The sequence below is a fragment of the Arachis hypogaea genome, chromosome 15 (assembly GCF_003086295.3).
Source record: "Arachis hypogaea cultivar Tifrunner chromosome 15, arahy.Tifrunner.gnm2.J5K5, whole genome shotgun sequence".
NCBI lineage: Eukaryota > Viridiplantae > Streptophyta > Magnoliopsida > Fabales > Fabaceae > Arachis > Arachis hypogaea.
In genome coordinates, this window is record NC_092050.1 from 103,771,026 (window position 1) to 103,843,114 (window position 72,089).

The 72,089-nt window shown below is 35.7% G+C and overlaps 4 protein-coding genes across 4 annotated transcripts; all 4 read left to right on the plus strand.

The window, feature by feature from the left end:
* Window positions 1–17,914: 17,914 nt before the first annotated feature.
* On the plus strand, window positions 17,915–19,160 carry LOC140179277 (uncharacterized). Its single transcript, XM_072217985.1, has 2 exons — window positions 17,915–18,258; window positions 18,467–19,160. The coding sequence occupies exons 1-2, from the start codon at window positions 17,915–17,917 to the stop codon at window positions 19,158–19,160; spliced, it is 1,038 nt and encodes a 345-aa protein (XP_072074086.1).
* Window positions 19,161–31,325: 12,165 nt separating this feature from the next.
* Window positions 31,326–32,027, plus strand: LOC140179278 (secreted RxLR effector protein 161-like). The gene has a single exon (XM_072217986.1). The coding sequence runs from the start codon at window positions 31,326–31,328 to the stop codon at window positions 32,025–32,027; it is 702 nt and encodes a 233-aa protein (XP_072074087.1).
* A 5,633-nt stretch (window positions 32,028–37,660) lies between these two features.
* LOC112748662 (uncharacterized) lies at window positions 37,661–38,931 on the plus strand. Its single transcript, XM_025796902.1, has 3 exons — window positions 37,661–38,213; window positions 38,327–38,512; window positions 38,603–38,931. Exons 1-3 carry the CDS (start codon window positions 37,661–37,663, stop codon window positions 38,929–38,931), a joined length of 1,068 nt encoding a protein of 355 aa, XP_025652687.1.
* Window positions 38,932–41,154: 2,223 nt separating this feature from the next.
* Window positions 41,155–44,311, plus strand: LOC112750451 (putative pectinesterase 63). Its single transcript, XM_025799185.3, has 4 exons — window positions 41,155–41,763; window positions 42,187–42,393; window positions 43,434–43,675; window positions 43,817–44,311. Exons 1-4 carry the CDS (start codon window positions 41,254–41,256, stop codon window positions 43,974–43,976), a joined length of 1,119 nt encoding a protein of 372 aa, XP_025654970.1. The 5' UTR covers window positions 41,155–41,253; the 3' UTR covers window positions 43,977–44,311.
* Window positions 44,312–72,089: the final 27,778 nt, after the last annotated feature.

Genomic DNA, 72,089 nt, shown 5'->3' on the forward strand with positions numbered 1-72,089 from the left:
CTCCTCCACAAATATGGAGTAATCCATAAAGTAGCCACACCATACCATCCTTAGACTAATGGCCAGGCTGAACTAGCATATAGGGAGTTGAAGAAGATCCTAGAAAAAACAGTGGGAAGCACAAGAAAAGATTGGGCCAGGAAGAAGATGCACTCTGGGCATACAGGACAGCTTTCAAAACTCCCATTGGAAAGTCCCCCTTTCAGCTACTGTATGAAAAATCATGCCATCTCCCTGTAGAGCTTGAACACAGAGCTTTTTGGGCTACTAAACTCCTCAACCTCGATTCTTAGGCAGCAGGGGAGAAAAGGTTATTACAACTAAATGAGTTAGATGAATTTAGGCTAGAAGCCTATGAAGGAAAGAGCCAAGAGGTGGCATGACAGGAAGATTCTAAAGAAAGAGTTCAAACCAAGACAGCAGGTACTCCTATACAATTCACAGCTCAAGATTTTCCCTGTCAAGCTCAAGTCCAAATGGACTGGCCCATATTTAGTGAAAAAGGTCTTCCCTTATGGAAGTCTTGAGTTGCTAGATGAAGCTACACAGAGTCATTTCACAGCAAACGGGCACAGAGCTAAGCCTTACCTAGGAGGGCAGTGGGACAAGGAAAAAGAGGTTCAGAACTTAAGCTAAGCAAGAATGAAGAATGTCAAGCTAATGACAATAAAGAAGCGCTTGTTGGGAGGCAACCCAACCTGAGGTAGTTTTCTTTTCATAACTGTTTCAATAAAAAGGTTAATTAGCTTTATCTATATTGCAAGAAGCTAAGTTTGGTGTTGTACACCAAAATAATTTAAGGGAGAATGAAGGATTTTAAGTTTGGTGTTCCACCAAAGCCTCATCATGAAACACATTTTCACTTTCTGCCTAATGCTAGCCTTAAACATTTAGATAAACTAGTTAACTATTTGCTGTTTCATAGTTTATAGTTTCATTACCTTTAGCAAGGAAAAAGGGTTCCACATATGGTTAGTTTGCTGCATGAGAAACGTTGGCAAGGAACTAAGTTTGGTGTTCACACACCAAAGTAAGTTCAAGAGCCACAAATAAGCTTTGCATATTAATCAGTTACCTAAAGGGCTTGAGAAACAAGCAACTTTTGAGAATCATGCAGGAAAACAGCAAACATTTGAAGACAATCTACAGTATAACTCAAAAGAGACATAACAGAAGGAAGAATGAAAAGCTGCAACCCAACAGGTTGTATTTATACTTAATCCTTGTAGTTATGAAATGTCTTAATTCAGGGATTCCTTCATGCCTTGCTAAAGTAATCATTTAGTTGCAAATAAAAATACATGTTAAAGAAAGCTATCTGCAATTTTTATTTAGTTTAAAAGTTATCTGCATAATAATTGTCATCCTTCATTAGCTTGAGTATTTTGCTTTGTTTCCCTTGCTGTTTGAATAAAAGAGAGATGTTTGATTTGGAAAAGTAATTGTTCAATATTGCAAAAGTTAGAATGAAAGTTAGTAGTGGTATGTGTTTGATTCAATTGATAGCTCATACAATAATTGCTGCATAATGACATGTTACTTGAAGCTTAAGCTAGTTTGCTGCTATGATCCTTCAACTAGTGAAAATCCTTGAAAGTAAATCAAAACAGAAAGAAAAAGAAATAGAAAAAGCCAAAAAGTGGCAAAGAAACAAATAATAAGGCTAGACACCAATAGCTTGGACCCTAGGACATATGCTTGTGGTGTTTTTGTACTAGGATATGCTTGGACAAGTAAGTTCTAAGGAGTATTTCAAAACTTGGCCACTTAGATCAACTGATTTGGGATCGCCAACTGAAAGTCCACAATAAAGAGCAACCTAGCTACAAAACACTTAGTTATCCAAAGAGATGCTGGGCACCAACGATCCTAGGAGAAAAAAAAAAGTGAGCCATGTGTCTGTGGTGAAGAAATGTTGAGTGAAATTAAGCCAAAGGCCACTACAACATTTGCCACCAAGCCTTCAATGAGTAATAAGCTCTCTAAGCAAAAGAAAGAAGAAAGAAAATTAACAAGGGAAACAAGCAAAAAGTAAGGCATTATAGCAGCAACCTTAGTGAACCCTTAAGGGAACATTGTTTGTTTTGACAGCAAGTAATAAAAGAGCCACTTTTGATCTGCATGAAACCCCATGAACCAAGTTCAACTATCTGCTTAATAAGGACATATATACTTTTCTATTTTATTCTATCTTCTCTTATGTTTTATGCTTGCTTGGGGACAAGCAAGTTTTAGGTTTGATGTTGTGATGACAAGTCATCTTAGCCTAGTTTTACTAGTCTTTTTCTTTGTTTTTATTAAAATTTATGCACTTTCTTGCATTATAAGTAAGTAATTTGGAATGGAAATGCATGGTTTCTTTGAATTAATCAACCACTATTTAATTGAAACTAAATCATGAGGTTTAAGCTAAATTTAATTGATTTTTAATGATTTATAAACCTTGTGAATTTGGTGATACTTTGATTAGTTGTTTTGATTACTTGTAGGTGAAGAAAAGAAGAAAATAAGAAAGCGTGGCCTAAAAAGCGTGACCCAAGGAAAAGAAGAGTGTGGCAAAGGAAACTAGGAAGCTTGGCACATGGAAGAAGGAAGCACAATGCTCTCTTCAGGAGCGGAGCACTCTCTATTGGAAGCACAACAAGGAATCAAGAAAGCAAGCTTGGTGCTACGCTCTCCTTGAGAGCGGAGCACAATTTGGAACCAAGAAAACAAGGGAGGGAAGAACAATGCTCTGCTCTCCTTGAGAGCATTATTGGGCTCCAACCAAAACAATTGCAAGGGAAAATGTTTGCCAATGCTTGCCACAAGTTTCGAACTCATGAGCAAGGGGGAGTGGGGAGCGCTACACACAAAGGAAAATGAGCCACGCTTGGCTAAAAGGCTACCTCCAAGGATCGAATATAGCACCTTAAGGAAGCAAGGAGCAAGGTGCCACTTTGTGCACAAAAGAAATCAGCCAGCGCATGCTTCCCCAAGGTTTCGAACTTGGGACCTCAACCAAGAAAGAGGAATGCTACGCTCTTGCTGAGAGCAGAGCGCTACTCCTTGGTGCAACATGCACAACTTGACACGGCCAGGAGACTTGGAGCGCGCATCATGACACGGCCAGGAGCTTGGAGCGCGCAAGACACCCCACACAAAGGCAATAATGCTCCGCTCCCCACAAGAGCGGAGTGCTATTCTGAATGCCTCCCAAGCCTTGGCACGCAACAAAGGATCCAGCACAAGCCTCAATGCTCCGCTCCCCACAAGAGCAGAGCATCCTCCTGGGAGCAACACATGCGCTAAGAATTTAATCAAAAATCTAATTGAATTCAATTCTTCACTAAACTAAAAAGCCCACCCAAATTCTAAAATCCAAGAATAGAAAGTGTATAAATAGAAGCTAGTTTGATTTAGAGGGCACTTTTACTTTGAACTTTTACCTTTTTGCTTCTTTTGAGAATTTTCATTTTTGTAATTTTGAGCTTTTTACTTTGAATTTGGATCTTAGAGAATTTGGAAGGAGAATTGATCTCTCTTCTTCCTTGTTCTTACCTTTGCATTCTCTACTTCTTGCTTTGGATCTTGGGTGAGAAATTGAAGAAATTCTGTTTCAATCTCACCTTGAGATCTCTTGTTAATCTTTCTGCATAATTTTAGAAACCTTGATTTGCATTTCAAATTCTATTTACTGTTTTCTCTTCTACTATTTCTACAACTTACTTTTCTATTTCTTTTGCAATCGTTCTTGTTGGATCAAGGAAGGATTTTTTATCTAGACTTGTTTTCTAGTCTCTTCCACTCCTGAGATCTTTAATTTCTCTTTTCAATTCTGCAACTGAGCTACATTTACTTTCTGTTTTATTTCCTCAAAGCATTTCTACTTTTCTGTTTAGATCTACTTTACTTCAATTCACCTTTTACTCTTCTGTTTGTTGCAATTCCCTTATTCTTGTTTAAATTCTGCAATCCTAGTTCCCAATACCCTTTACAGTTCAAGCAATTTATATTTCTTGCACTTTAAGATTCAGTCATTTACATTTCTTGCAATCTAAGTTTCTGCAATTTATATTCCTTGCACTTTAAGATTCAGCCTCTTTAATTTCTCTGCACTTTAATTTTCAGTCAATTACCCTCTTCCTTTACATTTCATGCAATTTAGCTTCTGTTAATTACAAACCACTCAAACCAATACTAGATTCGCTTGAATAAATCAACCATTAAACTAAAATTGCTCAATCCTTCAATCCCTGTGGGATCGACCTCACTCATGTGAGTTATTATTACTTGATACGACCCGGTACACTTGCCGGTTAGTATTTAAGATTTGAGATCTAGACTTATTTTCTAGTCTCCTCCACTCCTGAGATCTTCAATTTCTCTTTTAATTTCTGCAATTAAGCTACATTTACTTTCTGTTTTAAATTCTCCAAGCATTTTTACTTCTCTGTTTGAGATCTACTCTAATTCAATTCATCTTTTGCTCTTCTGTTTGTTGCAATTTACTTCTGCTTGTTTAAATTCTGTAATCCCAACTCCCAATCCCTTTTATAATTCAAGCAATTTACATTTCTTACACTTTAAGATTCAGTTATTTACATTTCTTGCAATCTAAGTTTCTGCAATTTACATTACTTGCACTTTAAGATTCAGCACTTTTACTTTCTATTCTCTTTAATTTACTGCAATTCTTCCCTCTCCCTTTACAATTCATGCAATTTAGTTTCTGCCGAATACAAACCACTCAACCAATACTTGATTCGCTTGACTAAATCAACCACTAAACTAAAATTGCTCAATCCTTCAATCCCTGTGGGATCGACCTCACTCATGTGAGTTATTATTACTTGATGCGACCCGGTACACTTGCCGGTGAGTTTCGTGTTGGATCGTTTTCCACACATCACAGCCCTCAGCGTACACTGACACCAGCATGAGAGACCTCTCAGTTGTACAAACACAAGCAATACAGGCAAGTAATACACAATTAAAGTACAAGTAGAACAAGTAGCACCTAATCAGGTAACATAGCATTTATGATATAGCAATCCAAAAAAAATAGGCAAACCTAAACAATTCAAACATATGCAAATGATGAATGCATGCCCTATGGCTGATGATATCATCTGTCGGTTATATAGCCAACCCGACAAGTCCTGGTAGCTAACCATTGGACTGTCCCTCTGTCGTGCATCTCCAACTCGAGTTATTCTCAATCATAATCATAATCATAATCATACAACACCCACACTGGTGTTTATCCACGAGGGTAAGCTCATCCGAAACTTTCACAGTGTCCGGCCACACTTACGACATAGGTTAGCAGAGTATTGAGTCTCAACCTGGAGCACGTGGTGGCTAGTCACTGCTTTCATCCAGGAAAACTCGTATCTCATATAATCATTCCACATTCATTCATAACATTCCATAATCATTCATCATGACCACATCGTCATTTATACATCACATGATTGCACATTTATACATCACTCATCATAACCCGGGGCAAGTTGGCGAAACCACAACCCTTGTGTCCACCCGGAGAGCCTCTATACTAACCAACCTAGAGCAAGGGGTGCGCAACCACAACCCTTGCATCTACCCAGGAGGTACGTTCTCATATGCATAGGAGGAACCAAGGAGGGGATCCTAACCTCCCACTATCTCGCTGGGGACTATTTTACAATACTAGGAGGAACAAGGAAGGGGATCCTCACATTCCTTCATCTCTCTGGGGTCGCACTTCCGAGAAAGAGAGCTCAAGATAGAACAATCATTCAAAGCCATATTTTCATTTCCAGCCATAAATCAATATTTATCATAGCCATCCGGCTCATGGCATAACCCATAACCAGCCAATAATCATTATTAAATATAGCCCTTCGGCTCACGAAATACGCCGCACTTCCATCATCACCATGAGCAACTCATACAGTCATCATTAATCATAACTCATCATTAATTTTTCCCTTACCTCATCCACAAGTTACCACATCTCCTAGTCTCTTTCCATCGCTAGGCATACTATAAGTATTTAGGACATAAAGGATGAGAATAAAGACTTAGAAGGCTGAAATTCGACTTTGAACACTCAAAATCAGCTTTGGGGTGAAAACGAGGTCACGCGTGTGCGTTGCCCACGCGCACGCGTGGAAAGCAGGAGAGTTACAGTGACGCGTATACATCACCCAAGCACATGCGTGGATGGGAGAAAGTAAAGGGACGCCTGCGCATCAGCCACGCGTACGCGTGGGTGCGGTTTATGCCCCACGCACAAAACCAGCACAATACCCGCACAACTCTCAGGAACTTTGGCTGGGCACTTGAATCAGTACATTGACGCATACGCGTCGGCCAGGCGCACGTGTGGGGGAGTGAAAATTTGAGAGTGACGCGTGCGCATCGGCCACACATACGCGTGGGAGTACGATCTGCCAAAAATTTTACTAAGTTAAAAAGCTGCAGAATTATATTTTCAAACTCCAAACTTCCAACACACATAACTTCTTCTACAAAATTTTTTAAACTATTTTCGAACCGTTGGAAAGATTGTTGAATAAACTTTCATAAAAATCTAATTTTGAAGAACTCCAAACTCCGTGGACCGAGTTATAGACCGCCAAAGTTGGTTAAAAATCAGTTTTTATCCAAAAATAGAAATTACTAATTTTTCCAATGTTCACAAGCCATATTCATTTACACTCATCCAAATGACCACAACCCAACCACATTCACATAATTACACTCAACCAAACAAAACCTACCTCCTCTACACAATTTCACCCAAATACTATCAAATTCCACACCTCAATTCCTCAAACATTATTATTCAATAACCAAACCAATTATTCACACATTCAATATCTAAATCCATCCAATCACTTATATCATCACACAATACTCATATCAACTTACCTTCCTTACCTCTTTTTGGCCTCCGGCCCAAAATTCACGGCCTCCGGCCCAAATTTACAATTTAAATGCATAGTCCACAAACCAATATTCATTATTCAATTCATCAAATTCTTAACACACCATACATACAAATTCACACAATTTTCAATCCAATCATTAATTTACATTACATATCAACTATGCATATTAGTACCAACTATTCACACAATCCAAACTTAATCCTAGGGGCATCTAGCCTAGGAATTCTCATCACACTACACGGTACTTAAATGAAACTTAAACCATACCTCTTGTAGCTAAAATAATTGAGCTTCTTCTTTGAAGTCTCCACCAACTCTTAGCTCCAAGTCTCACCAAAGCTCCTCAAGTAACACCAACCTCCCAATTGTGCACAAAAATCACCAAATACACTAACATAACCAATTTCACATATATACATTAACCTAAGGTTCATGAAAATGATAAATCACAAGGGTTAGAGGGTTCTTTACCTTAATCCACGAAATTTTGTGATGAATATCACCAATGGCTCATATTATAGCACCCCTAAACAACCAAAATCATAAGATTTCCTCAAAACCCAAACCAAATTCGAATTTAAAGAGGAAAATGAAAAATGGGCAGAGGTCAGTAGATTACTCACCACAAAACTCAGATAGAATTGTAGAGGATGAGAAGAGCGATGCGTGGCCACAAACGACTCGTCAATCGGAGTTCTGTAACTCAAGTTATGGTGATTTAAAGTTGGAACAAGGAGTAGGTTTTCTCCTCTCTTCTCTCTTCACCAAAGTTGCGCCCCAAACCCTTTTCTTTAGGGTAAATGAGCTGAAATGCTTATAACTAATGTTTATATATGTTGGGTCTTGGGCCTGGTTTACTTATTTTTATCCGTTGGCCCAATTTTGGGCCAAAACCTTTAAGATTAGAGTTTTAAATTGCATTTTAAATATTTCTATCTTCTCTAATTATAAACCCTAATTTATTATCCTTATTTACTTATAATTAACTTTCTTAGTTGCAGTACCAGACAGATCTCAGTCGATACTGCCGGTCAAAATTCTACTGCGCATTTTTACGCAGAAAACTACGTTTTCTGACTCGGAAAAATTCACTGAATCCAAATATCATATTTAGATTACCAAATTTCGATTGCTAAATTTTCTAACCATATTCGCTCATATTTAATTTATTATTTAATTAATTACGGTTTGACCAGGTTTTACATATTTCATTGAGGGTGGTGGCATGTCCTTGATGCTCCATCCTCAATTGCTCCATGTTAGTGCTCAATTCTCCAAGAGAAGTTTGCCATTGATCCCAATAGCTTTGGGGAGGAAAATACATCCCTTGAGGCATCTCAGGGATCTCATGATGAGGCAGATGCACAGGCTCTTGTGCATACTCTCTGGTTTGCTCCATCCGTTTCTTAGTGATGGGCTTATCCTCCCTATTGGAGATATCTCCATTTATGACAATTCCAGCTGAATTGCATAGATGACAGATGAGGTAGGAGAATGCCAACCTGGCATTGGTGTGAGGCTTCTCAACTACCATGTACAGTTCTTGAGGAATCATCTCATGTACTTCTACCTCAGTTCCAATCATAATGCAACGAATCATGATAGCTCTGTCAATAGTCACTGGTGCGCGTGTACACAAAACCCACACTATTTCATACAACAGTAGTACCAGCAAGTGCACTGGGTTGTCCAAGTAATACCTGAGCGAGTCAGGGTCGATCCCACGAGGATTGTGGCATGAAGTAAGCTATGGTTGTCTTGCAGGTCTTAGTCAGGCAGATCAGAAGTTTGTTGGATTAGAGCAAACTATTCATAATTTGTATTTGTAAAACAAGTGTTTTCAGTAATAGGAATAGAGTTGAGAGTTGGAGTTGCTTTGTCTTTCTGAATGAACTCTGGTACTACTGTCTTCTTTGCTTGTGAATGATCTTCTTCTATGGCAAGCTGTAAGTGATCAAAGCCATTGTCCGTGGTCATTGATCTCCTCTGCTACAGAATGAACATGGCCGTGGCCATTGGCCGTGGTTACTCAATCTGTCGAAGGGTGAAGCGCATAGCAGTCCATTCTCTTGGCGATCCTACTCAAAACTCCATAGACAAAGTCGAATCTTCCGGATCAGAGAACGCTGCTTCTTTGGATTCTAATCTATACCACGGACACTTAATCTCCCCAGAGATCGGTTAAACTGGTGTCACGAGAAGTTTCCAACGAAGTCGTTGATTAACCGTCTGAGAGATGTATAAACATAGTTGTTGGCTCGTGCTTTTCTTCCAGGTACTCACATGAACCCAAGTAGACGCGGGTGTTTGTCAGGTACGTTCGTCTTAATGTGATGAATAGAGCTAATTGGTTAGATCATCCTATTCACCACGATGAAGATCAGAATATACATCTTAGAGATAGATCAAACACGGATCAAAGAAGAAATAATAATACTTTTATGAATTCATAGGACTCAGCAGGGCTCCTCCCCTCAACCTAGGAGGTTTAGAAACTCATACTGAAAGTAAAAACACAAAGTAAATGAAAATATGGCAGACCTCCCTCGGTGAGAGGTGTAAAAGGTTCTTTAAATACTAGGTCAATGACTAAAGATTACACAGAAAGGGTAAAACAGTCTATTTAGTGATAAAATCCACTTCTGGGGCCCACTTGGTGAGTGTTTGGGCTGAGCTTTGATGTGATACACGTGCTATGAGGCTCCTTGGGCGTGGAACGCTAGCTAGGGGGTCCTCTCTAGGCCTTTGGACGCTGGGCTCTGCTCTTTGGGCTTTGGACGCCTGGAAGGGGCAGGAAACTAGCGTTGGATGCCAGTTCTGGGCCTTCTAATCCGAAGCAAAGTATGGACTATTATATATTGTTGTAAAGCTCTGGAAGTCAGCTTTCCATAGCCATTGAGAGCGCTCCATTGGGGCTTCTGTAGCTCCAGAAAAGCTCTTCCGAATGCAGGTAGGTCAGATTTGGACAGCATCTGCAGTGCTTTCAATGTCTCTGAATCAGACTTCTGCTCCAACTCCTCAATTTCAGTTAGAAAATACCTGAAATTGTATAAAAACACAAAAACCCATAGTAGAATCCAAAAATATGAATTTAACACTAAAACCTATAAAAACTCAATAAAAACTAAATAAAACACAATAAAAATTATATGAAAATGATGTCAAAAAGCGTATAAAATATCCGCTCATCACAACACCAAACTTAAACCGTTGCTTGTCCCCAAGCAACTAAAAACACAATAGGATAAAAGGAAAATTAAGATACAATAAATTTCTAAGTTTCAAATGAAGCTTAGTTAAAATCAGATGAGCGGGACTTAGTAGCTTTTTTCTTCTGAATAGTTTTGTCATCTCACTATCCATTGAAACTCAGAGATGTTGGCATCCTAAGGAACTTAGAATCCAGATGATATCATTGCCTTTCCTAGTTAAGCTTATTTTGATTCTTGAACACAGCTTTCTGAGTCTTGGCCATGACCCTAAGCACTCTGTTTTCCAGTATTACCATCGGATACATTCATGCCAAGACCTCCACTTGCTCTCTTTATGTCTGTCCGTGCAAGATAGATAAATTCTAATTAAAATATATTTAAAATATTAGTAATAAAATTAGTAAAAATTAAACTTATGACTATTTTAAAGACTTTTATAAAACTTGACAATAAAAAGTCAAAAACAATATTTTTATAAAAAATGGATTATTTTTTTTTCAATTATTTGATATAATGTAATATTTCACCTTACATTTTTTTAAGTGAAATAAAAAAATATATAAAAAAAAGATATTAATTAATAAAAAATTATACTAAATAATTGAAAAAAAAATTGAGAAGATCTTCTCCTACTTTTATACATGACACCAAAAAACGTCTCTGACTATGTATATTTCTTTCTATAGGTACATAACCAAAACACCAAAAGCTTGTACCAAAATGAACCTGGAATGGCCAATGAAAATAATTAATGGAAATAATTAATGGTCGGGGGCGAAGAATTACCCCAGAGAACTAGCTAGCTCTATGTGCTACTATCAAATGCAAAGTTTTCAACGAAGCAATCAATGCTTCATAAGTTTACATCCCTAATAACACTGAAGATTGCCGAAATTGTCAGGAAATTAATAATGGTTGCACCCAAAATATGAGCTCATTGCATCACCCTTTATGGACCTTTTAGTCCCATTTTAATCTTCAGCTGCATTGCAAGGAGCAGCGGTTTAAATTGTCAGGTTGCTTCCTTCAACGTCAATTACTGAAATTTTGATTAAAAAATATAATTTTTAAAAACAATTTATGTATATAAAACATTTTAGTGCAGATATTATGCAATTGTCCTGATTAAAAATTGTATATATATCTTTTTTAAATTTATGAAATTTATTTCCCTCTAAACCAAACTGAAGGGTATTTACAAATTTGATTAATTAATATTATTAATATTATTGATATTATTATTAATATTAATAAATGGTTACTAATCGTTTAGTACCATCACTACTATAAAACTAGTTATTACAGATGGATATTTTCGACGGATTTTATTCCACGAAAATACAGACGGAATTTTAGAAAAAAAAATTTCGGAAAACAAAAAAATGAATTAGTATAAATTACAGACGGAAAAGAGAATCCGTCGATAATTCTGTTGAAAAAATTAATTTTTTCATAGAAAATGGTTACATGCGGAAAAATCTGTCTGTAATTAAATAGACAAAATGTGCGTTTTATTAAATTATTACAGACAGAAAATCCGTCTATAATTTAAAATTTTTCGTCGAAAAATATTAAAATAAGGGTGGTGACCGAAAAGCTCACCGTTTCAATCACGATACTTCTACAAATCTCCACACTCATCCCTTCCAAATCCTCCATCAGCGGAGAATCTCAGCTTTGGTTCAGTTGCACAGAAGCTCCGTCACACCCCTTCCCGGATCTTCTCAGTGTGTTGCTCGCGTCTCTCCTTTCAAATCCAATCCTGCAATCCGCTAATTTAGCCAAAGTTTGGAGGTTAGATTTTTAATTTCATGCAATTAATTCTTCTTTTTCCAATGAATCTTCTCCGTCACGCTCTCTTCCGTTCCTCCTCCTCCTCCGCCGCCGCCTCTGCTGCCATTGTTCGGTTGTTCCTCTGAGTTATCGGCGTCTTCCACATGATCTCTCTCTATCATCCCTTGCGTCGCACGAACCCCCTCCTAGTGATTCTGTTGCTTAAGGTTCAATTTTTCTGGGCCAATTTTAGATTTATCAATTTTTCTTCGCAGTTTCTTTCTTCTTGTTGTTGTTGATGCTGATTGAGCTTCTTGTTCCTGTTGTAGTTTCTATCACATGCTGGTATCTCGAAACAGATGGTAATTTTGCCCTTTCCATTCTCTTTCTTCTATTTAAATGTTTTTAATTTCTAGCTTAGGGATTCTATCACCTGTTCTGAGCTTGTTCCATGATTCTACTCTATTTGTGATTTTTTTTGTGTGTGGATAAATGCATTGCTTTCAATCATTCATCTTGGTTAATTGTTTTTGGACCCTAGAATTGCACATTCTTAATTAATCAGTGTTCTAGCAATACAGTAAAATTCGTTGAACTCTTATAGATATAGAATGGAATTGAACTTCTAGATTATGGCTTCTCTTAATCACTTATTGCAGCAGATAAATTTATCTATGGAGAAATTATAGTATTAGGATTATTTATTGCAATATTATTCTCTCTTCTGTGATTTGGAAGTTGTAGAAGTAGTTAGGTGATATGATAAGATAGAATATTGAAAGGTTCACTTTTTTCTCTTTTTGTTTTATGACCTTCTTTTCAGCTTAAATATTAATGGAAAATGAAATTAACTTTGTCTATGACCTACTTGGCTGAGGAGTGAGGAGCAGATACTCCGAGATGATATCAAGTTTGGTGGAAAAGCCCAAATAGCTTTTCATGAAAGATATCAGGTTAGTGCACTGATTGATTCTATGGATTTGTCAAATAGGAATTGGTTACTGACCTGGTTATTTTGGTGGCAGGATGCTGCCCAAGTATAATGTCACTGCCACATTAAGGTTGGTTTCAAATTAATAAGGAACATGATTTATTTCCTTTTTTCTTTTTGAAGGTGTTTTTGTTTTTGGTATACATACTGCAAATGAATTTGATTTTCACTTTTTGGGTCTGTTTGGTTTATGCTTTTATTTTCTGTTTGGTATAATAGGTATGCATTTCATGCAAAGATTGCAAATGCTGATTAGTTTTATTGGCTTATATGATTTGGCAGGTCTCAAGACAAACCTCTGGCTGCAATGCAATTTTGTTTACTTCAAGTATTAAAACAATGAAAAGGTTTTCTCCTTGGAAAGTTGAAATTTTGGACAGAGTTCTTCTGTATGAAGGCACTGAAGAGGCACATCGATTGTGGTCAGAAAATGGTGAGTGTTACAAAAACCAAAAAGAAAAGGAAAATTCATTTTAACCTCCCATGATGCTTTGCATGTAAAAGAGAGAGAGAGAGAGAGAGAGAGAGAGTAAAGGGGGATGTATCTATGTGTTCTTTTACTGTTGAAACCATATGGTTTTCTGTTAAATTAGAATAACCCTGATTAGAGTAAAATAAACTTTGGATGGGATATTTATTTGTTTTATTTTTTGAAGTTTGGATAAGGTTTGTATAATAGGGTGGTGGTTAGAGTTTCTTAAACATAGTTTTAGCTTCATTATTATTTATTTCCTTCTTTTTCAGGATGGGATGTCAAAGTTTCTTGCATTCGTCAGTTACAAATAGCACTAGACTACTTTAAATTTGATGAAATAGAAAGGTAAGTAGGCCAAAGTTTAGACATTGATCTAATAGGCATAGTATATTTTAAATTTGTAGTTTTGAGTTATGATATGTTGCATGTGTTCATGGATGCTTTGTGCAGCACTATTTCAAGGTGGGATAGTGCTTTGCAGAAATGTAGGAAATATTCTAGGGTGGACATTTATGCTATTTCAGTTTCTGCATTATAATTTAGTATTTTATCTGTGGTGGCAATTCACATGGACAGATGATGGGTCAAAAGGTTGGTGAGGTGCGGGGCAACACAGTGGATTAGATGTCATTTTATTTTTAGGTTGTTTGACGTTGACCAAAGGCATGAAGGTTGTGTTACTTGGAAATGTAGTGTGCATAAACTTGGTCTAGGAAGCTAAATGGCTATGGAGCTTTCCTCTAGAGAGGACTTAATTATAGCACTAGGTTTTTTCAGACTTTAGCATTAGTATGGATAACCAAATGGGTAGGGTGTAATGGTGTGATCACTGCTGTTTGAAAATATGATTTGTTTTTTTGTTTTGGGGTACAATATAATATGTATTTTTAACTCGTACATAAACACATAATATAAAGTCCTCTCTCGGTAAGGAGCTAGCTTACTTATAATAAATATCTACATGTTCTTGAAGCATTTTTCGAATCTTTCAACATCTTGAATCTCACTTTTTGTTACACTAAGAGGGTTTGGACTATAGACAAGGCTATCTGAAAATTTAGAAGTCCAAGGATAGTCAGGTCTGCTGCCTGGACAGAAGTACTAAGTAGGATGAATTATAAGTAATATGCTGGATATTTGTAGGCTTCTTAGTGCAGCTATTTCCTGTAATTGTGCTATATGCAGTTTGGGTTAAAAAATATAATGCTTTTTAGTGCAAAATATAATTTTCATTGACAAGCAAGGTTCGTAGGATAAGATTAGGTGTTTGACTTCTTTTGGTGTAAAGCACATGATCTTTACAAAGGAATTTTCTCCTCCAATATGTTGAGAGATTTAAAAGCTTTGCTTCATTGGTATACTCTTGTTTGATCTCGTTTAGTCTTGTTTCTTATCGTTATATATACTTCTTTTCATGTTGATAAAATTCCACTTTATCATAAAAGAAAACTTTGTTGGAGTACATTAGTTTACATTGAATTATATTGTCGTTCATTAAATTGTTTCAATAATAGTGAAGTTCAAGTTGAGATGGATTACATCGCTGTGCTTATGTAATATTTAGCATTTTTAACAGCAAAAATTATCTAATGAAATTCACTTTCTAGTTTTATTGATGAATAGATCTTTGAAAATACTTATGGATGTGAATCTAGTAGAAGAGGGGATTTTGAGGTTGCTCTTTGCTGCAGTATTTCTCATTGTTAACAAAAATGGAAATGATAGCGAAACTTCTGCTGCTTCAGGGTAAATTTATTTGCATGTTGCATCTCTTAGCTTGGTTATGAATCATTCATAATTTATTATATAAACCTATTTGCTAATTGTAAGACATGATGTCATCTATGTTAAATATATAGAGTAGAGGTCTATTCTGGCATTCTAATTATATATGTGAAATCACATTGGTCTTTTATCTTTTGTTTAGTTTCCTTCAGATGGCTATCTTTACGGATTTTTTGTATAAAAAAGTTGTTAGTAAGAGTGTTTCAGAATTTTGGAACTACTTGAATTTCCTTATGGCTAGTTTGTTTAGGATAGCTACATTGGATGAAAAAACTGAAATTAGGTGAGTTTTGAATGTCCCTTTAGGAATTAACCAAGTTCTTTTTCTTATTCATATTCTTTCAGATTTGTTATGCCTTCTCCTTTAGTATAGTACATTTGAAAGGAGAAAATAAATTGTTAGAAAAATTAGTGGATATAACTCAACCTTTTTGAGTTATAGGTTTTTTCATCTGATTTATGATATCTTGTTTCTTGTGGTGAATATTTAGGCTTCTTGCACTGGCTACTTCCGTTGCTAAGGGTATTAATAGTCCATATAGTGTGTCTATAAAGATTAATATAAAAAAGGCTTCTTGCTAAGGGTATTAATAGTCCCTCAAACAGATTAATTATTGATTACCGATGTTTGCCGTCAAAGAAAATATATATAGTTGGGCTAATAAGCTGAAGTGTTTAAGAAAAGAGCTAAGTGTAGTATGTCATGTTAGAACTTCACAGAACGTATCATGACTCCATCCAGTTAAAGCTTAATAATATGAGATGCAACCTATATATAATTTGTTAAAGAAAAAAGACTTGCATCAACATGGCATCCGTCTCAGAGAATTCCAATATAGTAATTTGCATCTTATACTCTTAATTGTTTGCTTCAAGAGAAGGAGAAAGATCAGTGGGTTGTTGCTTTTTATTTTGGAGCATATATACGACTATATATTGCTTCTACTACAACTTTCTTTTCGTCTCGTATCTTTCTTTCTTACTTGATTTCTACATGCATCCATCATCCGTGTATTTGCTTTTCTGCTAATCTCTCATTTCTCTCTGAGCTTTTTTAAAAGAAAAGAATACACCTTTATTTTTATTTTGTTTTCTACAGGGGCTTATGCTTTAAATTAACTTCTTTATTCACAGTCATCGAGTATAGGAGTACACTTTCTAGTTATTAAGAAGCATCACTAGTTATTAAGGAGACTCCTGTTCTAGTTCAAGACTCAGCAAAGATTAAAGAAGCACCACCAGGTTCTTTCTCTTTTTCTCCTATTAAACTTGCAGCCCCAAATCGAAAGTCACTGGAACTAGACCAGATGTTGAGGTGAGCTTCACTTGTGAATTTTTTACTCGAGATGAAGAATACACTGTATATAGATTATGTTGTCACTATTTTTTTATTTTTGTCAGAATTTGATACTTGAGAAACAGATGAAAAATGGAAAAATATAAGGAGGCAAAGAAGCCTGAGGCAGAGGATCAATTCATGACCCCACTGTTTGAATCAATGGACACAATAATGATGAATGGTTTCTGTACAGATGAAGTTCTAATTTTAGAACCTAATTAAGCAACCTTATTGTATATTTTGACTTAATTAGAGGACAATAGTTGATGTATCAATACACTTTGTTGATGTACGGTTGTTACTTGTTATTATAATAGATGTATCAGCACTTTGTTTATATTTTGAAATATATTGACTTGTTTATTTATAGTACGTTTCTTTTAGTTTGATAATACGATGAATTTATTTATATTTTAAAATATTATAAATATTCGAATACAAATTAGATAAAAATTTGTATTAAATTTATATTCATTTTGTTGTAATTGTAAAAATAAAAAAAATTATTTTACCTTACTGACGGATTTACAAATGGATTTTCTGTCTGTAATCAGAGTGTGAGATGATTTTCCAAGGTTCAAATTACAGACGAAAAATCTGTCAGAAAATCTGTCTGTAATTACAGACGGAAAATCCGTCTATAATTACAGACAGAAAATCTGTCAGAAAAATCTGTCAGTAATTACCGACAAAAAAAATGTCGGAAAGTTCGTCAGCTTTGGGAAATGGATGGAGAATTTACAGAGGGAAAATCCGTCGGTAACTGGTAAAAATTCGTCGGTAATTTTTCGACGGAAAAAAAATCCTCGGTAAATAATTTCCGACGGGGCTTTTACAAAGGGACAAAATCCGTTGGTAACCAAAAATCCATCTGTAATAAAGACTAAATCTGTCTGTAAATCTGTCTATATTAATCCATTTTCTAGTTGTGCATTTGGTTGAAGGGACACAACCTTTTAAGGATTGTGTATGTTCAAAACATTGTGTCTATTGGCTAAAGGGACACAACTCTTTAAGAATTGTGTATGTTCAAAACATTGTATCTATTGGCAATAAAAAAGACACAACCATTTGTATACGTAACTAATCATAATTGCTACGTGCAATATGTATAAATAAGTCCTTGTCCACTATTTCAGAGACAGGAGTACTAAGTGTATATTTTAATCAACTATTAAGAGATTTTCTTTGTTCAAGAGAGTTAAGAATTTCTTACTATTACTAATTAAAAAATTCTTAGGTTTCATTATTTTATCCTAGGAGAGTATTGTCATCAACCCTATAGCAACTAAGTGTGGGGACAAATATCTCTCTAAAGAAAGTGATCTAATCGTGCCCTGAAACCACTACACAAATATAAGATTTTGTCATCTTCTCATAATAATATACCCAACAATTTTTTAGAGATATTTCTTGAAGATGGCACAAGATCAAAACACTACGTTCAAGGTCATGAATCAAGAGTTCGTCAAATTAGATCGCTTTGATGGAACGAACTTCAACCGTTGGAAAGACAAGATGATGTTTCTTCTTTCAGTTCTCAATCTTGAATACGTGATTGACCCAAAGACTATACTAATTGCCAATGCCGCTGAAAATTCCACACCGAAAGAGAAAGAAAAGATTGTTCAATTGAAGAAGAAACATGATGAAGATACTTTTTCATGTCGAGGTCATATTCTCAATACTTTATTCGACCGACTCTATGATCTCTACATGTCAATTCAATCACCATTAGAGATTTGGAAATCTTTGGAAGAAAAGTACAATACCGAATGACAAGGAACAAATAAGTTTTTTTATGATGAAATATTTTGAATTTATTATGAATGATACTATGCCTGTCATGGATCAAATTCATGAATTACAAATCCTTATAAGTAGACTTCGTGATCTACAAGTGGTGATCCCTGAATCATTACAAGTTGGAGCAATTATTTCAAAATTGCCTTCATCTTGGAATGCTTATAGGAAGAAACTTTTACATCTCGGTGAGGACTTCACAATTGAGAAATTACTAAAGCATATATGTATAGAGGAGGAAACTCAAAAACATGATGTTGTGTATCTTTCTCAAATTTCTAAAGTGAATCATATTGGTGAAAACAACACCAATAAGAAGAAAAGAAAGTTCTCTAAAGATTCAAAGCAAGATAAGAAGAGACAAAGAGAGTGTTATCATTGTCACAAGAAAGGACACTATATCAAAGAATGTAGACTTCTGAAAAAGGAAGCACCAAAGACCAACTTAGTGGAAGAGAAGGATCTAATTGCTATGGTTGCAGAAAAAGTACAAAACATGCATATTGGCATGGTTACAGAAGTTAACATAGCAACACAAGGAAAATTACTTGAATGGCGGTTAGATTCAGGGGCTACTATTCACGTTTGCAACGATCGCAACCAATTCAAAACATATGAAGAAGTTAATAATAGAGAGGTCTTAATGGGCAATGACAACTCAGCCAAAGTTTATGGTCAAGGAATCGTGGAATTGAATTTTACATCTGGAAAGAAATTAAGTTTAATAAATGTACTTCATGTTCTAGATTTGAGAAAAAATTTTGTTTCTGTTAGTCTCTTGTGTAAGAAAGGATTCAAAGTTGTAATGAAATCTGATAAAGTGATCTTGCTTAAGAATGATATATTCGTAGGAAAAGGATAACGTACTGAAGGCATGTTTAAACTTAGTATTAATAAAGTGAATGTTTTATTGTATGTTGTTGATTCTTGTGATTTATGGCATAGTAGATTAGCACACTTAAATTACAAATCAATTGAATATATGCAAAAGAATAACTATATTGATCTTAGTAACAAGGATTTTAATAAGAAATGTGATATTTGCTTACAATCCAAAATTACTAAGAAACCTTTTCCTAAAGTTGAAAGAAATACACATTTATTGGAGTTGATTCATAGTGATATTTGTGAACTAAATGGCAATATTACTAAAGGAGAAAAAAGATATTTTATAACTTTTATTGATGATTGTTCTAGATTTTACTTAGGTGTATTTGCTTAGAAATAAAGATGAAGCTTTTGAAATGTTTAAGAAATATAAAATGGAAGTAGAAAATATGCATAATAAGAAAATAAAAGTTCTTCGTAGTGATCGAGGTGAAGAATATTTTTCTAATGAATTCGATCACTTTTGTGAATTACATGGTATTGTGCATTGATGAGCGGATAATTTATACCCTTTTGGCATTGTTTTTACATAGTTTTTAGTATGTTTTAATTATTTTTTATTATATTTTTATTAGTTTTTATTCAAAAATCATATTTCTGGATTTTACTATGAGTTTGTGTATTTTTCTGTGATTTCAGGTATTTTCTAACTGAAATTGAGGGACCTAAGCAAAAAAATCTGATTCAGAGGCTGAAAAAGGACTGCAAATGCTGTTGGATTCTGACCCTGCTGCACTCGAAATGAATTTTCTACAGCTACGGAATCCCAATTAGCGTGCTCTCAATTGCGTTGGAAAGTAGACATCCTGGGCTTTTCAGCAATATATAATAGTTCATACTTTGCCCGAGATTTGATGGTCCAAACTGGCGTTCAAACTCAGCCTAAAACATCTTGGCGTAAAACGCCCAAACTGGCACCAGAATTGGAGTTAAACGCCCAAATTGTCACCAAAGCTGGCGTTTAACTCCAGGAACAGCCTAAGCATGAAAAAACTTCAATGCTTAGCACAAGCACACACCAAGTGGGCCCCGGAAGTGGATTTCTGCATTATCTGCACTTAGTTACTTATTTTCTGTAATCCCTAGTAACTAGTTTAGTATAAATAGCACTTTTTACTATTGTATTCGGGGGCTATCATAGTATTGTACACATTTGGGGGCTGGCCTCACGGCCATGCCTAGATCTTTCTCTTATGTATTTTTAACGGTGGAGTTTCTACACCACATAGATTAAGGTGTGGAGCTCTGCTGTTCTTCATGAATTAATGCAATTACTACTGTTTTTCTATTCAATTCATGCCTACTTCTTCTCCAAGATATATACTCTTGTACTTAATTCAGTTAAGTCAGAATGAAGGGTTGACCCGTGACAATCACCCAATCTTTGTTACTCGCTTAGCCAAGATCCGCGTGCCTGACAACCACAAAGCGGTCTACATGATGTTCAACGTAGTCATTGGACGGCAGCCAGAGTATATTCTCTTGGATATCTAATACACGGACCGAGTCCGTGAGATTAGTATCTTCGTGGTGTAGGCTAGAATCATTAGCAGCATTCCTGGGATCCGGAAAGTCTAAACCTTGTCTGTGGTATTCCGAGTAGGATCCGGGAAGGGATGATTGTAAAGAGCTTCAAACCTGCGAATGTTGGGCGCAAGTGACAGTGTGCAAAAGGATCAATGGATCCTATTCCGACGCTAGCAGGAACCGACAGATGATTAGCCATGCAATAGCTGTACCTGGTATTTTTCATCCAAGACGAGAAATCTGACAGTTGATTAGCCGTGCAGAAACCGTAGAGGACCATTTTCACTGAGAGGATCTTACAGCTTGCCATGGAAGGAAGTAACGCATGGTTGAAAGAAGGCAATAGGAAAGCAGAGGTTCAGAAGCAACAAAGCATCTCCATACGCTTATCTGAAATTCCCACCAGTGAATTACATAAGTAACTTTATTTTATCTTATGTCTTTATTTATCTTTTAATTATTTAAACCTCATAACCATTTGAATCCGCCTGACTGAGATTTACAAGGATGACCATAGCTTGCTTCAAGCCGACAATCTCCGTGGGATCGACCCTTACTCACGTAAGGTATTACTTGGATGACCCAGTGCACTTGCTGGTTAGTTGCACCGGAGTTGTGAAAAGTGTGAATCACAATTTTATGCACCAAGTTTGTGGCGCCATTGCCGGGGATTGTTCGAGTTTGGACAACTGACGATTCATCTTGTTGCTTAGATTGGGTAATTTTATTTTATGTTTAAGCTTTATATTTTTAATTTCGAAAAAAATACAAAAAAATTTAATAAAATCATAAAAATAAAAAAAAATTTGTGTTTCTTGTTTGAGTCTAGTGTCAAATTTTAAGTTTAGTGTCAATTGCATGTTTTAATTTTTCTTTAATTTTCGAAAATATATGCATTGTGTTCTTCATTGATCTTCAAGTTGTTCTTGATGATTTTCCTTGTTTGATCTTTAAATTTTCTTGTTTTGTGTCTTTTCTTGTTTTTCTTGTGCATTTTCGAATTCATTGTGTTTAAAAGTCAAAAAGTTCTAAGTTTGGTGTCTTGCATGCCTTTCTTTTCTTAAAAAATTTCAAAAATATGTTCTTGATGTTCATCATGATCTTCAAAGTGTTCTTGGTGTTCATCTTGACATTCAAAGTGTTCTTGCATGCATTTTTGTTTTGATCTTAAATTTTTATGTTTTTGGTCTTTTTATTATTTTTCTCTCTCCTCATTAAAAATTCAAAAATAAAAAATAATATCTCTCCCTTATTTTGCTCTTAAATTTTGAAATTTTGAATTGATTGAGGCAAAAAGTTTTAAAATTTAGTTGTTTCTTGTTAGTTAAGTCAAATTTTCAATTTAAAAATTCTATCTTTTTCAAATCTTTTTCAAAATCAAATCTTTTCTCATTTTTTCTTTCATATTTTTCGAAAATTTTAAAATTTATTTTCAAAATCTTTTTCTTATTTTTATTTCATATTTTCGAAATTAATGCTAACATTAAATGTTTTGATTCAAAAAAAATTTTCAAGTTGTTACTTGCCTATCAAGAAAGGATCAATCTTTAAATTCTAGAATAATATCTTTTAGTTTCTTGTTAGTCAAGTAATCAACTTCAATTCCAAAAATCAAATCTTTTTAATTTCTTTTTCAAATCTTTTTCAAAATAAATTTCAATCATATCTTTTTCAAAACTTAATTTCAAATCCTTTTCTAACTTCTTATCTTTTCAAAATTGATTTTCAAATCTTTTTCAATTAACCACTTGATTTGTTTGTTTAATTTTAAAAAAAAAGTTTACTATTTCTTATTCTTTTCAAAATCACCTAGCACTACTTTTCTCTCTCTCTAATTTTCGAAAACTACTAACCCCTTTTTCAAAATTCTTTTTAATTAACTAATTGTTTTAAATTTTAATTTAATTTTATTTCTCTTCTTAAAATTTCAAATTCTAACTAATAATTAAAATAAAAACAAAAATATTTTTCTTTTCTTATAAATTAAAATTCGAACCCTCTCCCCCTCTCTGTGTTCGAATTTCTCCCTTCTTCATTCTACTCTTCTATTCTTCTACTCACATAAAGGAATCTCTATACTGTGACATAGAGGATTCCTCTTCTTTTCTGTTCTCTTCTTTTTCATATGAGTAGGAACAAGGATAAGAACATTCTTGTTGAAGCTGATCCTGAACCTGAAAGGACTCTAAAGAGGAAGCTAAGAGAAGCTAAAGCACAAAACTCTGGGGAGGACCTAACAGAAATTTTCGAAAAAGAAGTAGTTATGGTAGCCGAAAATAACAACAATGGTAGATATGCAAGGAAGATGCTTGGTGACTTTATTGCACCCTCTTCTGACTTCTATGGCAGAAGTATCTCAATTCCTACAATTGGAGCAAACAATTTTGAGCTTAAGCCTCAATTAGTTTCTCTAATGCAGCAGAATTGCAAGTTTCATGGACTTTCATTGGAAGATCCTCATCAGTTTTTAGCTGAATTCTTGCAAATCTGTGACACTGTTAAGACCAATGGGGTTAATCCTGAGGTCTACAGGCTTGTGCTTTTCCCCTTTGCTGTAAGAGACAGAGCTAGGACATGGTTGGTCTCACAACCTAAAGATAGCCTGAACTCTTGGGAAAAGTTGGTCAATGCCTTATTGGCCAAATTTTTTCACCTCAAAAGTTGAGCAAGCTTAGAGTGGAAGTCCAAACCTTTAGACAGAAGGAAGGTGAATCCCTCTATGAAGGTTGGGAAAGATACAAGCAATTGATCAGAAGGTGTTCTTCTGACATGTTTTCAGAATAGAGCATCTTATGTATATTCTATGATGGTCTGTCTGAATTGTCCAAGATGTCATTGGACCACTCTGCTGGTGGATCTCTTCATCTGAAGAAGACGCCTGCAGAAGCCCAGGAACTCATTGAGATGGTTGCAAATAACTAGTTCATGTACACTTCTAAAAGAAATCCTATGAATAATGGGACAACTCAGAAGAAAGGAGTTCTTGAGATTGATACTCTGAATGCCATATTGGCTCAGAACAAAATATTGACTCAGTAAGTCAATATGATTTCTCAGAGCTTAACTGGAATGCAAGCTGCATCCGGCAGTGCTAAAGAAGCCTCCTCTGAAGAAGAAGCTTATGACCCCGAGAATCCTGCAATGGAAGAGGTGAATTACATGGGAGAATCCTATGGAAACACCTATAATCCTTCATGGAGGAATCATCCAAATTTCTCATGGAAGGATCAACAGAAGACTAATCAAGGCTTCAATAATAATAATGGTGAAAGAAATAGGTTTGGCAATAGCAAGCCTTTTCCATCATCTACTGAGCAACAGACAGAGACTTCTAAGCAGAGCCTCTCTGACTTAGCAACCATAATCTCTGATTTAACTAAGACCACTCAAGGTTTCACGACTAAAACAAGGTCCTCTATTAAAAATTTAGAGGCACAAGTGGGTCAACTCAGTAAAAGAGTGACTGAAACCCTTCCTAGTACTCTCCCAAGCAATACAGAAGAGAATCCAAAAAGAGAGTGCAAGGCCATAAACACGTCCAACATGGCCGAACCTGTAGAGGAGGGAAATGCAGTGAATTCCAGTGAGGAAGACCTCAATGGGCGTTCACTGGCCACTAAGGAGTTCCCTAATGAGGAACCAAAGGAATCTGAGGCTCATATAGAGGCCATAGAGATTCCACTGAACTTATTGTTGCCATTCATGAGCTCTGATGAGTATTTTTCCTCTGAAGAGGATGAAGACATTGTTGAAGAGCAAGTTGCTCAATATCTAGGAGCAATCATGAAGCTGAATGCCAAGTTATTTGGTAATGAGACTTGGGAGGATGAACCTCCATTGCTCATTAATGAACTGAATACCTTGGTTCAACAGGAATTACCTCAGAAGAAACTGGATCCCGGAAAGTTCTTAATACCTTGCATCATAGGCACCATGACCTTTAAAAAGGCTCTGTGTGACCTTGGTTCAAGTATAAACCTCATGTCACTCTTTGTAATGGAGAAACTGGGGATCTTTGAGGTACAAGCTGCAAGAATCTCACTAAAGATGACAGACAATTCAAGAAAACAGGCTTATGGACTTGTAGAGGATGTCTTAGTGAAGGTTGAAGGCTTTTACATCCCTGCTGATTTCATAATCCTAGACACTGGAAAGGATGAAGATGAATCCATCATCCTTGGAAGACCCTTCCTAGCCACAGTAAGAGCTGTGATTGATGTGGACAGAGGAGAGTTAGTCCTTCAATTGAATGAGGACTACCTTGTGTTTAAGGTTCAAGGATCTTCTTCTGTAACCATGGAGAGAAAGCATGAAAAGCTTCTCTCAATACAGAGTTAAACAGAGTCCCCACACTCAACTTCTAAGTTTGGTGTTGGGAGGCCAACATCAAGCTCTGAGTCTCTGTGAAGCTCTCCAAGAGCTCATTGTCAAGCTATTGACATTAAAGAAGCACTTGTTGGGAGTCAACCCAATGTTATTATATTTATTTATATTCCATTGTTATTTTATGTTTTCTTTAGGTTGATGATCATGTGAAGTCATAAAAATAATTGCAAAATTAAAGCAAAATGAAAAACAGCATAAAAAATAGCACACCCTGGAGAACGAGCTTACTGGCGTTTAAACGCCAGTAAGGATAGCAGAATGGGCGTTTAACGCCCAGCCTGGTAGCATTCTGGGTGTTAAATGCCAGAATGGGCAGCACTATAGGCGTTTAACGCCAGAAAAGGCTGTCTGGCATCTGGATGGCGTTAAACGCCAGAAATGGGCAGCAGACTGGCGTTTAACGCCAGGAAGGGTAGCAAAGCTGGCGTTTAACGCCAGGAAGTGTAACAAAGCTGGCATTTAATGCCAGGAAATGTAGCAGAGCTGGAGTTAAATGCCAGGATTGGCACACAATGGGCATTTGAACGCCAGAAGGGTGCAGGGAACAGACTTCCTTGACACCTCAAGATCTGTGGACCCCACAGGATCCTCACCTACCCCACCTCTTCTTCTCTCCTCTTCACACCTTTTCATAACACTCTTCCCCAAATACCCTTCACCTATCAAATCTTACCCTCTTCTCCATAATCTCTTCACCATTCACATCCATCCATCATAAACCCCACCTACTTCACCATTCAAATTCAAACCATTCCCCTCCCAAACCCACCCCTTCTAACATTCATTCCCTCTCTCTCTTACTCTATAAATACCCCCTCCTTACCACCTTCCATTTCACACATCATACACAATACACCCCCTTGGCCGAACCCTCTCCTCACCTCCATCTCCTCCATTTCTTCTTCTTCTACTCATTTCTTTCTTCTTTTGCTCGAGGACGAGCAACCCTTCTAAGTTTGGTGTGGAAAAAGAACTGCTTTTTTATTTTTCCATAACCATTAATGGCACCTAAGGCCAGAGAAACCTCTAGAAAGAGGAAGGGGAAAGCAATTGCTTCCACCTCCAAGTCATGGGAGATGGAGAGATTCATCTCAAAGGTCCATCACGATCACTTTTATGAATTTGTGGCCAAGAAAAAGGTGATCCCCGTGGTCCCCTTCATGCTCAAAAAGAGTGAATACCCAGAGATCCTCATTCTTTCACTAGAAGAGTCAACTTTGATCAAAGGTTGGACCAAGTCCTTAGGGACATTTGTATGGAAGGAGCTCAATGGAAGAGAGACTCAAGAGGCAAGCCGGTTCAACTAAGAAGGCTTGACCTCAAACCCGTGGCTAGGGGATGGTTGGAGTTCATCCAACGCTCTATCATTCCTACTAGCAACCAGTCTGAAGTTACAATAAATCGGGCTATCATGATTCATAGTATCATGAATGGAGAGGAAGTAGAAGTTCATGAGATCATATCCCTAGAACTCTACAAGGTGGCGGACAAGCCCTCTACTTTGGCAAGATTAGCCTTCCCTCATCTCATCTGTACCCTATGCAATTCAGCTGGAATTGCCATAGAGGGAGACATCCTCATTGAAGGAGACAAGCCCATCACTAAGAAAAGGATGGAGCAAATAAGAGAGCCCACTCATGGACCTCAACAAGAGCATGAGAAAGTTCCTCATCATGAAATCCCTGAGATGCCTCAAGGGATGCACTTTCCTCCACACAATTATTGGGAGCAAATCAACACCTCCTTAGGAGAATTGAGTTCCAACATGGGACAACTAAGGATGGAGCACCAAGAGCATTCCATCATCCTCCATGAAATTAGAGAGGACCAAAGAGCCATGAGGGAGGAGCAACAAAGGCAAGGAAGAGATATAGAAGAGCTCAAGCACTCCATAAGATCTCCAAGAGGAAGAACTAGCCGCCATCACTAAGGTGGACCCGTTCTTTAATTTCTTTGTTCTTATTTTTTCTGTTTTTCGATTTACATGCTTTATGTTTTATCTATGTTTGTGTTTTTATTACATGATCATTAGTGTCTAGTGTCTATGTCTGAAAGCTATGAATGTCCTATGAATCCTTCACCTTTCTCTAATGAAAAATGTTTTTTGAAAAAGAAAAAGAAGTACATGAATTTTGAATTACATCTTGAAAAAACTCTAATTATTTTGATGTGGTGGAAATACTTTTGTTTTTTGAATGAATGCTTGAACAGTGCATATTTTTGATATTGTTGTTTATGAATGTTAAAATTGTTGGCTCTTGAAAGAATGATGAAAAAGGAGAAATGTTATTGATAATCTGAAAAATCATAAAATTGATTCTTGAAGCAATAAAAAGCAGTGAAAAGCATGCAGAAAAAAAAAAGTGGCAAAAAAAATAAAGAAAGAAAAAGAAAAAGCAAGCAGAAAAAGCCAAAAGCCCTTTAAACCAAAAGGCAAGGGTAAAATAAAAAGGATCCAAGGATTTGAGCATTAATGGATAGGAGGGCCCAAAAGAATAAAATCCTGGCCTAAGCGGCTAAACCAAGCTGTCCCTAACCATGTGCTTGTAGCGTGAAGGTGTCAAGTGAAAGCTTGAGACTGAGCGGTTAAAGTCGTGGTCCAAAGCAAAAAGAGTGTGCTTAAGAGCTCTGGGCACCTCTAACTGGGGACTCTAGCAAAGCTGAGTCACAATCTGAAAAGGTTCACCCAGTCATATGTCTGTGGCATTTATGTATCCGGTGGTAATACTGGAAAACAAAATGCTTAGGGTCACGGCCAAGACTCATAAAGTAGCTGTGTTCAAGAATCAACATATTGAAATAGGAGAATCAATAACACTATCTGAATTCTGAGTTCCTATTGATGCCAATCATTATGAACTTCAAAGGATAAAGTGAGATGCCAAAACTGTTCAGAAGCAGAAAGCCACTAGCCCCGCTCATCTAAATTGGAAATCAGCTTCATTGATATTTGGAATTCATTGTATATTCTCTTCTTTTTATCCTATTTTATTTTTAGTTGCTTGGGGACAAGCAATAATTTAAGTTTGGTGTTGTGATGAGCGGATAATTTATACCCTTTTTGGCATTGTTTTTACATAGTTTTTAGTATGTTTTAATTACTTTTTATTATATTTTTACTAGTTTTATTCAAAAATCACATTTCTAGATTTTACTATGAGTTTGTGTGTTTTTCTGTGATTTTAGGTATTTTCTGACTGAAATTGAGGGACTTGAGCAAAAAAATCTGATTCAGAGGCTGAAAAAGGAATGCAGATGCTGTTAGATTCTGACCCTGTTGCACTCGAAATAGATTTTCTGGAGCTACAGAAGCCCAATTGGCGCACTCTTAATTGCGTTGGAAAGTAGACATCCTGGGCTTTTTAGTAATATATAATTGTCCATACTTTGCCTGAGATTTAATAGCCCAAACTGGCGTTCAAAGTCAGCCTAAAACATCTTGGTGTAAAACGCCCAAACTGGCACCAGAATTGGAGTTAAACGCCCAAACTGTCACCAAAGCTGGCGTTTAACTCCAGGAATAGCCTAAGCACGAAAAAGCTTCAATGCTCAGCCCCAGCACACACCAAGTGGGCTCCGGAAGTGGATTTCTGCATTATCTGCACTTAGTTACTTATTTTCTGTAATCCCTAGTAACTAGTTTAGTATAAATAGCACTTTTTACTATTGTATTCGGGGGCTATCATAGTATTGTACACGTTTGGGGGCTGGCCTCACGGTCGTGCCTAGACCTTTCTCTTATGTATTTTCAACGGTGGAGTTTCTACATCCCATAGATTAAGGTGTGGAGCTCTGCTGTTCTTCATGAATTAATGCAATTACTACTATTTTTCTATTCAATTCACGCCTACTTCTTCTCCAAGATATACTCTTGTACTTAATTCAGTTAAGTCAGAATGAAGGGGTGACCCGTGACAATCACCCAATCTTCGTTACTCGCTTAGCCAAGATCCGCATGCCTGACAACCACAAAGTGGTCTATATGATGTTCAACGTAGTCATTGGACTACAGCCAGAGTATATTCTCTTGGATATCTAATACACGGACCGAGTCCGTGAGATTAGTATCTTCGTGGTATAGGCTAGAATCATTGGCAGCATTCTTGGGATCCGGAAAGTCTAAACATTGTCTGTGGTATTCTGAGTAGGATTCGGGAAGGGATGACTGTAAAGAGCTTCAAACCTGCGAATGCTGGGCGCAAGTGATAGTGTGAAAAAGGATCAATGGATCTTATTCCGACACTAGCGGGAACCGACAGATGATTAGCCATGCGGTAGCTGTACCTGGTATTTTTCATCCGAAACGAGAAATCTGACAGTTGATTAGCCGTGCAGAAACCGTAGATGACCATTTTCACTGAGAGGATCTTACAGCTTGCCATGGAAGGAAGTAATGCATGGTTGGAAGAAGGCAATAGGAAAGCAGAGGTTTAGAAGCAACAAAGCATCTCCATACGCTTATCTGAAATTCCCACCAGTGAATTACATAAGTAACTTTATTTTATTTTATGTTTTTATTTATCTTTTAATTATTCAAACCTCATAACCATTTGAATCCGCCTGACTGAGATTTACAAGGATGACCATAGCTTGCTTCAAGCCGACAATCTCCGTGGGATCGACCCTTACTCACGTAAGGTATTACTTGGACGACCCAGTGCACTTGCTGGTTAGTTGCACCGGAGTTGTGAAAAGTGTGAATCACAATTTCGTGCACCATGCATGAATCTTCCACTCCATATACTCCGCAACAAAATTATTTGGCGGAAAGAAAAAATCGTACCTTAGTGGATATGGTTAATTCAATGTTACTAAATGCTAAATTGCCTTACAATTTGTGGGGTGAAGCATTATTGACATCATGTCATATCCATAATAGGATATCATCAAGACATAGAAAGGTTTCTCCTTATGAAATTTGGAAAGGAAGGAAACTTAATTTAAATTATCTTAAAGTGTGGGGGTGTTTAGCCTTTTATCGAGTTCATGATCAAAAGAGAACCAAATTTGGGCCAAGAGCCATAAAAGGGACTTTTATAGGATATGCTCAAAATTGTAAAGCATATAGAATATTAGACTTAGTGTCTAATGTAGTTGTTGAATCAAGAGAAGTAGAATTTATTGAAAATAAATTTATCAATGATTCAACTTCTAATTCGGAGTATCCCCAAAATGATACTAATATTTCACAAAAAATAAATAATCAAAATAATAAATGTCTAAGCGACAAAGAGTTGATTGAACCAAGGAAGAGCTTGAGAGTAAGAAAAAAAAAGGACTTGGGTCCAGATTTTATTTCTTCTCAGGCTATCACCTTTTTAGTAGAAGGAACTAGGAATTCTGTAACAAACAAGATTCCTATTATTATGAACATAGAGGGTGATCCTCAAACATTCAAAGAAGCTATGGCTTCAAGGGATTCTATTTTTTGGAAAGAAGCAATAATTAATGAAATGGACTCAATATTATCTAACAATACTTGGGTCTTGGTTGATTTGCCTCCAAGATCAAAGCCTATAAGATGTAAGTGGGTATTTAGAAGAAAGTATAACACTGATGGTTCATTACAAACCTTTAAAGCAAGGTTAGTGACTAAGGGATTTAGACAACAAGAAGGTCTAGACTATTTTGATACCTACACACCTGTGGCAAGAATGACTTCTATTAGGGCTCTTATAGCATTAGCATCCATACATAAGCTTCATATACATCAAATGGATGTTAAAACGACTTTTCTAAATGGAGATCTTAATGAAGAAATCTATATGGAGCAACCGGAAGGCTATGTGCTACCCAGAAATGAAAAGAAAGTTTGCAAATTAATTAAGTCTTTGTTTGGGCTAAAACAAGAGCCTAACAATGGCATGAGAAGTTTGATTTAGTGGTGTTATCAAATGGCTTCTCACATAATAGTGCGGATAAATGTATTTACTCAAAATTTACTAAAGATTATGGAGTAATCATTTGTTTATATGTTGATGATATGTTAATCATCGGAACAAATTTAGAAGGAATTCGAATAACGAAGGAGTGTCTAACTTCTAAATTCAAGATGAAGGATTTGAATGAAGTTGATACAATATTAGGCATAAACGTGCATAAGAATGAAGTTGGCTTTACTTTAAGTCAATCTCATTATATCAAAAAGGTATTGAAAAAGTTTGATCATCTCACAATTAAAGAATCCAATACGTCGTATGATCCTAAACTTAAATTAGAAGGAAACATGGGAAGACCTATAGCACAATTAGAATATGCTAGTGCTATAGGAAGTTTAATGTATGCAATGCATTGTACTAGACCTGATATAGCATTTGTTGTGTGCAAATTATCAAGGTTTACAGGAAAGCCTAGCAATCAACATTGGAAAGCTATAACAAGAGTTCTTGGTTATCTCAAGAAAATTATAAACTTGGGATTACATTATAGTAATTATCCCGTAGTTTTAGAAGGTTATTCTGACACAAGTTGGATTACAAATCTTAGTGACAACAAATCCACTTCAGGATGGATTTTCACCATAGATGGTGGAGCAATAAGTTGGGGCTCAAAGAAACAAACATGTATTACACATTCTACTATGGAGGCTGAGTTTGTAGCTTTATCAGCCGCAGGTAAAGAAGCAGAATGGTTAAAAAATTTGTTATATGATATAAAGCTGTGGCCAGAGCAGATGACAGCCATTTCAATTTTCTGTAATAGTGAATCAACCATGTCTCGAGCATATAATAAGGTTTATAGTGGAAAGTCTAGACATATAAGTTTGAGACATGAGTTTGTGAGGCAACTAATAGATGATGGTGTAATTACCATCACTTATGTAAGATCTCAAGGAAATTTAGCAGACCCTTTGACTAAAGGTTTGTCAAGGGATAAAATCAAAGAGACTACTGCTAAAATGGGATTAAAACCTATTATTGCTAAATGATGGGAACCCAACCTTATTCTAGTAGACCACTAGTTTCAAGGTTTAATGGGTAATAATAAGTTATTTAGCAATTGGAGCACTAAAGTATAGGATTTAGTGCTATTTACAAAAAATTAGGAGGGTGAGTTTAAACTCTTAATGAAATGATAATATTATCTATCAAAAGATTCCACCTATATGAATATAAGAGTGGTGCCGCTCTAATCGAGAATTTTAGAGGTTTTATTCTCGTAAATATTCATGAAACTAGGATAAGCACAAGGCCATATAAGTGCTTAAAATTGTAAACTCTTGAACTTGGAGGGTATAGGTAATGTATGTGATTTTTGGTACTAGCATATAGAGTATAGGTTTAATCGATTAGACACCTATTACTTCGTTAAAACTTTAAAATTTACACTAAAAGAATGTTTAATCTTAGTGACACATTCTTTATGCATATACTTGTATGACATTTAAATTTGTAAATAGTGGGGGATTAAAGGGTATTTACAAATTTGATTAATTAATATTATTAATATTATTGATATTATTATTAATATTAATAAACGGTTACTAACCGTTTAGCACCATTTGGTTGAAGGGACACAACCTTTTAAGGATTGTGTATGTTCAAAACATTGTATTTATTGGCTAAAAGAACACAACTCTTTAAGAATTATGTATGTTCAAAATATTGTATCTATTGGCAATAGAAAATACACAACCATTTGTATACGTAACTAATCATAATTGCTAATACGTGCAATATGTATAAATAAGTCCTTGTCCACTATTTCAGAGACAGAAGTACTAAATGTACATTTTAATCAACTATTAAGAGATTTTTTTTTGTTCAAAAGAGTTGAGAATTTCTTATTATTGCTAATTAATAAATTTTTAGGTTTCATTATATCCTATGAGAGTATTGTCATCAACCTTATAGCAACTAAATGGAGGGACAAATATCTCTCTAAAAAAAGCGATCTAATCGTACCTTAAAATCACCACACAAATATAAGATTTTATCATCTTCTCGTAATAATATAACCAACACAAACATATAATTTTCACCTGCATCGTTTTAGGGTACAATAATTTAATAATAAGAATTGAGGAACAAGGTAATTCGTTGTAACTAAAACGAATTAATATGAAAGATTTAGCTTGGTGGAGAATCGCTTGAGTAATTCATTGTAGAAAACAATGAATCAGTACGACTAAAATTGTTACCTTTTGAAATGAGTATAACTAAAATAACGACTACAGTTTTTTTTTTTTTTTTTTTTTACCAAAGATAGAAAATTCGAACCCGCAACCTCTTAATTGAGTATGGGGAGACTATGTCATTTGAGTTATAACTCATTGACAAATGACGACTACAGTTAAAATAATGAATACTATAAAAATATATTTATTTTTTAAAAAAATATTTAGAATAAAAAAATTTTAATTTTATAAAAATTCTTACAATAATTATAAAAAATTAGTTATACTTGTTACAAGATGTAATTTTGTGATGATTACAATAAAAAAATTTTAAACTTTATAAAAATACTTATAATAGTTATAAATAATGTTTATAATTAAAATTCTTAATGTTTATAAAAATAATTTCATGTTGTATTGGCAACCAAATAAGCATACACCAGATAAGTAACATAATAGATTAAAACTACAAAATTTATAATATGAAAATATAGTTATTAATAAGTTAACCATAGATAAAACTAATAAAACTACTTATATATTTTTTATTACCGGAAACTTTACAATCTTAAAATGAACTTGTTTGTTTGCATTTTTATTTAAAGTGTTTTCTGTTCTTTAGTAATATTTTTCTAAAACAATAAACAGAAAATATAATTTTTAATTCTATTTTACGTTTTTATTCCTCATCATAAAATTCTAAAACGATAAAATCAAAATACAAATCAAGTAGACTTTTACATTTTTTTTACAAAAATTTTTATTTTTGAATCCTATACGAGTGTTAATTTTTAATCTATACCATCAATATTGTTAAAAAAATTTAAAATCTTATCTTTTCTATGTATATAAGATTTTACTTTTGTTGTGTTAACAAGAAATAAAATAAAAATAAGATTAATTAGGTAATGTCACTAGAATATAAAAATATAAAAAAATGGTAGTGTTAAAGCTTATATATTTTGGAAGGATATATAAGATTAATAATATAAAGTAAACCTCACTTTAATAATATAATAATTTTGAAAAATGAAAATAGCATATATAATTTTAACATAATTTATGAAAATATGAAACGACGCCAAAAAAAAATCTTCCTTTCTGCGTTTACAATAAAGATATTCTAAACTATTAGGTTATGTAATTATTATTAATCAAATTAAACTTTGAATTGGTCAAATATATTCATTTTTACTTTCAGAAGCAGTTTTGCAAACTAGAAGTAACAACACAGAATCATACTGGAAGATATGCTTGAAAAAGAAGGGTTTATCTTTTATTTCTTTTTCCAATCAAATAACCATTTTAAAAGTAAGGGGTTTACTAACCTATGTCCTAAAAATATATGTTAAGGACATCATAAAAAAATATTTAACCAAAAGTTATTGAAAAATATATTTTTTCATATTTTTAATACATTAAAAATTTAAAAATTTTCTTTTATTGCACTCTTTAACATGTTATTTAGAGAAAAACACTATTATTTAGAGAAACTATGTTGTCTTTGGGGTATGTTTAAAATGAGTACAATAATTATGTGTTTATTGGATATGTCACATTTATATAGACCATTAGATTTTATTAAATAAAAATTAAAGACTAAAATAAAAGAAGAATATTGATAGATTCTAATAAATACAAAATATCCTAATACGTAAATAAATATTTTAAATAATTGAATAAAAAATAATTAAATATACAATACTTTAAATGACAACAAAATCTTTTATTCTTAAATAATTAAATAAAAAATATATAAATACAAAAGTATGAGTATTTTTTATTTAATAAGATTATTTATTATGAAAAAAAATTTTATGATAATAAAAAATTATATTAAAATAAAATTTTAACCTGTAACATAAAAATATAAAATAATTAAAATTTTATTTTATATTAATTGACAAATAATTATATTATTATATTCAAAATTTATTAACTAACTAATTTTGTTAAAGATATTATTATATAATATAATTTTTTATCAAAATATTTCAAAAATATAATTTATTTAAAATATTATATATAATATATCAAAATATTAACCTTTTCACTTTTTTATTTTTTAAAAAAAAAACAGAATAAATAATATAATTCTAAATACATGCTTATCACATTATATATTTACTTATATTAGTAAGACCTAAACTAATCAAACTCATGTAATTAAAAATATAAAACATATAAATACAAAAATAAATATTTTTATTTATTAAAATTAATTATTTTACAAAAAAAATTTATAATATTAAAAAATTATATTAAAATAATATTTTAAACTACAACATAAAAATATAAAATAATTATATTTTATTTTATATTACTTGATAAATAATTAGATTATTATATTCAATACTTATTAACTAAATACTTTTGTTAAAAATATTATTATATAATATAATTTTTTATCAAATATTTGTCAAAAGATAATTCATTTAAAATATTATATATAATATATGAAAATATTTTTTTTTAATTTTTTTAAAAAAATTAAATATATATATATATATATATATATATATATATATGTATGTATGTATGTATATAATAGTAACTGATATAGAATTGGTATATATTCTTTTATTCTTTAGCCTTTCTAATATATATGTAAATAATAATTTAAAATTATATATTTATAATAAGATCATTTTTTTATTTTTATTATTTTTAAGTACTTTTTTATTATTTTAGTTAAATTTTTTATACTCTAACTTGACCAAGATACATGGGGGTAAGTAGAGGCCTGACCCAGCTTTTTTTAAAAAAAAAATAGTAGTCACTAGTCAGAAGTCCAACCCAACCCAAATAAAATATTAAATTTTTTTAAATCCCTAAAACTAGAGTTAAATCTCAATTTGGCCCTTAAAATTTGGCCTGATACTCAAAATAATCTCCACAATTTTATTGGTCCCGATTAGAACCCCAAATTTACAATTGTGGCTCCAGCTTGTCCCTGCGATCATCTCCGTCACCTGAATGCTGATCTAGCGCAATTGCATAACATGGTGGACATTACTTAAACGACGGCGCATTGGTTTCGCGCGCAAACCCTTTGGAAACCACTTAGTGTAACGGTGTTCTTGATGTTTGGCAACTTATGATCATCGTAGTGGAAAGAAAAAAAGTTTTAACCCACAAAAGACTGAAACGACGTAATTTCCAAAAGGTTTGGGCGCGAAACTAATGTGCCGTCATTTAAGTAGTGTCCACTGTGTCATGCAATTGCATCAAATCAGCATTCTGGTGATGGAGATGATTGCAGGGACAAATTGGAGCCACAATTACAAATTTAGGGGTTCTAATTGGGGCCAACGAAATTATAGGGGTCATTTTGAGTATTGGGCTAAATTTCAGGGGCCAAATTGAGATTTAACTCCGTAAAACTAATTTTCTCTCTTCACGTTTCCTATTCTTTCTTAATCCTTTTGTTTTCTAACAAGTCACGCAGCGTCCTCACTGGGTCATGTCACTTCCATTGCTTAGTCTCTAGTGAAGTTTTCAAATTTCAATCATATTCATATTAATTAAAGCAATGTATTTATTTTATTTTTCACTTCTTTTATATAATTACATAAAATTATTAATTAACAAAGTACATTGTTTTATTATGAAACAATATAATTTTTTTTTTGTATTTACATAGACAAATTTTTTACTTATTTTTAAGATTTATTCTCTCTTATTTTTTATTTTATTTTTTAATGAAATTGATAGTGATTTAGTGAAAAAATTATTATTATTATTATTGATGTTTAATTAATAAAATATACTTAGACTTTGTTTATTCATGTAAGTATATAATTATTTGAGTTTTTTTTTCAGGTAAAAAGAAACTAGAACATTTTATGATGAAAAAGCAAAGTAAAATTGATGCAATTTTTAAGAGAAAAGTTACTGATAATGTTGGAGATCAAACAAGTCAACCCTCTAATCCTATTTCATAAGAAAGTCAAGTAAGTGAGCTCTCTAATCTTACTCAAAATACACATCAACATGAAACCAAAGTACCAAGATTAGAAAGAGATGTTGATATCTCTTTACTAGAAAGGGATCCAGGAAAGCGACGTCCAATTTGGTAGTATAATGTCAATGAACGTGATAAGATTCGTAGAGCATACATAATAGCTGGGCCATACCAACCAACAAATATTAGCTATCCAGCTTCTGGTAATAACAATCACCGTCGATATTTTCAATCTTCTTGGTTTAAGAAATTTTCAAGTTGGTTATAATATTCACTAGAAAAAGATGCTGCTTATTGTTTGCCTTATTACTTGTTTGGTAAACATTATATTGCTCGCAATGATGGAAAAAATACATTTTCAGAGTTAGAATTTAGTAACTGGAAGAAAGTAAACAATGGGATAAATTGTGCATTTGTATGTCACGAGGGTTCTATTCCTAATTCTCCCCATAATTTATGTGTGAAATATTGTGATGATTTAATGGCTCAATCTAAGCATATAGACAAAATTTTTGATAGGCATAGTGATGAAACTATTGCAAATAACCGTTTAAGGTTGAAGACATCTATTAATACTATTCGATGGCTTGCATTTCAAGCATGTGCATTTAAAGGCGATGATGAAAGTTCTGGATCTTTGAATAGGGAAAATTTGATTGAATTAATTAAACTTTTAACTTCCTGTAATCAGAATGTTAATAATGTTGTCCTTGAAAATGCTCCTGGAAATGCTCAATATATATCTCCTGGTGTTCAAAAAGATATATTGCATATCTTTGCTAGAAAAGTGCGTGCAACAATTCGAGAAGAAATTGGTGATTCTAAATTTTGTATAATTATTGATGAAGCAAGAGATGAATCAAAACGAGAACAAATGTCTGTGGTTTTGAGATTTGTAGACAAGCACGGTTGGGTTCAAGAAAGATTTTTTGATCTTATACATGTTTCTGATATATGTTCTTTGACATTGAAAACAGAAATTTCATCAGTTCTTTCTCGTCATAATCTTGATGTCCAAAATCTTAGGGGACAAGGTACGATGGAGCTAGTAATATGCGCGGTGAATGGAATGGATTGCAAGCTCTATTTTTGAAAGATTGCCCTTTTGCTTATTACATTCATTGTCTTGCTCATCGATTACAATCAGCACTTGTTTCTGCAGCCAAAGAAGTTTGTTATGTTCATCAATTCTTTTCAAAACTTACACTAATTGTGAATGTTGTGACTGTTTCTCCTAAACGTCATGATCAGTTAAGGGTTGCTCAAGCAAATAATGTTACAAACTTAATTGCCAATGATAAAATTGTGATAGGTAGTGGACTTAACCAAATTGGTACTTTGCAAAGAGCTGGAGATACTAGATGAGGGTCTCATTTGAATTCTGTACGTAGCTTGTTATGTATGTTTGATGCTACTTGTGAAGTTCTTGAAAAAAGCATCGAAGAAGGTAATTTCTCCACTCGTGGTGATGCTAGTGCTGCTTATGATGCTATCACATCCTTTGAATTTGTCTTTATTTTGTATTTGATGAGAAATATTTTGGAAGTTAATCATGATCTTTGTCAAGCTTTGCAACGAAAAAATCAAGACATATTGAATGCTTTAACTCTGGTTTCTACTACGAAGACTTTAATCCAAAGAATGAGAGAATCAAGCTGGGAGGCTTTCATAAAAGAAGTTATATTATTTTGTGAGAAACATGAAGTTGAAGTTCCTGATATGAAAGCAATGCATATTCCTACAAGAGGCTGAACTCGCAAAATTGTTGATCAAATTTCAGTAGAGCATCATTACGGTGTTAATTTATTTCTGGCTGTAATTGATACACAATTACAAGAGATTAATGGAAGATTCAATGATAATATGGTGGAATTGCTTACTTTAAGTTCAACTTTAGATCTCAGAGATAATTATAAGTTCTTCAGCGTCAACAAAGTATGTGAATTAGTAGAACGATTTTATCCAGGTGACTTCAGTGACCAAGAGAAATTTCACATTAGAATGCAAGCTCAACATTATGAACTTGATGTTCCTAATCATGTTGAATTAACTAACTTGTGCACAATTTCAGAGTTATGTCAAGGATTAACGAAGACAGGAAAGTCTTTAAGATATCCTTTGATTGATCATTTGATTCGCTTGATATTAACTCTCCCTGTTTCAACTGCTACAATTGAGAGATCTTTTTTAACTATGAATATTGTGAAGAATAGACTCAGAAACAAAATGGAAGATGAATTGCTTGCTAATTGTCTTTTGATTTACATTGAGAAGAAGATTGCTGAAAGATTTGACACAGATTCTATTATCGATGAATTTTATGATATGAAGAATCAACGTGTACCACTTCGTTAGTAAAAAGTACACTTTTTTTGTATGTTAAATATATATTCTCTATCAGTATATTTTTGTAATGCATCTTACATTATAATTTATTTGTATATAATTTTTATTATATAGAAAAACTTATATCAAATAATTCATCAAATTAATTTTTATGTGAATAAGGAAATTCAAATTTTTGGACTAATAAAATTCGAGAGTATGTTCCTCATATAACTTTCTTGAGTATTATTGGCTACAAGCCTACAACAATATTCTTTTTTTTCTATATCTTTTCCAAATATACATATATATATAGGGACGAATCCAAGAATATTATTATGGGGGGCAATAATATATATAATATTTTTTATTATATATATATATATATATATATATATATATATATATATATATATAATTTTATCAACGCTTAAAAAGTGGTGCTAAAATTGAAATAATATTTTTTCAATTTAAAATTAAAAATAAAAAATTATCAAAATATATATAAATAGAAAATAATTTTTTAATATTATAAAATAATTTGCATAATAATTAATTTTAATAAATAAAAAATATTTATGTTTTTTGTATTTATATGTGTTATATTTTTAATTACGTAAGCTTGATTAATTTAGGTCTTACTAATATAAGTAAATATATAATGTGATAGACATGTATTTAAAATTATATTATTTATTCTGTTTTTTTAAATTGAAAAAAATAAAAAGGTTAATATTTTCATGTATTATATATAATATATATTTTAAATAAATTATATTTTTGAAATATTTTGATGAAAAATTATATTATATAATAATTTTTTTACCAAAGATAGAGAAACTCGAACTCGCGACCTCTTAGATGACTATAGGGAGACTATGCCATTTGAGCTATAACTCATTAACATATTATATAATAATATCTTTAACAAAATTAGTTAATTAATAAATTTTAAATATAATAATTTAATTATTTGTCAAGTAATATAAAATAAAATTTTATTTATCTTATCTTTTTATGTTATGTTTAAAATTTTATTTTAATATAATTTTTTAAAATTATAAAATTTCTTGTATAATAAATAATCATATTGAATAAAAAATATTCATATTTTTGTATTTATATGTTTTTTATTTAATTATTTAAGAATAAAAGATTCTGTTGCCATTTAAAGTATTGTCATTTAAAGTATTTATTTATGTACTAGGATATTTTGTATTTATCAGAGTCTATCAATATTCTTCTTTCATATTAGCCTTTGATTTTCATTTAATAAAATCTAATGGTCTATATAAATATGGCGCATCCAATAAACACATAATTGTTGTGCTCATTTTAGAGATATGATAACAACATCACATACTCTAAAATCTAAATTAGGCACTAATACACTTAGCTTCCTAATTCATTGATGGTGCAGAATCACTAAACCAGTCTAATTTCAATGTAAGGCTTGCAAATTGGTGCGACTAGAATGAAGAATGCTCATCCAACTAAACTGCAATGCAATTTCCTCATCGTCCAATTAAAAGTTCGAATCCTTGAATTATTAATCACCCAAAAATGGGTGAATCAGATGCATTGCACTCCAAAAAGAGTGTCACAAATTAGGCATCTCTCTTGCTCAACGTTTCCTATAAATTGCATCGCCAATCAATCAACTATCAAACCAAAAAAAAAAATAAAAAATAAAAATCATATCCAAAATAAAAAAAAATTCCCAAAAAAAAAATTAAAATAAGGAGGAAAATGGCCACAAAACCAAGAAACTCCAACACTAAGGTGTCTCTCATGGTCATGGTTACAATAATCCTAACAACATCCAATGTTGTTCTGTGTGATGATAAGACTCCAGTTCCAACTGACAGGGGACAACTGGAATCATGGTTCAACCAAAATGTGGGTCCATTGGAACAAAGAAAGAGCACTTTGGACCCTGCTCTTGTGGCGGCCGAGCAAGGTCCTAAAGTCATTAAGGTAATGCAAGACGGTAGCGGCGATTTCAAGACCATCACCGACGCCGTCAATAGCGTCCCTTCCGGGAATGCCAAGCGGGTGATAATCTCCATAGGTGCTGGGAATTACAATGAGAAGATCAAGATTGAAAGGACCAAGAATTTCATCACGTTTTATGGCGCACCTGGAGGGAACTTACCAACCTTGTCCTATGGTGGCACTGCACAACAATATGGCACTGTTGACAGTGCTACGCTGATTGTTGAATCTGATTATTTCGTCGCTGCTAACATCCAAATCTCGGTTAGAATATTTAATCTGCATTTAGGGTATCATTGGTTTAGATTGGGTAAAAACATTTTGTACACGAGTTCAATGTGTGAATCTACATCATACACACATTTCATTTAGAGTAAAATATTTTTTTTTAACCATAAAACTTAAAAACACTGAAAAATTTTAATATAAACGAACTGAACTCGTTTTTACCTATGAAAGATGATTTATATTGACAATATTCTAAACTTTCATAGGTAAAAATAACAAATTTTCATCTTTTATATGCATAAAGTTAGTTTTATTTATAAAAGCTTTTGTCCTAATTTTGCCCTCCAACCAAACATATCCAACACTTATAATCATTTCAATTTTACCCTTTTTATAGGTGATTTACTTATTATGTTTTGATGATCATTTTATTGTTTGTGAAATTGGTTGTATACACAGAATACTGCACCAAGACCTGATGGAAAGAGGCCTGGAGCACAAGCAGTAGCATTGAGAATTTCAGGAGACAAAGCAACGTTTTATAATTGCAAGGTGTTGGGATTCCAAGACACAATCTGTGACGATAGACATAGGCATTTTTTCAAAAATTGCTTAGTTCAAGGCACCGTCGATTTTATTTTCGGAAGCGGGAGGTCATTGTACCTGGTAAATATAATAATGACTATAATAACTCTGTTTTTCTATATGAAAATGGGAATTCACCTTCATGAAATTACTTTAGAAAATGTTTTACTTTTTTAACAACAAAATGTTAAAATATGTTTAAAGAAATACTAGTAGGTCATCAGAATTTATTGTTTTTATCTATTAGATAGCTATCAATGTTTAAAAAGTATGGAATGAAATATGTTGTTAAATTACTAAACTAAAAAAATTGAGTTGATGGCTAAATGATTATTGAAAATAATAAATTCTAATTATCTCCTAATATTTTTGATATATTAATACTTTTATATGCAAAAAAAAAAAAAACAATAATTTAAAATTGAAGTAATAGTAAACATGTAAAAATAAGGCTAAATTTTTTTTAATATTGGTCAAAGATGTACTAGATTATTAGATTTTATGTGAGTTTTATTCTATTCTAAGAAAAAATTTTTACTTTTTAAAAGACACAAAATGACGCTAACATTTTTGTTTAAAGTTTTTTTAGTTAGTTAAAAAAACGCATTGACGTTTTTATTAAAAAATATATTTTTTTAAAATTTTACAGTGGCTACGGCATTGCCGTTGTTTTTATTTTTTTTTTAATTATTAAAATAGAGAATGGTGTCGCTCTTTTATTATTTTAACAAATTTAAAAAATTAAAATTCTCGATATAACACACAATAGAAGGGTAACATATTTGGGAATAATATGATTCCAATATTTAAAAAAATTTCTAAAAATAACGGTAACAATAATAAAGAAGTTTGAAACTTTGGAATTATGGTACATGTTTTTTAACGATATTTGACAAAATCTTAATCTCTTTTTTGAATAATTATGTTTTAATGCATTCCGTTATAAGCAAGAAGTTATTTATTAGTTAAAGCATTCTAATCATCAAATAATATCTAACTACTAAGCATGCACAAGCACAACATGTCTCAAGAATATAGCCTCGAAAGTAATTAATTATATGTGTAGACAATTTTTTTAGACACAGAAATATAAGAGCACCCTTTCTAATCTTGGAATGCAGAACACGGAGTTGAGGGTTCTTGGGGACAGTGGAATGACAGTGATAGTGGCACAAGCAAGAACAATGGACTCACAGGACACAGCCTACGCATTTGTGCATTGCGACGTTACCGGAACAGGGACTGGCTCTTACTTGGGTAGAGCATGGATGTCTAATCCCAAAGTCATTTTTGCTTACACCACCATGACCAGTGTTATCAATCCTGTTGGTTGGAGTGACAACATGCACACTGAATATGATAGGTAAATCTTTCATTCATAAATACTAGTATTATATGAATTTTCAAATTAAACTTTTATTATAAACATAAATATTTGACTTAATCACCAACTATGTTGATCTTGAAAATGAGTTATTGACTATTCGTGCATTCTTATGAACAGAACTTTATATTTTGGAGAGTATAAAAACTCTGGAGCTGGAGCTGCTCCCGCTGGGCGCGCCAAATTCTCAAAGCAGCTAAGTGATGCAGAGGCACAACCTTTCCTCAATCTTGGTTTCATTGACGGCTCCACTTGGCTACTTCCTCCACCAAGAGTCTAATTCCATTCATTAATAAATTCAATTTCCCACATTAAATTAATTAACTATATGGCCTGCATATATTGGCCTTGTGTCCAATAGTTTAGTTGTAGGCACGAATAACTTTTTATTAGGATGACCAAATCGTATTCTCAGCAATAATGGTCTTAACTAGGAAATGTGTTAGCAGGACACGACAGGGTGAATGTGTATACACTATACCGTGTAGGTTGTCAATACCAAATGTATCTCGATTTGTTGTGTAGAATAAAATTGTTAATATAAATATTATTTTTTATTATAAGTAAAATATTGTTATGAGGTGTTTGCCTCATATATTTTGTTAGAAAGAATAAGTTGGAGATATAAAATTTTTACGATTCTCCTATTCTAAATTTACATTGTTTTTAGTTTGTTATTTTCAATAGTAAATGGTGTACTTGTAAAAATTTCACTTAAATTAGCATAAGTTGCGAAAAATACTAAACTATAAGTTATGATATTATAGTGGACTCTTTTAAAATTATGAATGATCTCTTATATATAATTGATTTTAGAATGGTAAATAGTATCTTTTTAAGTTGAACTCCTAAAACTATGATAACTATAATTATTGATGACTGATATTTGACCTACATATAGAGTAGCGACACTTATTACAATTCAAAGCATATTTATGACTCTAGTCAAACAGTAATTCTTGATTATTGTTCTGGACCAGACGTCCAGACCCTCTGAGGCCTAACATAGCCAGCCCAAAAAGATTCCCACCACCATAACGGTTCGGGATCGTCTTCTCCTCCCAACCACCTTTTGAATTGTAAGGAATGGACCCCTCCCACTAAGATAAGATAACCTGGCAAAACGTATAAAAGGAGAGTCCCTTCAATCCCAAGGTATGATTTAATTCTACCTAAACACACAAATCCTATCTCATTAACTCTCTGACTTGGACATCGGAATGTATGTATAGTTTTAAAGAAAATCTTTTTTTTTATCAACCTTTTTCCATATTTATTCAATGAAATAGCATGGTTTTGCAATTCTCTCTTGAATTGTGCTTAGTTGTAAAATAACATGCTTTTTAGGCCCTTAAATTGGTGATTTTAACTCACTTTAATTCCATTCGATGCCTTGATATATTTGTTGAGGGATTTCAGGTTCATGAGGCAAGTATTGGATAGAAGAAATGAGGAGAAAAGCATACAAAGTGGAGAATGCATGAGGAAACAAGAATTGGGAATGCATCGATGGGCGTGCACCCGTAATAGGCGCGCACGCGCAGAAGTGGCTTCGGATAGAGACGCGCACGCGTACATGACGCGTACGCGCGGATGAAGAAACAGCCAATTGACGCGCACGCGCACATGGCGCGTACGCGCCGATACTCACACGTGACCCACTTAAAGGCAAAATGCTGGGGGCAATTTCTGAGCTGCCCAGGCCCAAATCCAACTTGTTTCTGAGTGTATTTCATGCAGAATTGAAGTCCAAGCAAGGGGGGAGCAATTAGTTAGTCAACATGAGCCTTTAGTTAGTTTTCTAGAGAGAGAAGCTCCCTCTTCTCTCTAGAATTAGGTTAGGATTAGGTTAAATTATCTTGGATCTTGAATTAATTACTTGATTTCATCTTGTTTCTTTTACAATTTCTCATTTCTACATCTTGATTTTCTTAGTTGTAATGTTAATTTCTCATTTTGGTCTCTTGCTTGTTGATTAACATTGTCGGATCTAATCTCCTTTTGATGCAATTTCGTGTTTCTATGTTTCTTTTATGTTGATCTTACTTACTATTATTGATTTCTCACTTATGATAGTCGTGGGTTTTCTTAATTTTATCATTTTGTGATGTTTACTTTTCTTGCACATTAGATGTTTGATATAATGCTTCCTATAGTTTTTGAGTAGTTCTCTTGACCCTTGGCCTAGGCTAAAGGGGATTGAGTGATCTTGAGTCCTTGGGCTTCATTGAATCGGTAATTCCAGAACCTTGGGGATCAAATTGATAACCATTGACTCTACCCTACTACTAGTTGATTAGTAGCTAGATTGGAACTTATGGATTGATGTTGATCAAGCCATTTGATGTGCTCCAAGCCTAGGAGTAGTCATTACATACTTAAGGCTTTAGTGAGTAGACTTAATGAGCTCGGTTCCTCTTAATTATCAATATTTGAATTGTTGACAAGGATAGTGATCTCAATTACCTAAGTCTTAGCCAAGAGTTCTTTATCTTGCTTTCTTTAATTACTTGCTTAATCTACTTTTTCTTGTTCATCTTATAACCCAAAACCCCCTTGCCCATTTATAGCCAATAATTGACCACTTCATTGCGATCCCTTGTGAGACGACCCGGAGTCTAAATACTTCGGTTAATTTTCATTGGGGTTTGTACTTGTGACAAAATCATATTTTAATTTGATGTGAGAGTTGTTTGTTGGTCTGGAGCTATGCTTACAACGAAGTAATTCCTTTCTTTAGGAAGAAAATCTAGACCGACAACAATTTTTGCAATCAAATTAATGGCGCCGTTGCCGGGGATCGCAATGGTGCTATGTTATTGGCTACTGTATATATTGTGAATAGCTTGATTTTTGGTTTGCTTGTTGGTTTTGCTAGTTGTAGAACTTAGTTTCCTTTATTTCTTGTTAGCTTTTGTTTTTTTTTTATTATTTTCTCTTGACACTATGAATTCTCATCCTTTTGGCTATGATTGTGGTTTTAACTATGTTGTAGGAAATGGAAGCTTCAATGAGGATATGCATCAAGGATTTGGGAATCAAGGATGGGAGGAGCCCCAAGCTTGTGGACAACGTTCTTGGCAACAACCTCCTCCGAACTCTTGGGGGTATAATCCTAATCCTAATGCATACCAATCCAATATGTGTGATGACCCTCATTGTGGTTGTCAACCACAATCATCATATGCAAATGAACCCCCTCCTCAATATAGCCCTCCACCATACTCACATGCCTCACACCACCATTCACCTCCATATGACCCTAACCCATACCCACTATACCAACCACCATATGAACCATATCTAGAGCCACCACCATTCCAACACCAATACTCCCATAAACCACAAAGTCCACACACACCACCTCAAGAATTTTACCAATATGAACCACCTTCCAATTACAACAACCTTTCCTCAAATAATGAAATCTCTCTTCCACCACCACCTCCCGATGAAACCCTTATGTTAGAACTGAGAGACCTTGAATCTCGTATCTTAAGGCGTCAAGGGGAGGATGAAAATAAGTTTAAGGAGTTAAGAGCAAGGAAGGCTAGCATGGTAGAAGCCGTAAGTCACCTAACATACCACCTAAGCTCATGCATCCTAAGTACTCCCATTGTCGAATGTGGAGAAACAATCAAGGAGCCTAGTGAGGGAGTGAACTTGAAGCTCTATGGAGAGAAAGAGGAGTTAAAGCAAGAAGTGCAACAAGAGGAGGAGGAAGAGATTAGTGAGCGAAAGGAAGTAGTGGGTGGATGTTTAGGATATGTGGAGCACATAAAGGAATCTCAAGTTGAAGAGCCCTCTTCCACGGAGTCTGGAAGGGATGTTAAAGAGGAAAGTGATGTTGCAGAAGTAGACAGAGAGTTGAAGGAAATTGATCAAGAAGTGGATTCCATCATTAGTGATTTTTTGCCCACATTGATCAATCCCCTTGACGATCTTGTTGAGCCTTCTCCCAGTGGGCTAGAAAGTAATGTTGAGGAGGATGTGCAACCTCCAAGGCCTATTGTGAGAGAAGAATTGGAAAAAGTGTTCCAAGCAACAAGCTCCCTTGTATATGATGATTCCGCATTAACATATGACACTTTCGAGTTTGAAGAGTCCTTCCCCAATATGCTTGGACTTGATGATAAAGTAGACTTCACTAGACCTCCTATCTATGATGAGAGTGATGGGGAAGAAATAGAAGAAATTGGTGAAGAAGAATGTGAACTTGACGAAGCTTGGCAAGAGGTAGAACTTGAAAAACCTTACCAAGTGATGGTAGCCTCTAGAAGAGGATTGACGGGAGTGGAGCGTGCTTTATCAAGATCATTGGGAACCCCTCCACCTAGGTTGTCATCCAATCCTTCATTTGAGTGGGTAAAACTTTTAACTCTTAGCTTTATTATCCCACTTGAATTTGGTTTGCTTGAAACGAATGGCCAACTTAGGGCGCTTTGTGGAATTAAGCGAAAGAGGAGGATGTCTAGTGGTTGGCGTTGTAAATCTAGACTCATTATGGTTGGAAGCTCAAAATTGAAGAGCATGAATTGGTGTAGTGCTCAATTAAATGAGTCTAGGAGGGTAGTTTGGTGGTTTCATGAGAATTCGGCTTTCTTGTCACCCGGACAGAATCAAGGCGATCAACTAGAAGATGGGTGCGAAGATAAGATATGGGACCCTGGATCACAACATGAAAACCAATTTTGGGAGCTCATATCTTGGAAAGAACCTCACCCATGCTTGGTAAAGATGGTTGGACTTATGACGACCGATTGAATGACAAGCACTCTTAGAGATTCAAGGATGGATACAAACATAAACCACCTTGACAAGGAGCCTTCCAAATGTCCAACTTAAGGACTTAAACTAAAAGTACTTGGTGGGAGACACCCCACCATGGTAAACTCTTTCCATTCTCTTGTAGATATAATGAATGAATGAATTGGGTTCCATTGTATATAGCTTTCTTACCCCCTTAGTATATTTTGCCTTGCTTGCTAAGTTGTTTATACACTCTATGCCTTAATTAGGGATGATTCTTTGAATTTGAGTTTTTGCTTGGATTGCAAGTTTCCTCAAATTGCTTGAAAAATTCCCAAAATTCAAAAATATGTTTGATTTTACATTTTATCTGGTTTTAGAGAGGTTGGGAGGATTATGAGCTCTTCTTGGTGCTTAAAAAAAAGCCAAGCACACGCAAGCGCACAGTGCGCGCGTGCCGGCTGTGCATTTCGCACTTTCAGGGCCAAGGACCAGAGAGTTGTGCCACTTTTGGGCCAACTCTGGGCCTTAAGCCATGCGGATGCGTACGTGACGCGTCCGCGCCCCTTGCGTTTCCCTACCTGTGCGTAGGCGCACTTGGCGCCTCCGCGCCCCATCATTGATCAACTCATCCACACGGACGCGTAGAGTGCGCGCGCGTCGATGCATTTTTGCATCACCCAGGCCAAAGACCCGAGAGTTATTCCAACTCTGGGCCACTTTTGTGCCTCTGGTCCAACTCACCCGCACGGACGCGCACTGTACGCGTCCGCGCCCATTCCCACATCTCCCATCCACGCGCAGGCGCATGTGACGCTCTCGCGCTACTTCCTTAATCTCCCATCCACGCGGACGCGCACGGTTCGCGCATGCGTGGATTCAAAATTTACTAACCCGCAGGGACGCGAAAGCCCTAGCGCAGTCGCGCACTCCTTCTCTCTTCTCCTCATCGTTCCCTCTACTCCTCTCTTTCGTAAACCCCTGAACCAGCCAGCGACCTCAACCACCACCAGCCCGTTGACTACATTCCGCCGCCGGCTACCACAACCCTCTCTTCCCTTTGTTTTTCTTTCGCCCTCACCGGTTCTCACTCTCACTGCTCCACTTCTCTCTACTGCAACCACTAGTAACCGCCGCGACAACCATTGTCGCCGGCGAGCCTTCGCCCTCAACCCATTCTCCTTCCCTCGGCCATTTCTTCTTTCCTCGCCCTTTCGCCCCCCTCTCTTCTCACTTGTCTCTCTCACCGTCCCCCTCTCGCTACTCTCTGCCATTGAGCGCCACCGCGAGCTCCACTGCGCCGCCACCATTCCTGGGCAGCGCCACAGTTTTGCTACTCCCTCTTTTCCATTTTCAATCTCTTCACTTTCTGCTTCTGCACTCCAGGTCACGCCCTGCTTCTGCTCTGTTTCTCTACTATTTTCATTAATTCTGATATGATTAGAGTAGATTAATTAGTTGAATAATCTGTTTGTTAGGTTAGCTTAGAGATGCATGCTGTTAGGTAGTTAGGATGTGGTTAGATGATTCTAGGCCTGATAACTGCGCTGTTTGTGTTTACTTGTTCAAATGTTACATGCTGAATAATGAGTGACATGCTCTGTTTGTATGATTCTGTTTCGCTGCTGTGTTGATCTTGACTGCTGCTTGCTGAAATTCATTATCTGACTGTGTTTGGTACTGCCCTACTATGCGTGATCCATGCTCATGTCATGCTTGTGCATTTTTGGATTCATATACCTGTTTTTGCTGCTTTATGCTATCCGGGAACATCCAATTTACTGCTGGAATGCTGCCCAATTTTCTATAAAATTGTTTTGTTCTTAACTTACAACCTAAGGCTTGAACTTGGCACTTTTTGAAGTAAGTTTTGCCTGACTTCAACAAGTTCAATTCCTAGGTTGCTATGGTTGGCATTTCCGTGCTTACTTGTATTTCCCGCGATATGCAATGGATTGGTTAGTTCAAGGAGTTTCTTGTCGGATTTCTGTGACAAACAATCCCTTACCTAACTCATCAACTTGAACCTTTTGTGTCTTCACCCTCCAAGTTGAGTCAATTGCCTTTTCAATCGTACTGAACTTCCAACTTGACTTTAACTTGTCATTTTCCTCCATAAGGTTCATTTAATTGCAATAATTGGTGGATCTCACTAGTATAACCCTTCTTGGTTCAAAACTGTTTTTAAGTGCTTTTGGTTACATTAGTGCATACTTCACTTTTTCAATACCAACTATTGCAAAACCCTTTTGACCATGACATTAACTGATGATTTGCTTTCCATATACATGCTTTTGTGCAAAATTTTCATATTTCATCATCAATGACTAAATGTCCCTCATGATTTTGAGTATGCTTACCTTCCATACTTGTGCACTTCTTTTAATTGAGCCAGTAACCGTCATACCACTAACTTTTGAACCATTTTTCTAACTTCTAACTTGTTTAACAAACTAACTTTGCTTTTGTTTTTCAACTTAACTCTTTTGATCATTATTTTGGGTATGATGTTTCATGAGCTTAATACACAAAGCATTGTGCAATTATGGTTTGAATTCTCGGTTTGCGACTTAGTTTGGACTATGAATTTTGTTACTTGCATTCCAAGAATTCTCTTTTCTTCACTCACTTCATGAGTATGTCTTACCTTGAGTGCTATACATCTACTTGGCTAGTTGCTTATATCATATCACAGCTGTTTTCAAGATATCAGATAAAGGAAAAGCCATAGCTACTACCTCAAAGAAGAGGAAGCGTTCCAAAGCCTCTACCCCTTCCTCTTATGCCAACTATGCTAAGAATTCGCTGAATGACGTGGAAAAAGAGAATCAATTGTTACCATCCAACAACCCAACCAAGTTTTCCAATCTCTACTGTTAGCTTCGCTTCCCCAAATATCGGAAGACGAATCTGAACATTGAAAAGAAACTGGTCCTTCCCAACGACGTGAGACGCGCCATCAATACCCGTATTCTGGAATTGGGCTTGGACTTTGTTTATAGGGATTTGGGGAGGATAAACACTTCGTAGGTGAAAGAGTTCTACTGTAACTTCTTTCGTGACACTCTTGATTTAGTCCACCTGCGGGGTAGGAGATCTTGATTACTGAGGCAGCTATTGGGGAGGCATTGCTTTGCCGACCTCGTACTGATAACGCATGCGCCTATCAGTAGGCAGAAATAGCTATCCACTACATGACCTTTGATTATGAGGTGTTGAAGCACGTGATTGCCACATCGGACGCCCCTTGGGTGATGGATTCTGGTAACAAGAAGTCCAAGGGGATGCTATTCACCTATCTATCGAGAGAGGCTAAGACTTGGCAGCATATATTCGCCCATTATGTCCTGTCCACCACTCACTTTTCAGAGATTCTGATAGATATGCTAGTTTTGATTGGCTGTGTCATGGAGGGGAAAGAGGTAGACTTTCCCCGGTTGATCAAGCAGAGCATGTGGCGCACGCACATCCGTGGCCTACTACCATTTCCTACATTGGTCACCAGCATGATTGAGCTAGCCGATGTCCCATGGGAGGATGATGACGTGACACTACCACCCCTAGATGACGACGACAAGGAGGTTACTATTCCGTGGGGTGGGTGGGTGCACGAGAAGCCTCCACCCAGACGCTGTTCTCGAGCTAGAGTAGTGGTGGAGGTAGCTCAGCCTTCATCCTCCGCAGCAGCAGTAGGACCCTCCTCGGCTTCCGCAGCTGCAGCACCCTTGCCACCACCGCCAGCACCTGAGCCGACATACATGTTAGTGCAGTGCCTGTTTCGCTTCATGGAGATCAGCGAGCATCGTATCATGCGATGTCTCGATCGCATAGACCAGGTGTTTGTATCACAGGGCATTGAGCTACCTCCGCTCCCAGACTCTTCCGCCTCTGATGAGCAGGATTAGGAGGAGGAGCATGTTGAGGAGCCAACTCAGCAGGAGGCACCCCCAGAGACACAGGCCACCACAGTGGTTCCGCAGCCCCTTGAGGACTCACAGCCACAGCCACAGCCTGAACCTGAGCCACAGCCCAGCGCGCCTGTTGATCCCCAGCCCGTGCTTCAGCAGTAGCATCGAGGACGATGCTTCATCCTAAAGTGTGGGGAGGTCACCGTTCGTGACTGGTGGATAGGATTTGTGTGGTGAACTTTCGGATATTTATTTTCTAGTTTCTGCTACTTTATTTCATTTTGCACTTTATCTTTGAGATCACTTTGAGACTATTGTATATATTTGTTATTCTGGGATTACTTCATCTTAGTCATCACATTTTGCACCTTAGATTGTATACATTCCATATTTTGGTTGGATTTTTATTATATAGTTGTTTTAGCCCTTTTGGTTGTGAATTGGAAAAATATTGTGAATTGTTGAAACCTAGTTGATCCCCTTTGCATATGAAATATGCTTTGATTGGAAAAGGGGTAAAACTAGGAAAATTTTTTTTAGTTTTCTAAATCACAACCTTGCATTAGAATAAGCTTAGTCAATATGATGAAAATTTCCAAGAATTCCATTTCTAGGGCACCACTCCAATTGGTTGAAATTTTTTTTAGGACTTGCCTGATTATACACTTTGTGGATCATGTTTCGAGCAAGGAACTCAAGCAAGTGAGTTTTGAGCCTAATTGTGTGGTTACATCATATGACCACTTATTTTCATTCTTATGTGCATTATTCTCTTCATATGAGTGTAATCTTTGATTTGTTTGATTCTTTATGTCCATTACTTTGTGTACACATGCATTTATATGATTGAGGCCATTGTTCAAATAGTTCACTCACCCAAATAGCCTACCTTTTATCTTCCATTGTTAACCAATCTTGAGCCTATGCTTAACCCATTCGTTCTTAATTGTAGCACATTACAAGCCTAAGTGAAAAATAATAAATATCTCTTAATTTGGATCTTTGATTAGCTTAGGCTAGTGAGAGTGTTTATCATTTGATTGTGGGAGAGTTGGGAACATTGAGTAGTGATAAAAGTGTGTTTTTGTATTTGTGTTGAGAATCTTGGAAATTGGGAACATACTCATGTATTAATCATGTGTAAACCATATACATTGATGTTCTTGTATACATTTTAGTTTGAAAGAAAAAAATGAGAAAAACAAAAAGAAAAAATATATATATATATATATATATAAAGAAAAAGAAAAGCAATAAAAAGGGGACAAAGTGCCCCAAAGTGAAGTTCAATAATAATCAATGCATATGTGTGGTGATCGAAAGAGAATGTGATGACAAGTCATCTTAGCCTAGTTTCACTAGTCTTTTTCTTTGTTTTTATTAGGTTTTATGCACTTTCTTGCATTGTAAGTAAGTAATTTGGAATGAAATTGCATGGTTTCTTTGAATCAATCAACCACCATTTAATTGATACTAAATCATGAGGTTTAAGCTAAATTTAATTGATATTTAAATGATTTATAAACCTTGTGAATTTGGTGATACTTTGATTGGTTGTTTTGATTACTTGTAGGTGAAGAAAAGAAGAAAACAAGAAAGCGTGGCCTAAGAAGCGTGGCTCAAGGAAGAGAAAAATGTGGCAAAGGAAACAAAGAAGCATGGCACATGGAAGAAGGAAGCCACAGCGCTCTCTAAGGGAGCACAACAATGAACCAAGGAAGCAAAGCTTGGATGCTACGCTCTCCTTGAGAGCGGAGCACAATTTTGAACCAAGGAAGAGAAGGGAGAAGCATAATGCTCCGCTCTTGTCAAGAGCATTATCAGGCTTCACTCAAAAAATAAATTCAAAGACAAAGTTTGCTAGTGAAAGCTACAAGGTTCGAACTCATGAGCAAGGGGGAGTGGGGGAGTGCTACTCACAAAGGAAATAAGCCAAAAATGGCTAAAATGCTACCCCCAAGGATCGAACAAAGTACCTTAAGGAAGCAAGGAGCAAGGCACCACTTTGTGCACAAAAGAAATTGGCCAGCGCATGCCTCCCCAAGGTTTCAAACTTGGGACCTCACCCAAACAAAAGGAGTGCTACGCTCTTGCCAAGAGCAGAGCGCTACTCTCCTCATTCCTTGCACAATTGTGACACGGCCAAGGAGGCTTGACGCGCACAACTTGTCACAGCCAGAAAGAGCTTGGAGCGCACAAGACACACCAAGGCAGCATTGATGCTACGCTCTCAAGGAGAGCAGAGCGCTATCCTGAGGCACCCAACCTTGGCACGCAACAAAGAGGCCAAATGCAAGCATTGATGCTCCGCTCCCCACAAGAGCAGAGCACTCCACTGGGAGCAAGCAACATATGGGCTGAAAATTCAATTAAAAATCCAACTTAATTCAATTCTTCACCAAATTAAAAAGCCCACTCCAAATTCTAAAATCCAAAAATAGAAAGTGTATAAATAGAAACTAGTTTGATTTAGGGAGGACCTTTTTGCTTCTTGGAGAATTTCATTTTGTAATTTTGAGAGTTTTACTTTGAATTTGGATCTTGGAGAATTTGGAAGGAGAATTGATCTCTCTTCTTTCTTGTTCTTGCTTGAGCACTCTTTACTTCTTGTCTTGGATCTTGGGTGGAGAATTGAAGAAATTCTATTTCAATCTCACCTTGAGATTTCTTTGTTTATCTTTCTGCATAATTCTAAGAACTGTGATTTACATTCCAAATTTTGTTTACTGTTTTCATCTCCCATTTCTTCTGAAATTTACTTTTCCATTTTCTTTTGCAATTGTTCTTGATGGATCAAGGAAGGATTTGAGATCTAGACTTGTTTTCTAGTCTCTGCCACTCCTGAGATCTTCAATTTCTCTTTTAACTTCTGCATTCAAGCTACATTTACTTTCTGTTTTAATTCTTCAAGCATTTCTACTTTTCTGTTTAAGATCTACTTCAATTCAATTTATCTTTTGCTCTTCTGCTTGTTGCAATTGAATTGTGATTGTTTATTTTCTGTAATCCCAGCTCCCTGAACTCATTTACAATTCAAGCAATTTATATTTCTTGCACTTTAAGATTCAGTTATTTACATTTCTTGCAATCTAAGTTACTGCAATTTAATTTACTTGTTCTTTAAGATTCAGCACTTTTATTTTCTGTTCTCTTTAATTTACTGCAATTCTTCCCTCTCCCTTTACAATTCATGCAATTTAATTTCTGTCAATTATAAAACACTGAAACCAACACTTGATTTGCTTGACTAAATCAACCACTAAACTAAAATTGCTCAATCCTTCAATCCCGTGGGATCGACCTCACTCACATGAGTTATTATTACTTGATGCGACCCGGTACACTTGCCGGTGAGTTTTGGGTGTTGGAGTTCGTTTTCCAAAAATATCCCATCAAGTTTTTGGTGCCGTTGCCGGGGATTGATTAGATTGACAATGATTAAGTGAAGTGGAGATCTAGATCAAGCACTTTTTCTTTTCTATTTCTCTACTTTTTAACTAACACACTAACTGTTTGTATTTTTGCTTAAACTAACTAAAATTTCACTCTAGCAATGGATTGAAGTGTTACTGTCCTTCTGGTTTTATGTGATTTTTATGTTTTGTTTGTATGTCAGGGACAAGGGGAGCTATACCCACATTTTGTGAACAAGACGAAAGAACCCTCAGGAGATTAAGAAGAGCTGAAAGAGGGAAAAGCATTGTTGGAGAAGAGGATTCAGAAGAAGAGTTCCAAGATATGGAGGAACACTCAACAAACCCAACAAATCCACCAGGAGGAGCAGCCAATAACAACAACAATCCACCACAGAGAAGAGTTTTGGCTTTCTATACATTTGCAAATCTTAGACATTGTGCGAGTAGCATTCTTACCCCTAATGTTAATGCAAATAACTTTGAACTAAAGCCACAACTCATCACCTTGGTTCAAAATAATTGCTCTTATGGAGGAGGACCACTTGAAGATCTGAACCAACACTTGTCTACTTTTTTGAGGATTTGTGACACTGTCAAAACCAATGGTGTGCATCCTGACAGCTACAAGCTACTGTTATTTCCATTTTCTCTCAGAGACAAAGCTACTCAACGGTTGGAATCCTTTCCAAGAGATAGCATCAACAATTGGGACGATCTAGTGAGCAAGTTCCTTGTCAAATTTTACCCACCTCAAAGGATCGTCAGGTTGAAGATTGAAGTACAAACATTCACACAAATGGAATCTAAACCTATCTATGAGGCATGGGAGAGATACAAGGCTCTAATCAGGAAGTGCCCTCCTAAAATGTTCAATGAATGGGATAGATTGCAGAATTTTTATGAAAGTTTAACATTGAAATCTCAGGAGGCTCTTGATCACTCAGCAGGAGGTTTTTTACAATTGATGAAGACTGCAGAGGAAGCTCAAAATCTCATTGATATGGTGGCTAATAACCAATATTTCTTTGCTCACCAAAGGCAACGCCAACCATCACAAAGGAAAGGAGTGATGGAGTTGGAAGGAGTGGACTCAATCCTAGCTCAAAACAAAATGATGCAGCAGTAAATTCAACAACAATTTGAGCAAATGGCCAAAAGGATTGATAGCCTCCAAGTTGCAGTAGTCAACACAAACCAACCATCAACCACATAGGGGCAAGGTGAAGAAGTTTGTGAAGACCAACAGCAAGAACAAGTCCAGTATATGCACAATCAAAATTCTGGGACAAATGAGGTTTATGGTGACACTTACAACCCCTTCTGGAAGAACCACCCCAACCTCAGATGGGGAGACAATCACAATCAAACTCAACAGCCATGGCAAAGGACTTCAAATCAAAACAGTTAGAAAAATACAAACCACAATAACCAGTAGAATAATAACCAAAACACATAAAGAAAATCACAAAACACTTACCCCAACTATAACCATCATCCATCCAATAACCAAGCCACCAATCAAAACACTTACCCTCAACCCTCAACACCCCACAACCAACCAATCTCATAAGACTCTCAGAGGATCACCAACTTGGAGATCTTAATGGATAAAATGATGAAGCACCAAGAAATGACAACAAAGAACCAGGAAGCTTCCATGAAGAATATGGAAAGGCAGATTGGACAGCTTTCCAAGCAAATTGCTATTGAGAGACCTTTAAGCTCACTCTCAAGTGACACCATTCCTAATCCAAAAGAGGAATGCAAAGCTATACAGCTAAGGAGTGGAAAGATCTTAGTGAAAAATGAAGAAGCAACCAAGAAGCCAAAGGAAAATGACAAGAAACAGGGTGAAAAAGAGGAAGCCAATGATAAGGATGTAACAGCAAGCAAGCAAACTCAAAATCAGGCTCAAGAAAAGGAAGACCAGCCACAAACTTCAAGAAAAGGGAAGGAAGCAATTGAAGAACCAACCAAGGATCACAAGCAGGGAGTGAACTTCACACCTCCGTTGCCATATCCCCAAAGGTTCAACAAGGAGACTAAGGACCAACATTTCCCTAAATTTCTTGAAATCTTTAAGAAATTGGAGATCAACATACCACTGGCTGAGGCATTAGAGCAAATGCCCCTATATGCAAAGTTCTTGAAAGAGCTTATAAACAAAAAGAGAAGTTGGCAAGAGAAGGAGACCATTATGCTCACTGAAGAATGTAGCGCTGTGATCCAAAGGGGTATCCCACCAAAGCTCAAAGATCCAGGGAGTTTTGTGGTCTCATACACCATAGGCAAGATGACATTGGAAAATGCCCTATGCGAATTAGGTGCCAGCATCAACTTGATGCCCCTTTCAATGATGAGAAAGCTTACTATAGAAGAAATCAAACCTACTAGGATGTCACTAGTGATGGCCGATAGATCAATCAAGACACCCAATGGAATTGTGGAAAATTTACTAGTGAAGGTTGGAGAGTTTATCTTCCTTGCAGACTTTGTAATCTTGGACACAGAAGGAGAAGGAAACAACTCAATCATCTTGGGAAGACCATTTCTAGCTACAGCAAGAACCACTATTGATGTGGAGAAGGGAGAAATGACCTTCAGGGTGCATAATGAGCAAATGGTAATCAATGTCTTTAAATCAATGCAACATCCCTCTGAGCAAGAAAATTACATAAAGGTGGATGTGATAGAAAGCTTGGTAGAAGAAATGTTTGAGAACAACTATCAAGAGCACCAGGAGGAATAAGGAGAGGAAGTGGTAGAAATATCCATTGAAGACAAGGAAGAGGATAAGCCAAAATAGGAGTTGAAGCCTCTCCCTCCTCACCTCAAATACGTGTTTCTTGGGAAAGTAGAAGCCTTGCCAGTAATCATAAACTCTTCCTTGAACATGGAAGAGGAAACAAAGTTGATTGAAGTATTAAAGGCTCACAAAACAGCCTTGGGTTGGACAATTGAGGATATCAAAGGCATCAGCCCTGCCATCTGTATGCATAAAATTTTATTGGAGGAAGAGTCAAAACCTGTGGTTCAACATCAGAGAAGACTCAACCCAACCATGAAAGAGGTGGTTCAAAAGGAAGTGATGAAGCTATGGAATGCTGGGATAATCTTCCCAATCTCGAACAGCTCGTGGGTGAGTCCGGTTCAAGTTGTACCAAAAAAGGGAGGAATGACAGTCATCACCAATGAGAAGAATGAGTTGATCCCCACTAGAACAGTGACTGGGTGGAGAATGTGCATAGATTACAGGAGACTGAATGATGCTACAAGAAAAGATCACTTCCCTCTGCCCTTCATTGATCAAATGTTGGAAAGATTAGCAGGCCATGCTTACTACTGCTTCTTGGATGGGTACTCTGGGTACAATCAAATAGTGGTGGATCCCAAGGATCAAGAGAAGACTTCCTTCACATGCCCATTTAGAGTTTTTGCCTACAGGAGGATGCCCTTTGGGCTATGCAATGCCCCAGCCACTTTTCAAAGGTGTATGCTTGATGTGTGGAAAACGATCCAATACAAAACTCACCGGCAAGTGTACTGGGTCGCATCAAGTAATAATAACTCACATGAGTGAGGTCGATCCCACAGGGATTGAAGGATTGAGCAATTTTAGTTTAGTGGTTGATTTAGTCAAGCGAATCAAGTATTGGTTGAGTGGTTTGTATTTGGCAGAAACTAAATTGCATGAATTATAAGGAGATAAAGAAGAATTGCAGTAGTTTAAAGAGAACAGAAATTAAAAGTGCTGAATCTTAAAGAACAAGTAATGTAAATTGCAGAAACTTAAATTGCAAGAAATGTAAATGGATGAATCTTAAAGTGCAAGAAATGTAAATTGCTTGAATTATAAAAGGAATTGGGAATTGGGATTGCAGAATTTAAACAAGAGCAAGTGAATTGCAATTAAACAGAAGAGTAGAAGGTGAATTGAAATAAAATAGATCTCAACAGAAAAGTAGAAATGCTTGAGAAATTAAAACAAAAAGTGATAGATGCTTAATTTGCAGCAATTTAAAAGAAGGTTGAAGATCTCAAGGAGTGGAAGAGACTAGAAAACAAGTCTAGATCTCAAATTCTTCCTTGATCCAACAAGAGCAATTGCAAAAGAAGTAAAGAAAAGTAAATTGCAGCAAGTGTAGAAGAAGATGCAGTAAACAGAAAAGGAAATTCAATTATGTAGAAGAAGTAAACAAGAGATCTCAAGGTGAGATTGAAACAGAAGTTCTTCAATTCTTCACCCAAGATCCAAAGCAAGAAAATAAAAGAGTGCTTAAGCAAGAACAAGGAAGAAGAGAGATCAATTCCCCTTCCCAATTCTCTTAGATCTAAATTCAAAAATAAAAGCTCCAAAAATGAAAATGAAAGTTCAAAGAAAAATTCAAAGTAAAGTCTAGAGGTCCTAATTAAATCAAACTAGCTCCTATTTATACACTTTCTATTCTTGGATTTTAGAATTTGGATGGGCTTTTAATTTGGTGAAGATTTGAATTTAATTGGATTTTTGAATGAATTTTAGTCCATGTGAAAGTTGCTCCCAGGAGGATGCTCAGCTCAAGTGGGGAGCAGAGCATTGGAGCTTATGTTGGAGATCCCTTGTTGCGTGCCTTGATTGGGAGAAGCATCAGGGGAATGCTCTGCTCAAGTAGGGAGCAGAGTATTGGTGCCTTGTATGCATATCTTGTGGGCACCTTGTCCATGTCATGATGCGCCTTGTGCTCCCTAGCCGTGTCAAGCATGCTTGTGTGCACCCATGAGTAGCGCTCTGCTCACCTTGTGAGCTGAGCATTGGCTCCTCCAAGGAGAGGTCCTTGGTTCGAAACTTGCTGAATGCAATTTGGCAATTTTTCTTTGTGAAGGAAACCAAGATATCTCATGCCTTGCTCCTTGAGGTGTTGAGTTCGAACCTTGGGGGATGCATTTTGTGTATTTTCTTTTGCCAAGCTTTGTAGTAGCGCTCCCCACTCTTCCCTTGGGTCATGGGTTCAAACCTTGGAGAGAACATTTGGCAAACATTTCCTTGGATTTATTTCTTGTGAGAGCCCGATAATGCTCCCTTGGAGAGCTGAGCATTGTTTTTCCTTTCCTTGTTTCTTGTTTCTCAAATTGTGCTCAGCTCTCAAGGGGAGCAGAGCATTGAAGCTTGCCTCCTTGGTTCATTGTTGCGCTCCCTTGGAGAGCACTGGGCTCTTGGGGAGAGCTTCGTGGCTTCCCTCCTTTCATGTGCCACGCTTTCCACTTTTCTTTGCCACACTCTTCTCTTCCTTGGGCCACACTTCTTAGGCAATGCTTTCTTATTTTCTTCTTTTCTTCACCTACAATTAATCAAAACAACCAATCAAAGTATCACCAAATTCACAAGGTTTATAAATCATTAAAAATCAATTAAATTTAGCTTAAACCTCATGATTTAGCATCAATTAAATGGTGGTTGTTTGATTCAAAGAAACCATGCATTTCCATTCCAAATTACTTACTTAGAATGCAAGAAAGTGCATAAAACCTAATAAAAACAAAGAAAAAGACTAGTGAAACTAGGCTAAGATGACTTGTCATCAATGCTTTCCATTTTTTTTTGATATGGTGGAAAAATTTTTATAAGTCTTCATGGATGATTTTTCTGTCTTTGGCAATTCATTCAACACTTGCTTGCATCATTTAACTCTTGTTTTGAAAAGATGCCAAGAAACTAATTTGGTATTGAATTGGGAGAAATGCCATTTCATGGTTCCGGAAGGAATAGTTATTGGGCATAAAGTGTCATGTAAAGGTATAGAAGTTGATAAAGCTAAAATAGAAGTTATTGAAAAACTCCATATACCTGTTAATGTGAAAGCAGTAAGGAGTTTTCTTGGGCATGCTGGCTTTTACAGGAGGTTCATCAAAGACTTTTCAAAAATAGCAAAACCATTGAGCAATTTACTAATGATTGATACTCCCTTCATCTTTGATGACAACTGTAAACATGCCTTTGAAACTCTCAAGAGAAAACTCATTACAGCACCAATTATCACACCCCCTGATTGAAATTTACCTTTTGAACTTATGTGTGATGCAAGTAACCTTGCTATTGGTGTTGTGCCATGTCATATATTATGCCAGCAAGGTGTTGAATGAAACACAGAAAAATTATACCACCACTGAGAAAGAACTTTTAGCAATTGTATATGCATTTGATAAGTTTAGGCAATACTTGATTGGTTCAAAGGTTATAGTGTATACTGACCATTCTGCTCTCAAGTATTTAATGTCTAAACAGGATTCAAAGTCAAGGCTTATTAGGTGGGTGCTGCTGCTACAAGAATTTGATATTGAAGTGAGAGATAGAAAGGGAAGTGAAAATCAAGTAGCAGATCATCTATCAAGAGTGCCACAAGAAGCCAAGCAAGATAGACTACAGCAAGTAAATGAGAATTTCCCTGATGAGCACCTTTTCCAAGTTCAACAAGCACCTTGGTTTGCTGACATAGCAAATTACAAAGTAGGAACGAAAATACCTCAAGAATTTTCCAAGCAACAAGTGAAGAAGCTACTCAATGAAGCAAGGAAGTTCTTGTGGGACGAACCTTTTTTATTCAAGAGATGCTCTGATGGAATGATTAGGAGGTGTGTCTCTGAAAATGAAATGAAGGACACATTGTGGCATTGTCATGGTTCAGCATACGATGGACACTTTGGACCAGAGAGAATAGCTGCAAAGGTACTGCAGAGTGGCTGCTATTAGCCAACTATCTTCAAGGATGCTAGAGAGTTTGTTCACCAAAGCAATGAATGCCAAAGAACTGGAGGATTGACGAGAAGGAATGAGATGCCTCAAAATTTCATCTTGGAAGTGGAGCTATTTGACCTATGGAGCATTGATTTCATGGGACCCTTTTCCCCTTCCTACTCTTTCAGATATATCTTGGTGGCAGTGGAGTATGTCTCAAAGTGGGTGGAAGCCATAGCCACAACCACCTGTGATGCATAGATTGTCCTTCGATTCCTTAAGAAGCACATTTTCACTAGATATGGAGTGCCCAAGGGTCTTGTTAGCGATGGTGGTGGTCACTTCTGCAATAAACAGATGGAGAAACTCCTCCACAAATATGGAGTAATCCATAAAGTAGCCACACCATACCACCCTCAGACTAATGGCCAGGATGAATTAGCAAATAGGGAGTTGAAGAAGATCTTAGAGAAAACAGTGGGAAGCACAAGAAAAGATTGGGCCAGAAAGTTAGAAGATGCACTCTGGGCATACAGGACATCTTTCAAAACTCTCATTGGAAAGTTCCCCTTTCAGCTATTGTATGGAAAATCCTGCCACCTCCCTGTAGAGCTTGAACACAGAGCTTTTTGGGCTACTAAACTCCTCAACCTTGATTCTCAGGCAGCAAGGAAAAAAAGGTTACTACAACTAAATGAGTTGGATGAATTTAGACTAGAAGCCTATGAAAATGCTAAGGTATACAAGGAAAGAGTCAAGAGGTGGCATGACAGGAAGATTTTAAAGAAAGAGTTCAAACCAGGACAACAAGTACTTCTATACAACTCACGGCTCAAGATTTTCCCTGGCAAGCTCAAGTCCAAATGGACTAGCCCATATTTAATGACAAAGGTTTTTCCTTATAGAAATCTGGATTTGCTAGATGAAGCTACACAGAGTCATTTCACAGCAAATGGGCACAGAGCAAAGCCTTACTTAGGAGGGCATGAGAAACATTGGCAAGGAACTAAGTTTCGTGTTCACACACCAAAGTAAGTTCAAAAGCCCACAACCAAGCTTTACAGATTAACCAGATACCTAGAGGGCTTGAAAAGCAAGCAACGTTTGAGGAGTATGTAGGAAAACAGCCAACAAATTAAAGAACATTTGCATTATGACTCAGAAGGAGCATAACAGAAGGAAGGATGAAAAGCTGCAACCCAACAGGTTGTATTTATACTTGATCCTTGTTGTTATGAAATATTTTAATTTAGGGATTCCTTCATGTCTGGCTAGAATGTTCATTTAGTTGCAAGTGAAAGTACATGCTAAAGAAAGCTATATGCATAATTTTTGCTAGAATAAAGTATCTGCATAATAATTGTCATCCTTCATTAGCTTGAATATTCTGTTTTGCTCCCCTTGCTGTTTGAATAAAAGAGAGATGTTTGATTTAGAAAAGTAATTGTTCAATGTTGCAAAAGTTAGAATGAAAGTTAGTGGTGGTATGTGTTTGATTCAATTGTTAGCTCACAAAATAATTGCTGCATAATGACATGTTACTTGAAGCCTAAGCTAGTTGCTGCTATGATCCTTCAATTAATGAAAAACCCTTGAGAATGAATCAAAACAGAAAGAAAAAGAAATGGAAAAGCCAAAAAGTGGCAAAGAAACAAACAATAAGGCTAGACACCAATAGCTTGGACCCTAGGACACATGCCTGTGGTATTTTTGTACTAGGATATGCTTGGACAAGTAAGTTCTAAGGAGTATTTCAAAACTTGGCCACTTAGATCAACTGATTTGGGATTGCCAACTGAAAGTCCACAATAAAGAGCAACCTAGCCACAAAACACTTAGTTTTCCAAAGAGATGCTGGGCATCAATGATCCTAGGAAGAAAAAGGTGAGCCATGTGTATGTGGTGAAGAAATGTTGAGTATAATTAAGCCAAAGGCTACTGCAACATTTGCCACCAAGCCTTCAATGAGTAATAAGCTCTCTAAGCAAAAGAAAGAAGGAAAAAGCTAACAAGGGAAGTAAGCAAAAAGCAAGGCATTATAGCAGCAACCTTAGTGAACCCTTGAGGAAACAATGTTTATTTAACAGCAAGTAATAAATGAGCTATTATTGATCTGCATAAAACCCCATGAACCAAGTTCAACTATCTGCTTAATAAGGACATGCACACTTCTCTATTTCAATCTATCTTCTCTTATGTTTAATGCTTGCTTGGGGATAAGCAAGTTTTAAGTTTGGTGTTGTGATGACAAGTCATCTTAGCCTAGTTTCACTAGTCTTTTTCTTTGTTTTTATTAGGTTTTATGCACTTTCTTGCATTGTAAGTAAGTAATTTGGAATGAAATTGCATGGTTTCTTTGAATCAATCAACCACCATTTAATTGATACTAAATCATGAGGTTTAAGCTAAATTTAATTGATATTTAAATGATTTATAAACTTTGTGAATTTGGTGATACTTTGATTGGTTGTTTTGATTACTTGTAGGTGAAGAAAAGAAGAAAACAAGAAAGCGTGGCCTAAGAAGCGTGGCTCAAGGAAGAGAAAAGTGTGGCAAAGGAAACAAAGAAGCATGGCACATGGAAGGAGGAAGCCACAGTGCTCTCTAAGGGAGCACAACAATGAACCAAGGAAGCAAAGCTTGGATGCTACGCTCTCCTTAAGAGCGGAGCACAAGGAAGAGAAGGGAGAAGCATAATGCTCCGCTCTTGTCAAGAGCATTATCGAGCTTCACTCAAAAAATAAATTCAAAGACAAAGTTTGCTAGTGAAAGCTACAAGGTTCGAACTCATGAGCAAGGGGGAGTGGGGGAGCGCTACTCACAAAGGAAATAAGCCAAAAATGGCTAAAATGCTACCCCAAGGATCGAACAAAGTACCTTAAGGAAGCAAGGAGCAAGGCGCCACTTTATGCACAAAAGAAATTGGCCAGCGCATGCCTCCCCAAGGTTTCGAACTTGGGACCTCTCACAAGCAAAAGGAGTGCTACGCTCTTGCCAAGAGTAGAGCGGTACTCTCCTCATTCCTTGCACAATTGTGACATGGCCAAGGAGGCTTGACACGCACAACTTGACACGGCCAGAAAGAGCTTGGAGCGCACAAGACACACCAAGGCAGCATTGATGCTACGCTCTCAAGGAGAGCAGAGCGCTATCCTGAGGCACCCAACCTTGGCACGCAACAAAGAGGCCAAATGCAAGCATTGATGCTCCGCTCCCCACAAGAGCAGAGCACTCCGCTGGGAGCAAGCAACATATGGGTTGAAAATTCAATTAAAAATCCAACTTAATTCAATTCTTCACCAAATTAAAAAGCCCACTCCAAATTCTAAAATCCAAAAATAGAAAGTGTATAAATAGAAGCTAGTTTGATTTTGGAAGGACCTTTTTTCTTCTTGGAGAATTTCATTTTGTAATTTTGAGAGTTTTACTTTGAATTTGGATCTTGGAGAATTTGGAAGGAGAATTGATCTCTCTTCTTCCTTGTTCTTTCTTGAGCACTCTTTACTTTTTGTCTTGGATCTTGGGTGGAGAATTGAAGAAATTTTGTTTCAATCTCACCTTGAGATTTCTTTGTTTATCTTTCTGCATAATTCTAAGAACTGTGATTTACATTCCAAATTTTGTTTACTGTTTTCATCTCCCATTTCTTCTGAAATTTACTTTTCCATTTTCTTTTGCAATTGTTCTTGTTGGATCAAGGAAGGATTTGAGATCTAGACTTGTTTTCTAGTCTCTTTTACTCCTGAGATCTTCAATTTCTCTTTTAGCTTCTGCATTCAAGCTACATTTACTTTCTGTTTTAATTCTTCAAGCATTTCTACTTTTCTGTTTAAGATCTACTTCAATTCAATTCATCTTTTGCTCTTCTGCTTGTTGCAATTCACTTGTGATTGTTTAATTTCTGTAATCCCAGCTCCCTGAACTCGTTTACAATTCAAGCAATTTATATTTCTTACACTTTAAGATTCAGTTATTTACATTTCTTGTAATCTAAGTTTCTGCAATTTAATTTACTTGTTCTTTAAGATTCAGCACTTTTATTTTCTATTCTCTTTAATTTACTGCAATTCTTCCCTCCCCCTTTACAATTCATGCAATTTAATTTCTGTCAATTACAAAACACTCAAACCAACACTTGATTCGCTTGACTAAATCAACCACTAAACTAAAATTGCTCAATCCTTCAATCCCATGGGATTGACCTCACTCACGTGAGTTATTATTTCTTGATGCGACCCGGTACACTTGCCGGTGAGTTTTGGGTGTTGGAATTCGTTTTCCAAAAATATCCCATCAGAATGCATGAGTGTGTGAAAAAGTGAAGAATGGGTAGTTAAGTTTGTTTAGAATTATATAGGTTGTCATAGGTTAGGAGGGAAGTTTAAGTTAATCAAATATTCGAATTTCAAGCTCACTTGACCATATGCATCCTACCTTGACCCTAACCCCATTACAACCTATGGGAAGTCCTCATGATATTTGTATGCATGCATAAAGTAATTGTTGATTGTTAGATGAAAAACAAATCTTGGAAAGCATGATTAGGGGAGAATTGAGTGAATCAACCCCATACACTTGAGTGCCTAGAGCGGATACACATCCGGTGAGGGTTCGATCGCTCAATTACATGTCTCCACACATAATCATCTTTTCTTAAAAGTTTGTAAGATCTTTCAATGATTCAATTCAATTGTGGGTTTGCTTTGACTGCTATGGAATTAGCCCTTATACTTATATATGTATTCTTGGAAGTTGATTTATTTTGACCAAGTGGATGCATTCATATAGATAGATTGCATTTAGTTAGCTTGCATTGAATAAATGTTGATACCCCTTGCTTCTTTCTTGATTTTAGCATGAGGACATGCTTAGTTTAAGTGCGGAGAGATTTGATAAACCTAGATTTCGTGGTTTATCTTGTGCTTATTTTAGGGGATTTTATCACCTTTTCCCACATTTAATCAATGAAATAGCATGGTTTTGCAATTCTCCCTTGAATTGTGCTTAGTTGTAAAAAACATGCTTTGTCGGCCCTTAAATTGGTGATTTTAACTCACTTTAATTCCATTCGATGCCTTGATATGTTTGTTGAGTGCTTTCAGGTTCATGAGGCAAGTATTGGATGGAAGAAATAAGGAGAAAAGCATACAAAGTGGAGAATGCATGAGGAAACAAGAATTGGGAATGCATCGATAGATGCGCACGCATACTAGGCGCGCGCGCAGAAGTGGCTTCGCATAGAGATGCGCACGCGTACATGACGCGTACGCGCGGATGAAGAAACAGCCAATCAACGCGCACGCGCACATGGCGCGTACGCGCCGATACTCACACGTGACCCACTTAAAGGCAAAACGCTGGGGGCAATTTCTAAGCTGCCCAGGCCCAAATCCAACTTGTTTCTGAGTGTATTTCATGCAGAATTGAAGTCCAAGCAAGGGGGAGCAATTAGTTAGTCAACATGAGCCTTTAGTTAGTTTTCTAGAGAGAGAAGCTCCCTCTTCTCTCTAGAATTAGGTTAGGATTAGGTTAAATTGTCTTGGATTTTGAATTAATTACTTGATTTCATCTTGTTTCTTTTACAATTTCTCATTTCTACATCTTGATTTTCTTAGTTGTAATGTTAATTTCTCATTTTGCTCTCTTGCTTGTTGATGAACATTGTCGGATCTAATCTCCTTTTAATGCAATTTCGTGTTTCTATGTTTCTTTTATGTTGATCTTGCTTACTATTATTGATTTCTCACTTATGATAGTCGTGGGTTTCCTTAATTTTATCATTTTGTGATGTTTACTTTTATTGCACATTAAGTATTTGATATAATGCTTCCTATAGTTTTTGAGTAGTTCTCTTGACCCTTGGCCTAGGCTAAAGGGGATTGAGTGATCTTGAGTCCTTGGGCTTTATTGAATTGGTAATTCCAGAACCCTTGGGGATCAAATTGATAACCATTGACTCTACCCTACTACTAAGTTGATTAGTAGCTAGATTGGAACTTATGGATTGATGTTGATCAAGCCATTTGACGTGCTCCAAGCCTAGGAGTAGTCATTACATACTTAAGGTTTTAGTGAGTAGACTTAATAAGCTCAGTTCCTCTTAATTATCAATATTTGAATTGTTGACAAGGATAGTGATCTCAATTATCTACGTCTTAGCTAAGAGTTCTTTATCTTGCTTTCTTTAATTACTTGCTTAATCTACTTTTTCTTGTTCATCTTATAACCCAAAACCCCCTTGCCCATTTATAGGCAATAATTGACCACTTTATTGCGATCCCTTGTGAGACGACTCAGAGTCTAAATACTTCTGTTAATTTTCATTGGGGTTTGTACTTGTGACAAAACCATATTTTAATTTGATGTGAGAGTTGTTTGTTGGTCTGGAGCTATACTTACAACGAAGTAATTCCTTTCTTTAGGAAGAAAATCTAGACCGATAACAACTTTTGCAATCATACCTACCCTTCGGTAAAGAAATAAGTACCTTAATAATAACGGTGAGGGAAAATAAAATTCTACAACAACTTGACTCACAATTAAACCTTTCTACTTATGTGCAGTTTCGCAATGAATTCTTCTGGTCACGCCTCTGAAAAGGGTTGGGAAATTTAGGGTGAGAATAAATCTACGCATTCTCAATAGAGAATGAAAATTCCATAAAAGTAAAGAATAAAATGCAAATAGTTAACTTACTCAAGAAAATTATTTTTTATTAACCCTTTAAAATGCTTTTGGTTTTACTTTAGATAATTAATTACTTTCTTTAAATTCCTAACATACATACTACTAGAAAACTAGTTATTACAGACGATATTTCCGACGGATTTTATCCCACACAGAAATACAGACGGAATTTCAGAGGGATTTTTTGTCAGAAAACAAAAAAAATGAATTAGCATAAATTACAGATGAAAAAGAGAATCCGTCAATAATTCTGTTGGAAAAATTAATTTTTTTCGTGGAAAATGATTACAAATGGAAAATCCGTCTGTAATTAAATGGACAAAAATACTAGTTTTATTAAATTATTATAGACAAAAAATCCATCTGTAATTTAAAATTTTCCGTCGATAATTTTTAGTTAAACCTAGCATTTGCTCGAACTCCACTCACAACACACAAATCAAAGAAACCTAGCTAAACCTAGCGGTTTTACTTCAAATCGAAGAACTCCCTTAGCTAAACCTAGCTTTCCCCTCTCCATCAACGGGCTCCTTCTCTCCGCCGCTAACGGAATGAACCCGCGAAGCTGATAGAATGGTCAACCTTGTTAGGTTCAGCTCCTTCGTCCCCTACCCCGTCGCTAAGGACACCCGCGGTTGGCTCCTCGACCCTATCTTGTTAGCTCGAGCTTCTGGCATTTTAGGTTTTTCTTTTTTCCCTCTAACTTCGGTGTTTCTCATCATTGCCTTTTAGTTAGAGATCGGTATGTCAAATTGTATCATGATTAGCATGTTTATAATGTGATTATGCGATGGAGCAGAGTTAAATTGAAGTTGAGAATTTTTGGGTGGAGTAATTTGGTGTCTCGTTCATTTCGAGAATAGTTTGCATTTTAGCTTTGTTTTCTTTTAATAAGGATTTTGCATTCTTGTTATGGATATGTTTCCTAGTGTTTAGTGGATTTGTTGATGTATTTGAGTGTTTTAATGGAGACTTAGATGTACGATGTGATTCTATGTTTTGTGGCCATTGGAATTTGAAAGGGAAATGGTAGTTGGTTCTCTGTAGGTGGAGCTCTCACTTGTGCTTCGGTTCATATAGGAGAGATTCGGCCTGGCAGGTTGAGAGGGAATCATAGGCATCATGATTGCAACGAGACATTTGTCCTTTGGGGTGCCCTAACCAAATTTAGGGTAAGCTTTATGGGATTCTATATTTCTATTATTTTATTAACATTTATTTGTACTTCATATTTCTTGAGATATTTCTCACTATTTATTGTTAAGTATAGCAACTATTGCAGAGAGTAAAGGTGTTTTAACAGCATGATGTAATTAACTATTAGTTGCAATCGCAATTCTAAAAAATCAATGAGGCTGCCATAGTTCCATTGCTCTGGGTTGAAAAGTATTTCATATGACACAATTTATTGGATTAGCTGTGAAAATTTAGCATATTGAATTTAGTTGACATAAGACAGAAGTTAATAGGCCCAAATTTCTTAAATCAATAGGAAGAAATCCCTCATATGTTGATTTGGAGGTGAGTTAATATTCAGGACATGTCTTGTAGCTTACTTTTCCTCATTAAACCAAATTTTGTTGCTTTATTCTAATTATTTGAATGTGTTCTTGTTTGACTGTTGACTGAACAAAAATTGACAAGAAAGGAAGGTATAAGCTTTTCTTGTTTGAGGTTACTTGCTAAGATTAAAGCCTTGCTATCTTTCACTTAAAATTTCTGAAGGTTTTGATAAATTTTACCACCAATAGAAGCAGGAGGCTAATCTGATTCAATCTGCTCTTATTGCCAATTATCTCTGTTTCCATCTCAATGTGTTCCTGTCCTAAATAACATTGTTCATCTTTTGTTGTTTAGGAAGCTTGCAGACAAGATTGCATTTGTGGTTACTATGTGGTTGTTCCGGACTTCTTTTATGGTGAACCATATGATCCTCAAAATACTAATAGTCCTTTAGGAGAGTGCAGACAAGAAGTGCAGAAGGAGGAACACTGAAAAAAGCAGCATAACATGTCACCATAAACATGCTTCTTCTTCTTCTTCTTCTTCTTCTTTTCAGGATGTATGGTGTGGCCCTAGAATTGGATTAGCATTAGATCATGCTTCTGCTTCTGTGGATTGTGTGGTGGCAAGGAAGAATGCTTCTTCAAGAAAGAACCTTGATGCTATTGAGAGAGCAACACATAGGGAAGAGGTATTCTTCTTTCTCCATCATCATCTTCTACTTCAATTCTTACTATTTTCTTTTTTATTTATTTAATTGATTCATTTATGTTGTTTTCTCTTCAGACACTACATTTTCATGTTCATATAATTGTTGTGAATTGAAGCCTCTTCTCTTCCTCAACTCAATGACAGTTCTTGATTGCTTAATTGATCAAAGACTTGTATAAAGTATCCAGTCACTAATTGAATCTAAATCACTTGCTTTTAGACTTGTTCTGGTTTATTGCATTGTGTGCATTACATGTTCTAAATCTACTATTGTTATTTGGCAGCGTCCATGATCTTTAAAAAGAACTAACCCTGAAAAATCTATGAAAGAGTTATGAGCAGCTAGTCAAAAACTTGGTATAATTATGAGTGTTTCTTAATCTAGTGTTAAGTTCTAAGAATTTTTAGGGGCTAATAGTTTCTTCTATTTATGTCCATATAGAACAATTCAATGTATCAAATCTCCAAAGTCAATGACTCATTTATAATTGAATTTGGCATAATAAAGCTGATTCACTTCTTCTAACATTATATGATGTCTTAATTTTTTGATAATTTTTTACCTCTGCTCTGGCTAATGCTTATCTTGTTTCACTATTGAAAATTAAGTATAAAATGCATGGCTGAGTCATTCTGTGTACTTGAAAAGGGTTATCATTCTGTGTACTTAGCCAATAAATGAACCGTTATCATTCTGTGTTGTGTTC

Coding starts and splice junctions, on each gene's coding strand:
- LOC112750451 (XM_025799185.3), top strand. CDS start 41,254: ATGGCCACAAAACCAAGAAACTCCAACACTAAGGTGTCTCTCATGGTC. Junction 41,764..42,186: donor CTGCTAACATCCAAATCTCG/GTTAGAATATTT, acceptor TTGTATACACAG/AATACTGCACCAAGACCTGA. Junction 43,676..43,816: donor ATGCACACTGAATATGATAG/GTAAATCTTTCA, acceptor TCTTATGAACAG/AACTTTATATTTTGGAGAGT.
- LOC112748662 (XM_025796902.1), top strand. CDS start 37,661: ATGGCTCAATCTAAGCATATAGACAAAATTTTTGATAGGCATAGTGAT. Junction 38,214..38,326: donor CCAAAATCTTAGGGGACAAG/GTACGATGGAGC, acceptor GATTACAATCAG/CACTTGTTTCTGCAGCCAAA. Junction 38,513..38,602: donor TAGTGGACTTAACCAAATTG/GTACTTTGCAAA, acceptor CTACTTGTGAAG/TTCTTGAAAAAAGCATCGAA.
- LOC140179277 (XM_072217985.1), top strand. CDS start 17,915: ATGGCACAAGATCAAAACACTACGTTCAAGGTCATGAATCAAGAGTTC. Junction 18,259..18,466: donor TGGAAATCTTTGGAAGAAAA/GTACAATACCGA, acceptor GAATGCTTATAG/GAAGAAACTTTTACATCTCG.
- LOC140179278 (XM_072217986.1), top strand. CDS start 31,326: ATGGGAAGACCTATAGCACAATTAGAATATGCTAGTGCTATAGGAAGT.